This window comes from Triticum aestivum, chromosome 7B (assembly GCF_018294505.1).
Source record: "Triticum aestivum cultivar Chinese Spring chromosome 7B, IWGSC CS RefSeq v2.1, whole genome shotgun sequence".
Classification (NCBI taxonomy): Eukaryota; Viridiplantae; Streptophyta; class Magnoliopsida; order Poales; family Poaceae; genus Triticum; species Triticum aestivum.
Window position 1 is genome coordinate 147,878,789 of NC_057813.1, and position 72,089 is coordinate 147,950,877.

Here is a 72,089-nt window from a genome sequence, read left to right on the forward strand (position 1 = left end):
ACATTTCTTTTAAGCCCTTTATGTGGTGTCGCTTAGACGCCCGACTGTGGCATGAATTTTATTTGTTTACCTTTTGAGGCGTCGCTCCAGACACCCGATCGGTTTTCAGTTATTCATTTTATTTATCAAGTCATGCAATAATATTATTGTTGAGATGAGCATCATTATTCATATTCATGACGAATTCATGCATTCATTGATTATATCTTTTGTCCGAACTGTCTTGCGAGTACTTTCAAAGTACTCACCTGGCTTGTTGATTTGGCCAGATGTTGATGAAGGCAATCTCATGGATGAAGAGTTTGATAGCGAGTCCGACGCCTAGAGGAGTCCCAGTTAGTCCGATGCGATCCTGTTTTGGTCATTGTATTATCCGCTTCCGCAACCCCAGAAATAAACTCATCGAGCCTCACCTCGATGCTCGATGAGCTGCCAGTTAGGAGTCAAGTTATCCACCACTTTTTACCTCGAGCTAGTAGCATGCCACCACATCCCTGTGTTATAACCGCCCTTATGTAAGATATTGGCGAGTTTTGTAATAGATTGTTGAGCAGCCTCAGCTCAACCCTGTAATATATTTAATGCTACTTGTCCTCTGTTCATCAAGTTTTTGTCTACCAGTGAGGTGACTTTTCCTATACTGGGATTTAAAGATCGATTTTCTCAATAATCATCTATTGAAAAAGTCGGTCGTGACAGACTTGGTAACCAGAGCGAGGCTGACTGTAGGAAGCCACTAGGTGCGATTGCTAATTTAGTTATTAGCATGATAGAGTTATTCATGTTTTTACAAATGTAGTCATTTTTCTGACAGTCGGCATAAAATTTTATGATCTGATCATTCAGAATTTTTGCCTACTTTTGTAGATGGCCGGCAGCGACTGCGAGTCTCAAATGTTCGCCAACGTGCCTGAGGGGTTCGTCAAACTCCTCTCCTTCATCGTTCAGGTCGCGATGGGGCCATCCGTGCGCCCAGTCTTCACACTTTATCCGCACAAGATCAACGACAGTCTGATCATGCACCAGGCCGCGGTGCAATTCAGGGGAGGGCGTGTTGAGATGCGCCGCTTCCATTTCTTGGGGAGAGCCATGCCTACAGAGAGGCATGCTATGCAGATGGCTACCCACGAGGCGATAGCTCGTCTTCGGGATGTCCTTCCTGCAATGAAGACCCGTCGCTACCACTACCTTCCATGCCATGTGCCTTACACCTGTCACTACTCATTCTCTTGCCCCAGAGGAGAGCGAGACGAGGCCTTTGAGATGCTTGTCGAGTACCTCCGAGCCCTGGAGGTAGCCTTCGACAGCATGGTGGACGACCTCGTAGCTGCTCGCATGGACTCAGTTCATGGCTGTGCTGCTAACAGGAGGGAACTCCTACACACCGCTCCACCGCTGACTTTTATCTCGTCCTCAGCTTCTCATTCGCCTACCATTTTGGCTACTGCACGTCGTCTGCCTACCACTGTGGAATTTAACCAGGCTATTGCACCCACTCCCGTTCGCGCTGCACCACTTTTTGCACCCACCCCCATACGTGCTACTCCACCTATTCCGCCCACTCTTATTCAGGGTACTCCGCCTACGGCACCTGCTCCGTCAGCTCAGCGCAGCGTCCCTCGTCTGGAACCTATTAGCGAGGAGGAAGTTGATTCCCCAGCATCACTGCGTCTCACCCTCGGCAAGCCAAGGGAGATCGTCACCATCTCCGACTGAGTACGCGTAGACGCCATGCGATGTACCGACTTGTGTAATATGTTTATATGTACATAGGTTGTGAGAAGTAGCCTGTTTGCGCATCATGTAGGATCTAGAGAAGTGCACTAGTTAAATAACATGTCAGGATTATGTACGCATATCCTGAGTGATGTAATGTATAATTATGCTTGCGTGTAAGATATGTAATAGTCCTTCTCCGCGCGCAATCGTGTGTTTTCAAAAGTATCCTGGAGTTTTAAAACTTTCTTGGTGTGTGATTTTATTGACTTTTGCGACTCTCTTTCTTGTCTTACGAGTTTCACAAAATATATCCCCAGAGTGAAAGATGTCTCGTCCTTGGACGCGCTCCATGCCAAATCAGCCAGAAGAGAATTATGGCACACCGCAAAACCACAATTTCACTCAGGGACAGACAAGTCAACAGGATAGTGAAACAGCTTTTACACAAGTGTGTCGTCTGTATGAACAGAGTCAGCAACAACACCAGGAAATGATGAACCAATTCATCAATATGGGAAGTAACCGTGGTCAGTATCAACCGCAATCCAAATTATCTGAGTTACAGAAGACTCGTCCTCCAACATTTTCTCATACTGACAAGCCTCTTGAGGCCGACGACTGGCTTCGAGACACGGAGAGAAAATTAATTATTGCACAGTGTTCAGACTGGGAAAAAGTATTATATGCACCACATTATCTCACAGGAGCAGCTGCATCGTGGTGGGAAAACTTCATGCACATGCACCCCAACAAAAATGAAATCACCTGGGAAAATTTCAAAGAAGGTTTTCGTGGGGCACATATTCCTAAGAGCGTTATGAAAATCAAGAAGAAAGAATTTGATGAACTCAAGCAAAGGACCATGACAGTATCAGAATATAACAGCCAGTTCACTTTGTTGTCTCGCTACGCTAATGAAGAGTGCATGACCAAGAGCAAGAAGATGGAAAAATTCTTGGAAGGCCTGGCACCCGCTGTTAAATGCCAGCTGGTTGTGTATACCTTCCCAGATTTTAAGACACTGGTGGATAAGGCCATTACCCTGGAAAATGAGCGACGTAGCCTGGAAGATTTCCGCAAACGCAAGAGGGACCAGACTACTTTTGCTCGCAATCACAGAAGCAAGAAGGAATTTCAGAAGGGGGAATCACACAAAACCCCGACGGAAAATTCACGTCCAATCAAGAATTTCCATGCAAGAGACAAGGAGTTCACCTATCGCCCAGGCATTACTTGTTACGCTTGTGGAGAAGAAGGGCACTATGCCAAGCAGTGCCCCAAACCAAGGAACTCAACCCCGAAGCTCAATAATGGTGGCAATAATTCAGCGCCAAAGCGAAGCAATTTCAACCCCAATAACAACCACCAGAAGGGTCATCTGAACCACGTGACACGAGAGGAAGCACAGAACGCCACAGATATCGTACTCGGTACGTACCCCGTCAACACAATACCTGCCATGGTTTTGTTTGATTCTGGAGCTTCTCACTCATTCATTTCGAAGAGTTTTGCTTTGCAAAATAATTTTTCGATGGTTCCCTTGGAAAAATCAATGATCATCAAGTCCCCTGGGATTAAGCAAGTGACCCAGAGTTACTGTCAAGGTGTGGTTATTGAATTTGAAGGATTGAAGTTTTACGCCAACCTTATTGTATTGGAAAGCAACGGGCTGGATGTCATCCTAGGGATGGACTGGTTAACCACCAACAAAGGTTGTATTGACTGCTTCAACCGGACCGTGATTCTCACACACCATCATGGGAAGAAAATAAAAGTTTCAGCCAAAGAGAGACAAATACCTCGGCAACCGAGATTAAACAAGGTGGACGTTTCTGAGCTAAACAAGGTTCCAGTAGTATGTGAATTCCCAGACGTATTTCCAGAAGAACTACCAGGCATGCCACCGGACCGAGAGATAGAATTCAGCATTGAGCTAGCACTCGGAACCACTCCCATTTACAAGAAACCATACAGAATGGCACCATCCGAATTGGTGGAATTAAAGAAGCAAATAAAAGAATTATTGGAGAAAGGATACATTCGAGCCAGTTCCTCACCTTGGGGTTCTCCAATTTTATTTGCCAAGAAAAAGGATGGAACACTGAGATTGTGCATTGATTATCGAGCTCTCAACATGGTCACAATCAAGAACAAATACCCAATGCCCCGAATAAATGATTTATTTGATCAGCTCGCACAGGCCAAAGTCTTCTCAAAAATTGACTTGAGATCAGGATACCACCAATTAAAAGTGCGAACAGAAGATATTCCCAAGACTGCCTTCACTTCCAGATATGGGCTGTATGAGTTCACAGTGATGCCATTCGGGCTAACCAACGCCCCCGCATATTTTGTTCACCTCATGAACAAAGTATTTATGAAGTATATGGACAAGTTTGTTGTGGTATTCATCGATGATATTCTGATATACTCCAAGACACCAGAAGAGCATGCCGAGCATCTTAGGATTGTACTCGGAGAACTCAGGAAACATCAATTGTAGGCCAAATTCAGCAAATGTGAATTTTGGCTAAGGCAGGTGGGTTTTCTGGGCCACGTGCTAACCCAAGAAGGTATTGGAGTAGACCCGGAAAAATTCAAGGCCGTACTTGGCTGGAAACCACCAGCTAACGTAACGGACGTACGGAGTTTCTTGGGGATGGCAGGCTATTATCGGAGATTTATTGAAGGATTCTCCACTATAGCAAAGCCCATGACACAATTGCTCAAGAAAGGCAAGAAGTTTGAATGGACAGAAGCATGTGAGAAAAGCTTCCAAGAGCTAAAAAGCAAATTAAAAATGTCACCAGTACTAATTGTGCCAGACATACACAAGAATTTTGAGGTATATTGTGACGCATCCCGGAAAGGCCTCGGATGTGTGTTGATGCAAGAAGGCAAAGTAGTTGCGTATGTCTCCAGACAACTTCGCAAGCATGAGGAGAATTATCCCACTCATGACTTGGAATTAGCAGCGGTCATCCATGCACTCAAGGAATGGAGACACTTCCTACTTGGAAATCGTTGTGAGATATACACAGACCATAAGAGCCTTAAGTATATTTTCACACAGCCGGAACTAAATTTACGGCAACGACGCTGGTTAGGGTTGGTGAAGGATTATGATGTTGGAATCCACTATCATCCCGGAAAAGCAAATGTTGTGGCAGATGCACTTAGTCGGAATCCCAGCACGGACGACAACAGTATACCAAAGTTGAGGCCAGAATTTCAACAGGAATTTGCCAGACTCAATCTAATAATGGTTACTGAAGGCAGTGTGTTGAATTTAGAAATACAGCCTACCCTGATAGAAAAGATCAAGGAAGCCCAGCACGGACACCCCAGCATTGAGGGCATAAAAAGGAAAGTGAGTTTGGGAAGAGCCTCAGAATTCAACATAGATGAGCAAGGAATATTGTGGTACGGAGAGAGACTTTGTGTACCAAATATCAAGGACCTCAAGCAACAGATTTTGGCTGAAAGTCACACAGCTCCGTATTCAATCCACCCTGGAGGGACAAAAATGTACAAAGACCTTCAGGAAAAATTTTGGTGGCACGGTATGAAGAGAGATATAGCCACGTTCATTGCATGTTGTGACTCTTGTCAACGTATCAAGGCCGAACACCAGAAACCAGCCGGGCTATTACAACCAAACAAGATACCCGAGTGGAAGTGGGACGAGATTGGAATGGACTTTATCGTTGGCTGCCATGGTCACGACACGGAAACGATGCCATATGGGTCATAACCGACAGATTAACCAAAGTGGCACATTTTATTCCGGTGAAGACAACTTACACCACTCAGAGACTGGCCAGACTTTATCTTGCCCGTATCATCTGCCTACATGGAGTCCCAAAGACTATCATCTCCGATAGAGGCACACAGTTCGTCTCTAGATTCTGGGATCACCTACAACAGGCACTGGGAATCCAACTAGCATTCAGTACCGCATACCATCCCCAGACTGATGGGCAGATTGAACGCATAAACCAAATCCTAGAAGACATGCTGAGAGCCTGTGTCCTCACCTATGGAACCAGTTGGGAAGAAAGTTTGCCATATCCAGAGTTCGCATACAACAACAGTTATCAAGCCAGCTTGCAAATGGCACCCTTCGAAGCTCTGTATGGAAGAAGATGCCGTACCCTGCTAAATTGGTCAGAGACCGGAGACAGCCATATCCTCGGCCCAGATATGCTCAAGGAGGCCGAGGAGAAAGTTAAAACCATTAGAGATCGACTCAAAACAGCTCAAAGTCGGCAGAAGAGTTATTACGATCGAAAGCATCGGGAAATCAGTTTTGAACCCAGAGAATTGGTATACCTAAGAGTTTCTCCTATGAAGGGTCTGCAGCGATTCAGGATTAAGGGAAAGCTAGCACCAAGATTCATCGGACCATTTCACATAGTGGCTCGAAGAGGCACGGTAGCCTACCAGCTAGACCTACCCGGAGATTTATCTGGTATCCACAACGTGTTCCACATCTCGCAGTTGAGAAAGTACGTGAGCAACCCAGAGAAGCAAGTATCACATGAAAATATTGACGTGCAACCAGACCTCTCCTACCGGGAGCACCCATTAAAAATATTAGAAGAGTCTGAAAGGAGGACCCAACAGAAAACCATCAAATTTTTCAGAGTTCAGTGGAGCAACCACACCGAGAATGAAGCAACTTGGGAGAGAGAGGATTTCCTTCGGACAGAGCACCCACACCTGCTTAAGGATCAGCTGAAATCTCGGGGACGAGATTTTTCCTAAGGGGGTAGGTGCTGTGACACTCCAAAAATTTTGTGGTTTTGTTTTCAGAAAGAGCCTTGCTTGGTTTGAAGAAGGTCATTTAAACCCTTCTTAAAAACTCTCTTCTGAGTTTGCCCTCTCAAAAATCTTTTCTTGGATTTAGTTTCTTTTAAAAAGAAAACCTTTTGTTTTTGGGCTTTCATTTGATTTTGATCCATTCTTGTTTACCATGCCTCTTATGGTAAAACTCCCCCAAAAACCCCTCCTCCCACTTAGGTACAACCCAAACATTCTGTCCAAACTAATAAAATCCATTTTTGGATTTTATTCCAATTATTTCTCTTCCCAAAATAATTATGTCTTTTCTTTTGAGCCTAGGTGATTTGCAAAGCAAGTACCCTAATACATTTGATTTTTGACCTCAACTCAACACCTCTGGATAGTCCTTTGTACCCACAACCTAGGACCATCTTGATCCACTCTTCTTCTTTTCAAATATTTCAAATTTCACTCTCTGCAAGTTTGGACCAGATTTGCCAAATTTGGTGAAATTCATATCTACACTTCTCCAAAAATTCCACCAAAATTCAGGCAACCTCTAGTTGCAATGAGAGACCTCTCCACCAAAAACCAGCTCAAGGAAAAATCCCTACATGCCAGAATCATTCTGTCGAACACTTGGCATGCACTGTTTTTGTTCATATTCAGTAATTCAGAGTTTCTGTGTCGTTTCCCCGATAGAACTTCAGTCACATGCCCACTGTGCGTTTGGCTCGATGCTCGCAGCCCCTCCCTCTTATCCGGAGCTCCACACACGTGCTTGGCGCCTTCCTGGTGTCGGTGGCGCCCTGGCCCACCTGCGCCGGCGTGCTTTGCGGCGGCAGAACCACCGTAACGGCCAACAGGGGGCAACACCGCGGCAGGACGCCGTTTGGCACCGCCCAACCCTCCTGGTAGCTCCGCGTGGCCATCTCCTTGCCAGCGCACGCATGCAGCACCATCGCCGTGGCCTGGCACGCGCAGAGCGCGTTCTTTGCCGCCGACGGGCCGTGCTGCTGTTCTGTCGAGGGCAGGCCGTAACCCTCCCTCCCGTGCTGAGTTGGACCCTGAAATGGCACCACTGCTCCACCTAGGCGATGCTCAAGCTCCTAAGCCGACCGTCCCGTCACAGCACCCCGTAATAACCTGCCGGACTTATCCGTTCACGACAACCGCCTCGGGCCGGCTATAAATAGCACCCCCCAAGCTTGCCCTCGCACCCGCACAACTCCACCACCTCACTAGACCCCGCCTAGCCACTGGGAGAGCCTCGAGGGGCCTTCTTCTTCGACTCCGGCCACCTCCGTCCGACTCGGGCTTCGGCAACATTCTCTTCGGTGAGAACTCCTCCGCCGCCCTGCTCTTGCCCGTAGCCTCGTACCACCTCCAGTAGGCTAACCCCCACTTCAATTTGAACACCGCAGCTCCCTCCGGCGAGATCCACGACTGCCCGAACCGCCATCCGCCGGAGCAAGGGCCGCCATCGACACAGTGCTCGCCGGCGACCACCACCACCACCCACAGACGCGGAAAGGTGCACTGATCACGAAGGTAACCCCCGATCCCCCTGCCTCGCCATGGATCGCCGTCGGAGACCACCGCACCTCTCGGGCGCCGTCGCGCCCTGTTTTCCCCCGTTTGAAATTTCAAACCTGACAAGTGGAGCCCGCCTGTCAGCCTCACAGTCGTTTCTTTTAAACGAACCGTTTTCTGGACTTTTCCGCAGAGCCCCCTGGAAACTTTCTGTTTCATTACAGATGGGTCCTTGGACCAAAACTCTTATAACTTTTTAACAGAAAATGATATTTGATTGATTCTTTTTCTGTCATCTTTATTTTTCTTTCTAGTCTTTTGTCATATTTATTTGAAAAATATTTGGAACACTTTTCTGTACACTCACGGTATTTACGTTACGTACGTATTTTTCTTATACCGTAGATTCCGGAGGAAGCGACGGAGCCGCAAACTTCACACAGTTAAACTCCGACTACTCCGAACTAGGCAAGCATGTTTGAACTCTTGATATGATGAGTGGTTGTTGCATGTTTGCATTTTAGTATAGTCATGGCATGTTTATGAACATTTCTTTGAATGTTATATTTCATGCACATAGGTGGAAAGTAAGTTTCGGAAAGCATTATGTTGTTGGATACATATTTGCATGGCCATGTGATGGCATGAGGATGGGTAAGATGGCAGTGTTCTGACATGCCAGTCTTATGCCAGATTATTTGACTTCCGTGTCATCATGAATCAAATCACATTTTTATTCATTTACTTCCTGCACTACCACATGTTTTCCGAAAGGAATATGGCTTAGTAAGTTGCAAACCATTTTCCTGGTACACACCAAATAGAGAGGCCGGGATGAGGGTTCCATGGCCCTGGATTAAAGCCCGTCATCCGGTTAGGGGGCATGGGTGTTTCCGGTTGGGACCGAGAGGGGGGCACCCCTTAGAGCGCGCGTATAGAAATTTGATCCCATGCTATTCGAGGTTGTGGCCTCCCCGTCTCAAAGTTTTTCTTGGAAGTTGTCCAAGGTGATTCCTGGCATCGTGAGGTGAAACGGGTGTGTACTAGTTAAATGTGTTTCTACCGAAATACCGTAAACGGAACTAGTCCTTCGTGACTACGGAAATCCGTTGGTTGTGGTCAGTTCATACAAACTCTGCAGAGTCTCAAATCCTTTAAATCATCTTGTACTTGTCCAAGTACTGTACTCATCTTATCTTGTTAGATATCAGCCTCAGTGACAAATCTCCGGTGGACAACATGTGTGATAAATCCGGTTAAAAGATTTTTTTCTTGTGGATGGACTAATCTTGTTATTTACATTTATCGTAAGCCCTGTCTGTGATGTCGCTCAGACGTCCGACGGTGGCAAACTTGTATTTACATTTATTGTAAGCCCTGTCTGTGACGTCGCTCAGATGTCCGACGATGGCATTTCTTTTGTAAGCCCTGTCTGTGATGTCGCCCAGATGTCCGACGGTGGCATTTCTTTTGTAAGCCCTGTCTGTGACGTCGCCCAGATGTCCGGCGGTGGCATTTCTTTTGTAAGCCCTTTCTGTGACGTCGCTTAGATGTCCGACTGTGGCACTTCTTTTATAAGCCCTGTCTGTGATGTCGCTCAAATATCTGACAACGGTATTTCTTTTAAGCCCTTTATGTGGTGCCGTTAAGACGCCCGACTGCGGCATTTCTTTTAAGCCCTTTATGTGGTGTCGCTAAGATGCCCGACTGCGGCATTTCTTTTAAGCCCTTTATGTGGTGTCTCTTAGACGCCCGACTGCGGCATGAATTTTATTTGTTTACCTTTAGAGGCGTCGCTCCAGACACCCGATCGGTTTTCAGTTATTCATTCTATTTATCAAGTCATGCAATAATATTATTGTTGAGATGAGCATCATTATTCATATTCATGACGCATTCATGCATTCATTGATTATATCTTTTGTCCGAACTGTCTTGCGAGTACTTTCAAAGTACTCACCTGGCTTGTTGATTTGGCCAGATGTTGATGAAGGCGATCTCATGGATGAAGAGTTTGATAGCGAGTCCAACGCCTAGAGGAGTCCCAGTCAGTCCCATGCGATCCTGTTTTGGTCATTGTATTATCCGCTTCCGCAACCCCAGAAATAAATTCATCGAGCCTCACCTCGATGCTCGATGAGCTGCCAGTTAGGAGTCAAGTTATCCACCACTTTTTACCTCGAGCTAGTAGCATGCCACCACATCCCTGTGTTATAACCGCCCTTATGTAAGATATTGGCGAGTTTTGTAATAGATTGTTGAGCAGCCTCAGCTCAACCCTGTAATATATTTAATGCTACTGGTCCTCTGTTCATCAAGTTTTTGTCTACCAGTGAGGATGACTTTTCCTATACTGGGATTTAAAGATTGATTTTCTCAATAATCATCTATTGAAAAAGTCGGTCGTGACATCCCCCTGGGCAGCCACCCCTCCTCGTTGTGAGCGGCCGTGGCGGAGTAGTACGGAAGGGACATCTTTCCCTTCTTGGACGCCCCAGCCTCCCCCTCCGGGGCGGCTTTTCTCTTTTTCTCCTCCCCAGTGCAGGGAGGTAGAGTTTCTTCTTGCTTCCCCCCGCCTCCGCAGGAGGAACCTGTCTCGTCGTCGTCGGACGACGTGGGTATGATGGCCTTGCGCCGAGGGCCTTTTCCGGCCCCGTGGTCTGCCTCCCCGGGCCCCTCATCCTTTCCGGATGGGGCATCTTCTTCTTCTTCTTCCTCCCCTTTGTGGAAGGAGTGTGCCTCGTCGTCTTCGGACGAGGCTTCTGGCACAACCTTATGCCGGAGACCCTTTTGGGTCCCCGGGGCCTTCTTTTCGGCCTTCTTCTCCGGCACCTTGTACGGTGCCGGGACCAGCGTCTCCGTCAGGAGAGCATCAGCTGGGCCTTCTGGCAGCGGAGCCGGACAGTAAACCTGCTCCACTGTCTCCACATAATCCTGAACAAATATGCATAACTACTTAAGGCTCCCCCATGAATATATTGGGAAGAACCGAATTCGATGGTAGTCTGAGAACTCACCTGACTAGGAGGCTGCGCAGCATGAAGCCCGCGGTCCTCGGATGTGGGAGGAGGTACTTTGGAGGCCTTGAACAACACCTTCCATGCGCCTTTGTGCGTCATGTCATAGAGCTTCCAGAGCGTCTGGTGTTCGGCCGGGACGAACTCCCACAGATTGAATGCCCGCCTTTGGCAGGGCAGAATCCGGCGAACAAGCATGACCTGGATCACGTTGACAACCTTGATGTTCTTGTCCTTCATGCTTTTGATGCAGGTCTGGAGTCCGCCAGCTCCGTAGATTCGCCCCAGGACGGGCCCTTCTTTTCCCAGGAGGTGAGCCGCATGGGGGCTCTGGATCGGAACTCGGGGGTCGCTGCCCAGTTGGCACCGCGCGTGAAAGATCGTGGATGTCGCCTAGAGGGGGGGGTGAATAGGCGCTTTAATTACGGTTAAGGCTTAAACAAATGCGGAATAAACCTAGCGGTTAATTTGTCAAGCACAAAATCTAAAACAACTAGGCTCACCTATGTGCACCAACAACTTATGATAAGCAACATAAGCAACTATGTGATAGCAAGATATATGACAAAGAACAATATGGCTATCACAAAGTAAAGTGCATAAGTAAAGGGCTCGGGTAGGAGATAACCGAGGCACGCGGAGACGATAATGTATCCCGAAGTTCACACCCTTGCGGATGCTAATCTCCATTTGGAGCAGTGTGGAGGCACAATGCTCCCCAAGAAGCCACTAGGGCCACCATAATCTCCTCACGCCCTCGCGCAATGCAAGATGTCGTGAATCCACTAAGGGACCCTTGAGGGCGGTCACCGAACCCGTACAAATGGCGACCCTTGGGGGCGGTCACCGAACCCGTACACTTTGGCAACCTTGGGGGCGGTCACCGGTACCCGTCAAATTGCTCAGGGCAATCTCCACAACCTAATTGGAGACCCCGACCCTTGCCCGGAGCTTTACACCACAATGATTGAGCTCTGAACACCACCAACCGTCTAGGGCGCCCAAGCACCCAAGAGGAACAAGCTCAAGGGTACCAAGCACCCAAGAGTAATAAGCTTCTCAACTTGTAACTTCCACGTATCACCATGGAGAACTCAAACCGATGCACCAAATGCAATGGCAAGGGCACACGGAGTGCCCAAGTCCTTCTCTCTCAAATCCCACCGAAGCAACTAATGCTAGGGAGGAAAATGAGAGGAAGAACAAGAAGGAGAACACCAAGAACTCCAAGAACTAGATCCAAGGGGTTCCCCTCACATAGGGGAGAAAGTGATTGGTGGAAATGTGGATCTAGATCTCCTCTCTCTTTCCCCTCAAAAACTAGCAAGAATCCATGGAGGGATTGAGAGTTAGCAAGCTCGAAGAAGGTCAACAATGGGGGAAGAACACGAGCTCAAAGGATAAGGTTCAAAGGGGAGGAAGACCCCCTTTTATAGGAGGGGGAAAATCCAACCGTTATGTGCTCAGCCCGCACACGAGCGGTACTACCGCTCCACGAGCAGTACTACCGCTCGGGTGGAAGAAGCAGGGAAAAGGAGCAGCAAAACATGAACCTTGGGGCGGTAGTACCGCTTATAAGCGGTACTACCGCTCACCCCAGCGGTACTACGCTGGAGGAGCAGAACACGGGTCCAAAAGAGGCAGGGTAGAGAAGAGTACGGCGGCAGTAATGCAGTAGCGGTACTACCGCCCGATCGGAGCGGTACTACCGCTTATAGGTGGTACTACCACCCAATCGGGGCGGTACTACCGCTTATAGGCGGAACTGCCGTGCCTTACTGCCGTGCAACTATTGCTAAACCCGACACGAAAAGAGCAAGACCCAAAATCAAGGCGGTAGTAGAGCGCTACTGCCGCTTGACGCTACAAGCGGTACTACCGCTGCCACCACAGTACTACTGCAGGGAGAAAATAGAACTGCCATAACTTCTTCATATGAGCTCCGAATTGAGCAAACTCAAGCTTGTTGGATACAAGACAACGAGTAGCATGTGAACTCCGTTATAGTAAGAAGAGGCATGGAGGTATGCCTAAGATATAGAGGAGTGAACACTCCATCAGAGAAGAACCGACAGAACCTCCAACATCGAAAACATCATAGAAGATGCATGTGAACTCCATTTTCGATGAACTCGAGCTTGTCATCAAGATTACCATAAGCTCCAAATCTCACAAGGAGAAGAACCAAACAAGAACCAATAAAGATGATGCAAGGATGCAATGGTTTGAGCTATCTACAAACGATACGATCAAGCAACTCATCGAGAGCCCCCCTTGATAGTACGGCAATCGATCCTAAAACCCGGTCTCCCAACTACGACCATGAGACCGGTAAAATAGAAAACCTATCAAGGGAAAACCTTTGCTTTGCACAAAGTCCACTTGAGCTAGATGATGACGATCTTGACTCCCTCAAGTTGGACCACCTTTCTTGATTGCGTTGGCGCGATGAAGACTAGATGATTGCTCCCCCATAGTCCACTATGGGTGAGCCACTCTTCGGCTCATCTTCACAAGCCCATTGATACCACAATGGACGGCATGCTTCAATCACTTTATCTCTTCATGATGCATCACTTGAACTTGCACACCGCATCCTATCCCCACAAAGAACTCTCACGAAGATCATGGGTTAGTACACAAAGCATAATTGACAATGCTTACCATACCATGGGATCACTTGATCCCTCTCGGTACATCTTCTACGCTTTGTGTGTTGATCAACTTGATTCACTCTTTGACTTAGTCTTGATCAACCTCTCACAAGACCAATATTTTAGGTAATTCCTTGAATAGCACCTTGGTCGACACAAACTCTCCTTGAAACCAACATATGTACTCCAAGAAAAGCCTATGGACAAAACCTTCAAATATAGCTCAAGGCAACCATTAGTCCATAGAGATTGCCATCAATTACCAAAACCAAACATGGGGGCACCGCATGTTCTTTCAGCGCGGCTCGGTGATGTAGAACCACCCCGATTGCCACCCTTTTATGGTGTCCGCAAAGGAACCGTCTAGCCAGGTGGCGTTAGGCATCTTTCCCACCATGGACCCTCCGCACTCCGCTTGCTGGCCGCTTACAATCTTCGGCTTCACGCAGAAGGTTTGCAGCCACAGGCCGAAGTGAGGCCGGATGCAGAGGAAGGCCTCGCATACGGCGATGAACGCCGAGATGTTGAGGACGAAATTCGGGGCTAGATCATGGAAATCTTGCCCGTAGTAGAACATGAGACCACGGACGAAGGGATGGAGTGGAAATCCCAGTCCACGGACAAAGTGGGCGACAAATACGACCCTCTCGTGGGGTCCTGGGGTTGGAATGACCTGCCCGGCGTCCGGTAGCCGGTGCACTATGTCTGCGGCCAAGTATCCGGCCGCCCTAAGATTTGTGATGTGCTCCTCCTTGACGGTGGAAGCCACCCACTTGCCTCCCGCTCCGGACATGTTTAGCTGTGCGGAGAAGACTTGGGCTTGGGCACTGGAGCTCGAGGGGGCAAGAGTGGGCAAAGGAGGAAGAAGGCGTGTGCGAAAATGGGGAAATCTTATCCCTTTATAGAGGCACCGAAAGTGGTGCGCCTCCCCACTTGCCCGTTGGGAATCACTTGCTTCCCAAGCGCCACGATTGATGGCGTGGTGAGATTACCCATACCCGTATTAATGAGAATCCCGTGATAAGGGGACACGATCTCTGCTTTGACAAGACGTGTCAAGGAAACCGCCTCGCAATATGCGTTGTGGCTGGTTGTAGGAAAACGGTTCGAATAATGTCCAGACTGTAATGACACGTCGCGTTGTCTAAAAAGTTGTCAGCAGATTGCATTTGTGAAATATCATTCTCTCTACGGTGGCATGTGAAGATCATTTTGTGGATCCGGACACGATTCAAGTGTTCGATAATTACTTAGGAGTATTCGGAGAAGGAACCCGCCCTGCAATGCCGAAGACAAGACTGCACGCCAGACTCGTCGTCATTGAAGCCTGGTTCAGGGGCTACTGAGGGAGTCCTAGATTAGGGGGTATCCGGACAACCAGACTGTCTACATCATCCGGACTATACAAGCGTGAAAAAAAGATACAAGACTCAAGACTTCGGCCCGTGTCCGGATGGGACTCTCCTTTGTGTGGAAGAGACAGGTTTGGCGATTCGGATATTGTGTTTCCTTCCTTGTAACCGACTCCATGTAAACCCTAGCCCTCTCCGGTGTCTATATAAACCGGAGAGGTTGGTCCTTAGAAGGCCGATCACAATTACAATCATACCATCATAGGATAGCTCTTAGGGTTTAGCCTCTACGATCTCGTGGTAGATCCACTCTTGTACTACCCATATCTTCAATATTAATCAAGCAGGAAGTAGGGTTTTACCTCCATCGAGAGGGCCTGAACCTGGGTAAACATCTGTGTCCCTTGCTTCCTGTTACCATCAGCCTAGACGCAAACATCGACACCCCCTACCCGAGATCCGCCGGTTTTGACACCGACAATGACACCCAGACATTTTGAGTATATGTTAATTGACAGAACTATTCTTCTCCATTTTACAGCTATAGAACTTACTGGAGACTTCATATCTCTTAATCCGGGCATTTGCTTGAAATATTAACTTCAACTCCTGGAACATTTCATATGCTCCATAACGTTCAAAACGTCGTAGAAGTCCCGGTTCTAAGCCGTAAAGCATGGCGCACTGAACTATCGAGTAGTCATCAGCTTTCCCCTGCCATGCGTCCATAACATCTAGCGTTGCTCCTGCAGCGGGTCTTGCACCTAGCGGTGCTTCCAGGATGTAATTCTTCTGTGCAGCAATGAGGATAATCCTCAAGTTATGGACCCAGTTCGTGTAGTTGCTACCATCATCCTTCAACTTAGCTTTCTCTAGGAACGCATTAAAATTCAAAGGAACAGTAGCACAGGCCATTGATCTACAACAACATAGACATGCAGAATACTATCAGGAACTAAGTTCGTGATAAATTAAAGTTCAATTAATCATATTACTTAAGAAGTCCACTTAGATAGACATCCCTCTAATCATCTAAGTGACCATGTGATCCAAATCAACTAAACCATGTTCGATCATCACGTGAGATGGAGTAGTTTTCAATGGTGAACATCACTACATTGATCATATCTACTATATAATTCATGCTCGACCTTTCGGTATCAATGTTTTGAGGCCATATCTGCATATGCTAGGCTCTTCAAGTTTAACCCGAGTATTCTGCGTGTGCAAAACTGGCTTGCACCCGTTGTATATGAACGTAGAGCTTGTCACACCCGATCATCACGTGGTGTCTCGGCACGACGAACTGTCGCAACGGTGCATACTCAGGGAGAACACTTATACCTTGAAATTTAGTGAGAGATCATCTTATAATGCTACCGCCGAACTAAGCAAAATAAGATGCATAAAGGATAAACATCACATGCAATAAATATAAGTGATATGATATGGCCATCGTCATCTTGTGCCTTTGATCTCCATCTCCAAAGCACCGTCATGATCACCATCGTCACCGGCTTGACACCTTGATCTCCATCAAAGCATTGTTGTCATCTCGCCAACTATTGCTATCACGACTATCGCTACCGCTTAGTGATAAAGTAAAGAAATTGCATGGCGAATGCATTTCATACAATAAAGCGACAACCATAAGGCTCCTGCCAGTTGCTGATAACTGTTACAAAACATGATCATCTCATACAACAATTTATATATCATCACGTCTTGACCATATCACATCACAACATTGTTGGGGAACGCAGTAATTTCAAAAAAATTCCTACAATCACGCAAGATCTATCTAGGCGATGCATAGCAACGAGAGGGGAGAGTGTTATCTAAGTACCCTCGTAGACCGAAAGCGGAAGCGTTATGACAACGCGGTTGATGTAGTCGTACGTCTTCACGATCCGATCAATCCTAGCACCGAACGTACGACACCTCCATGATCTGCACATGTTCAGCTCGGTGACATCCCACGAACTCTAGATCAATCTGAGGTTGAGGGAGATCGAGTTTCGTCAGCACGACGGCATGATGATGGTGTTGATGAAGTTACCGATGCAGGGCTTTGCCTAAGCACTACAACGATATGACCGAGGTGGAAATCTGTGGACGGGGGCACCGCACACGGCTAAACAGTCAACTTGTGTGTCTATGGGGTGCCCCCTCCCCCGTATATAAAGGAGTGGAGGAGGGAAGGGCCGGCCCTCTCTATGGCGCGCCCAAGGGGGGGAGTCCTACTCCAAGTAGGAGTAAGTTTTCCCCCTTCCCTAGTTGGAAAAGGAGAAGAAGGAAGAGGGAGAAGGAGAGAAGGAAAGGGGGTTGGCCCCCCTCCCAATTAGGATTGGCATTGGGGGGGCACCTTGGCTACCTAATCCTCTCTTCCACCATGGCCAATTAAGGCCCATTAACTCCTCGGGGGGTTCCGGTAACCTCCCGGTACTCCGAAAAATGCCCGAACTCATCCGAAACCTTTCCGGTATCCAAACATAGCCTTGCTAAATATCGATCTTTATGTCTCGACCATTTCGAAACTCCTCGTCATGTCCGTGATCACATCCAAGACTCCGGACAACCTTCGGTACATCAAAACACATAAACTCATAATACCGATCGTCAATGAATGTTAAGCATGCTGACCCTACGGGTTCGAGAACTATATAGACATGACCGAGACTCACTTCCGGTAAATAACCAATAGCGGAACCTGGATGCTCATATAGGTTCCTACATATTCTATGAAGATCTTTATCGGTCAAACCGTATAACAACATACGTTGTTCCCTTTGTCATCGGTATGTTACTTGCCCAAGATTCGGTCGTCGGTATCTCAATACCTAGTTCAATCTCGTTACCGACAAGTCTCTTTACTCGTTCCATAATGCATCATCCCACAACTAACTCATTAGTCACGTTGCTTGCAAGGCTTATAGTAATGTGCATTACCGAGAGGGCCCAGAGATACCTCTCCGAAACACGGAGTGACAAATCCTTGTCTCGATCTATTCCAACCCAACAAACACCATCGGAGACACCTATAGAGCATCTTTATAATCACCCAGTTACGTTGTGATGTTTGATATCACACTAAGTGTTCCTCCGGTATTCGGGAGTTGCATAATCTCATAGTCATAGGACCATGTATAAGTCATGAAGAAAGCAATGGCAATAAACTAAACGATCATAGTGCTAAGCTAATGGATGGGTCAAATCAATCACATCATTCTCTAATGATGTGATCACGTTCATCAAATGACAACACATGTCCATGGCTAGGAAACTTAACCATCTTTGATTAACGAGCTAGTCAATGTAGAGGCATACTAGTGACACTCTGTTTGTCTATGTAGTCACACATGTATTAAGTTTCCGGTTAATACAATTCTTGCATGAATAATAAACATTTATCATGATATAAGGAAATATAAATAACAAATTTATTATTGCCTCTAGGGCATATTTCCTTCAGTCTCCCACTTGAACTAGAGTCAATAATCAAGATTACATTGTAATGATTCTAACACCCATGGAGTCTTGGTGCTGATCATGTTTTGCTCGTGAGAGAGGCTTAGTCAACGGGTTTGCAACATTCAGGTCCGTGTGTTTCTTGCAAATCTCTTTGTCTCCTTCCGACACTTGATGATGGATGGAATTGAAGCGTCTCTTGATGTGCTTGGTTCTCTTGTGAAATCTGGATTCCTTCGCCAAGGCAATTGCTCCAGTATTGTCACAAAAGATTTTCACTGGACCCGATGCACTAGGTATGACACCTAGATCGGATATGAACTCCTTCATCTAGACTCATGTACGTGCTGCTTCCGAAGTAGCTATGTATTCCGCTTCACACGTAGATCCCGCCACAATGCTCTACTTAGAACTGCACCAACTGACAGCTCCACCGTTCAATATAAAGACGTATCCGGTTGGCAACTTAGAGTCATCTAGATCAGTGTCAAAGCTTGCATCGACATAACCTTTTGCGATGAGCTCTTTATCACCTCCATAAACGAGAAACATATCCTTAGTCCTTTTCAGGTATTTCAGGATGTTCTTGACCGCTGTCCAATGATCCACTCCTAGATTACTTTGGTACCTCCCTACTATACTTATAGCAAGGCACACATCAGGTCTGGTACACAACATTTGAAGGAAATATGCCCTAGAGGAAATAATAAAGTTGTTATTTATATTTCCTTATATCATGATAAATGTTTATTATTCATGCTAGAATTGTATTAACCGGAAACTTAGTACATGTGTGAATACATAGACAAACAGAGTATGCCTCTACTTAACTAGCTCGTTGAATCAAAGATGGTTAAGTTTCCTAGCCATAGACATGACTTGTCATTTGATTAATGGGATCACATTATTAGAGAATGATGTGATTGACTTGACCCATTCCATTAGCTTAGCACTTGATCATTTAGTATATTGCTATTGCTTTCTTCATGACTTATACATGTTCCTATGACTATGAGATTATGCAACTCCCGAATACCGGAGGAACACTTTGTGTGCTACCAAACGTCACAAGTAACTGTGTGATTATAAAGGTGCTCTACATGTGTCTCAGATAGTACTTGTTGAGTTGGCATAGATCGAGATTAGGATTTGTCACTCCAATTATCGGAGAGGTATCTTTGGGCCCTCTCGGTAATGTGCATCACTATAAGCCTTGCAAGCAATGTAACTAATGAGTTAGTTGCGGGATGATGCATTACAGAATGAGTAAAGAGATTTGCCGGTAATGAGATTGAACTAGGTATTGAGAGACCGACGATCGAATCTCGGGCAAGTAACATACCGATGACAAAGGGAACAACGTATGTTGTTATGCGGTTTGACTGATAAAGATCTTCGTAGAATATGTAGGAACCAATATGAGCATCCAGGTTCCACTATTGGTTATTGACTAGGGATGAGTCTCGGTCTTGTCTACATAGTTCTCGAACCCGTAGGGTCCGCACGCTTAACATTCGGCGACGATCGGTATTATGAGTTTATGTGTTTTGATGTACCGAAGATAGTTCGGAGTCCCGGATATGATCATGGACATGACGAGGAGTCCCGAAATGGTCAAGGCATAAATATTGATATATTGGAAGCCTATATTTGGACTTCGGAATAGTTCCAAGTGAAATCGGGATTTTACCGGAGTACCGGGAGGTTACCAGAACCCCACGGTAAGTGTATGGGCCTTATTGGGCCATAGTGGAGAGAGAGAGAGAGGAGACTAGGGCAGGCCGCGCCCCCCTCTCCCTCTGGTCTGAATTGGACTTGGAGGGGGGCGGCGCCCCCCTTTCCGTCCTCCCTCTCCCCTCTTCCTTCTATCCTAGTCCAACTAGGGAAGGGGGGGGGGAATCCTACTCCCGGTGGGAGTAGGACTCCTCCAGGGCGCGCCATAGGAGGGCCGGCCCTCCCCCTCCTCCACTCCTTTATATACGGGGGAGGGGGGCACCCCCTAGACACACAAGTTGATCATTGATCTCTTAGCCGTGTGCGGTGCCCCCCTCCACCATAATCCACCTCGGTCATATCGCAGCGGTGCTTAGGCAAAGCCCTACGTCGGTAGCTTCATCATCACCGTCATCACGCCGTCGTGCTGACGGAACTCTCCCTCGAAGCTCTACTGGATCCTTAGTTCGTGGGACGTCACCGAGCTGAACGTGTGCAGATCGCGGAGGTGCCATACGTTCGGTACTAGGATCGGTCGATCATGAAGACGTACGACTACATCAACCGTGTTGTCATAACGCTTCCGCTTTCGGTCTACGAGGGTACGTGGACGACACTCTCCCTTCTTGTTGCTATGCATCACCATGATCTTGCGTGTGCGTAGGAAATTTTATGAAATTACTACGCTACCCAACAGTGGCATCCGAGCCAGGTTTATGCATAGATGTTATATGCACGAGTAGAACACAAGTGAGTTGTGGACGATACAAGTCATACTGCTTACTAGCATGTCATACTTTGATTCAGCGGTATTGTTGGATGAAGCGGCCCGAACCAACATTACGCGTACGCTTACGCGAGACTGGTTCTACCGACGTGCTTCGCACACGGGTGGCTGGCGGGTGTCAGTTTCTCCAACTTTAGTTGAATCGAGTGTGGCTACGCCCGGTCCTTGTTGAAGGTTAAAACAACACATACTTGACGAAATATCGTTGTGGTTTTGATGCTTAGGTAAGAACGGTTCTTTCTCAGCCCGTAGCAGCCACGTAAAACTTGCAACAACAAAGTAGAGGACGTCTAACTTGTTTTTGCAGGGCTTGTTGTGATGTGATATGGTCAAGACGTGATGAGATATAAATTGCTGTTTGAAATGATCATGTTTTGTTAAAGTTATCAACAACTGGCAGGAGCCTTATGGTTGTCTCTTTATTGCATAAGATGCAAGTGCCATGTAATTGCTTTACTTTATCGCTATGCGATAGCAATAGTTGCAAAAGCAATAGCTGGTGAGACGGCCATGTGACGACACGTTGATAAAAGATCAAGATGATGGAGATCATGGTGTCATGCCGGTAACAATGGAGATCATGATAGTACTTTGGAGATGGAGATCAAAAGCACAAGATGATGATGGCCATATCATGTCACATATTTTGATTGCATGTGATGTTTATCTTTTATACATCTTATTTTGCTTAGTTCGGCGATAGCTTTATAAGATGACCCCTCACTAAATTTCAAGGTATAAGTGTTCTCCCTGAGTATGCACCGTTGCGACAGTTCTTCTTGCTGAGACACCACGTGAAGATCGGGTGTGATAAGCTTTACATTCACATACAACGGGTGCAAGCCAGTTTTGCACACGTAGAATACTCGGGCTAAACTTGACGAGCCTAGCATATGCAGATATGGCCTCAGAACACTGGAGACCGAAAGGTCGAGCATGAATCATATAGTAGATATGATCAACTTAGTGATGTTCACCATTGAAAACTACTCCATCTCACGTGATGATCGGACATGGTTTAGCTGATATGGATCACATGATCACTTAGATGATTAGAGGGATGTCTATCTAAGTGGGAGTTCTTAAGTAACATGATTAATTGAACTTTAATTTATCATGAACTTAGTCCTGGTAGGATTAGCATATCTATGTTGTAGATCAATAGCTCGCGTTTAGCTCCCCTGTTTTATTTTTGATTTGTTCCTAGAGAAAACTAAGTTGAAAAATATTAGTAGCAATGATGAGGATTGGATCCGTAATCTGAGGATTATCCTCATTGATGCACAGAAGAATTATGTCCTTGATGCACCGCTAGGTGACGGACCTATTGCAGGAGCATATGCAGACGTTATGAATGTTTGGCAAAGCTCGATATGATGACTACTTGATAGTTTAGTGCACTATGCTTTACGACTTAGAACCGGGACTTCAAAAATGTTTTGAACGCCACGGAGCATATAAGATGTTCCAAGAGTTGAAATTGGTATTTCATACTCATGCCCATGTAAATAGGTATGAGACCTTTGACAGTACTTTGCCAACAAGATGGAGGAGAATAGCTCAACCAGTGAGCATATGCTCAAATTGTCTAGGTACTAAAATGGCTTGAATCAAGTGGGAGTTAATCCTCCGGATAAGATAGTAATTAACAAAGTTCTCTAGTCACTATCACCAAGTTACTAGAACTTCGTGATGAACTATAATATGCAAGGGATAATGAAAACAATTCCCAAGCTCTCCGCGATGCTAAAATCGGCGAAGGTAGAAATCAAGAAAAGCATCAAGTGTTGATGGTTAACAAGACCACTATATTCAAGAAAAGGGCAAAGGGATAGAAAGGGAACTTCAAGAAGAATGACAAACAAGTTGTCACTCCCGTGAAGAAGCCCAAAGCTAGACCAAAGCCTGAAACTGAGTGCTTCTACTATAAAGGAAATGGTCACTGGAAGTGGAACTGCCCTAGATACTTGGAGGATAAGAAGGATGGCATAGTGAACAAAGGTATATTGGACATACATGTTATTGATGTGTACTTTAATAGTGTTTATAGCAACCCCTCGGTATTTGATACTGGTTCAATTGCTAAGAGTAGTAACTCGAAACGGGGGTTGCAAAATGAACAGAGACTAGCTAAGGGTGAAGTGACGATGTGTGTTGGAAGTGGTTCCAAGATTGATATGATCATCATCGCACACTCCTTATACTTTCGGGATTAGTGTTGAACCTAAATAAATGTTATTTGGTGTTTGCGTTAAGCATGAATATGATTTGATCATGTTTATTTCAATACGGTTATTCATTTAAAGTCAGAGAATAATTGTTGTTCTGTTTACATGAATAAAACCTTCAATGGTCATACACCCAAGGTGAATGGTTTATTGAATCTCGATAGTAGTGATACACATATTCATAATATTGAAGCCAAAAGATGCAAACTTAATAATGATAGTGCAACTTATTTGTGGCACTGCCGTTTAGGTCATATTGGTGTAAAGCGCATGAAGAAAGTCCAAGCTGATGGGCTTTTGGAATCACTTGATTATGAATCAGTTGATGCTTGCGAACCATGCCTCATGGGCAATATGACTAAGACTCCATTCTCCGGAACAATGGAGCGAGCAATAGACTTGTTGGAAATAATACATACTGATGTATGCAGTCCGATGAGTGTTGAGACTAGCGACAGGTATCGTTACTTTCTGACCTTCACAGATGATTTGAGCAGATATGGGTATATCTACTTGATGAAACATAAATCCGAAACATTTGAAAAGTTCAAATAATTTCAGAGTGAAGTGGAAAATCATCGTAACAAGAAAATAAAGTTTCTACGATCTGATCGTGTAGGAGAATATTTGAGTTACGACTTTGGTCTTCATTTCAAACAATGCAGAATAGTTTCGCAACTCACGCCACCCGGAACACCACAGCGTAATGGTGTGTCCGAACATCGTAATAGTACTTTACTAGATATGGTGCGATCTATGATGTCTCTTACTGATTTACCGCTATCGTTTTGGGGTTATGCTTTAGAGACGGCTGCATTCACGTTAAATAGGGCACCATCTAAATCCGTTGAGACGACACCTTATGAACTGTGGTTTGGCAAGAAACCAAAGTTATCATTTCTTAAAGTTTGGGGCTGCGATACTTATGTGAAAAAGCTTCAACCTGATAAGCTCGAACCCAAATCGAAGAAATGTGTCTTCATAGGATACCCAAAGGAGACAGTTGGGTACACCTTCTATCACAGATCCGAAGGCAAGACATTCGTTGCTAAGAATGGATCCTTTCTAGAGAAGGAGATTCTCTCAAAAGAAGTGAGTGGGAGGAAAGTAGAACTTTATGAGGTAATTGTACCTACTCCCTTATTGGAAAGTAGTTCATCACAGAAATCGGTTCCTGTGACTCATACACCAATTAGTGAGGAGGCTAATGATGATGATCATGTAACTTCAAATCAAGTTACTACCGAACCTCGTAGGTCAACCAGAGTAAGATCCGCACCAGAGTGGTACAGTAATCCTGTTTTGGAGGTCATGTTACTTGACCATGACGAACCTACGAACTATGAGGAAGCAATGATGAGCCCAGATTCCGCAAAGTGGCTTGAGGCCATGAAATCTGAGATGGGATCCATGTATGAGAACAAAGTGTGGACTTTGGTTGACTTGCCCGATGATCGGCAAGCCATCGAGAATAAATGGACTGACGCTGAAGGTAATGTTACTGTCTACAAAGCTCGACTTGTTGCGAAAGGTTTTCGACAAGTTCAAGGAGTTGACTATGATGAGACTTTCTCACCCATAGCGATGCTTAAGTTCTTCTGAATCATGTTAGCAATTTCCGCATTTTATGATTATGAAATTTGGCAAATGGATGTAAAGACTGCATTCCTAAATGGATTTCTGGAAGAAGAATTGTATATGATACAACCTGAAGGTTTTATCGATCCAAATTATGCTAACACAGTGTGCAAGCTCCAGCGATCCATCTATGGACTGGTGCAAGCATCTCGGAGTTGGAATAAACGTTTTGATAGTGTGATCAAAGCATATGGTTTTATACAGACTTTTGGAGAAGCCTGTATTTACAAGAAAGTGAGTGGGAGCTCTGTAGCATTTCTAATATTATATGTGGATGATATATTGTTGATTGGAAATGATATAGAATTTTGGATAGCATAAAAGGATACTTGAATAAGAGTTTTTCAATGAAAGACCTCGGTGAAGCTGCTTACATATTGAGCATCAAGATCTATAGAGATAGATCAAGACGCTTGATAAGTTTTTCAATGAGTACGTACCTTGACAAGATTTTGAAGTAGTTCAAAATGGAACAGTCAAAGAAGGAGTTCTTGCCTGTGTTACAAGGTGTGAAATTGAGTAAGACTCGAAACCCGACCACGGCAAAAGATAGAAAGAGAATGAAAGTCATTCCCTATGCCTCAGCCATAGGTTCTATAAAGTATGCCATGCTGTGTACCAGATCTATTGTATACCCTACACTGAGTTTGGCAAGGGAGTACAATAGTGATCTAGGAGTAGATCACTGAACAACGGTCAAAATTATCCTTAGTGAAATAAGGATATGTTTCTCGATTATGGAGGTGACAAAAGGTTCGTCGTAAAGGGTTATGTTGATGCAAGTTTTGACATTGATCCAGATGACTCTAAATCTCAATCTGGATACATATAAAAAGTGGGAGCAATTAGCTAAAGTAGCTCCGTGCAGAGCATTGTAGACATGGAAATTTGCAAAATACATACGGATCTGAATTTGGCAGACCCGTTGACTAAACTTCTCTCACAAGCAAAACATGATCACACCTTAGTAATCTTTGGGTGTTAATCACATGGCGATGTGAACTAGATTACTGACTCTAGTAAACCCTTTGAGTGTTGGCTACATGGCGATGTGAACTATGGATATTAATCACATGGTGATGTGAACTATTGGTGTTAAATCACATGGCGATGTGAACTAGATTATTGACTCTAGTGCAAGTGGGAGACTGAAGGAAATATGCCCTAGAGAAAATAATAAAGTTGTTATTTATATTTCCTTATATCATGATAAATGTTTATTATTCATGCTAGAATTGTATTAACCGGAAACTTAGTACATGTGTGAATACATAGACAAACAGAGTATGCATCTACTTAACTAGCTCGTTGAATCAAAGATGGTTAAGTTTCCTAGCCATAGACATGACTTGTCATTTGATTAACGGGATCACATCATTAGAGAATGATGTGATTGACTTGACCCATTCCGTTAGCTTAGCACTTGATCATTTAGTATATTGCTATTGCTTTCTTCATGACTTATACATGTTCCTATGACTACGAGATTATGCAACTCTCGAATACCGGAGGAACACTTTGTGTGCTACCAAACGTCATAACGTAACTGGCACTACAGGAATCAGCTACTTTGTCGTCCGCCACGGCGGACGACAAAGGTCTTTGCCGTCCGCCACGGACGGCAACAGGCTCCGGCAAAGTAAGGTCCGGTAAAGAGCTACTTTGCCGTCTGCTTTTGGTGGCTGACGGCAAAAGGGCCTTTGCCGTCAGCAGCGGACGGCAAAGAACACACACGGCAAAAATTTCACTGTTTGTCCGTTAGGTGGCTAACGGCAGTCTTTGTCGTCCGCGGCTGACGGCAAAGAAGCAAAGGTCTTTGCCGTCTGCCAGCAGATGGCAAAGTTTTTGCTTCTTTGCCGTCTGCCAACAGATGGCAAAGTGTCCAAAGTGTCCAGATGCACAGACAGCAAATCTCCTTCTTTGCCATCTCTGTCATTGATTTACAGTATGTTCAGCAATTCATATTCATATGTATAGCGCATGCATATATCACAAATATCAACACAGACCACAGGAAAATAAGACAAGATCATCCATAAAAACATATATATCATACGTCCTGTATCACAAAGTAAGACGAGATCACACAAGTGTCGACAAATAAGATCACAAAGGTTGGCCTCCACATAACACAAAACTTAGGTGAGCATCATGGGATCTAGCAGCAACAAGCACCTAACCTACTGGATGGACACTACAGTCCAGACCCAACACCACAAGCACACTACATACTGATTTGCGACTGCGCCGGTGATGCAACCACCACAACCAAAATTAAAAAGGCAAGGGAGGTGGGTGGTCCAGGTTGTTGTCTCCATGCCGCCTATGTTTTCCATCTCGAAATGCCAATAGGTCTAGGTTGTGGTCATCAGCCTTCTTCATGCCATCAGCATGATCACCATTGCCTCCCGCACCCCGTCATCATCAGACTGATTTGCTGCTACTGCTCGTCCTCCTACTCCGTCTGCATGGACAAGAGCAAGTTAGTTGAATGGCATGCACGATAAAACTGCAAGGCATATATATTCATCTAGATTAATTCTACTAAGTACAGATTTTGCATGGATGGGTTTGACTTCAACAGAGACTGAAAGAAGATCATCTTCCCCTCCCAATCCAAAACCTGCAGTACAGATACAACTCTAAGAGAAGGAACTGTGGTACAACAAGAGGCGCTCCAAATCGAACTAAATCTCAGTTTCTTTATTTATCTAAGAAACATCACAACCATAACTTCTGCCAAGCAAGCAGTTATCATACTATCAGCTAAAGAAAAACAAAGGAAGATCACGTGTCACTTTCAGGGAAAACATCAGAAGTAGATGATAGGCAAAAGTAGATGATCATCAAATTCCATCACACTCCACAGTGAATAATGCTACTACTATTGATAGCAAGGACTAACTATTCCCACTACCTGGATGCAACGTCCTTCATTTTGCAAACAAAAAAAGAGCACATTATCCAATTCCTTCACATACATAAATGAACAGCAGCAACCAAATTCAACGGTACTACCAAAATCAAATATATTATATTATTAAAATGATAGAAAACGAACGGAGGAGATTCAATATTACTAAAACGATAGAAAACGAAAGGAGGAGATTCAAAATTACAAAGTTATGATAAATGAACGGCAGTGATTCATTGACCTCAACTTGATGGCGGCGTAAGGGCGTACAGAGTCCACACGCCCAACGACACGGCCAGCTTATAGGCAAAAGTAATCACATGGCCAGCTTAAGAAAAAGGAGTCCATAGTCCATACGCCACCTTCCAATGGCAAGCCAGGCTAGCGTATAGTCAATTAGTACACGAGCATGTTATTTCATCTCCACGGCACTACGCACATAATAATAGCAATAATATTAAAATAAGTCTAAAAAACATGCATAACGGGAGTATATTCGAAGACATGCACCATAATTAAATGTACAAGTCTATCATCCGACACGTACAATAATATATGGATGCAAACTCCATCATGTACATGAAAAGAAAGTTCAGCTGGATTACGAATCAGTCACGTATATAAACAATATCCAGTCAAAAAGGAAGGTCCAGTAAAAAAAACTAACATTCGGACTAGGAGCGACACATCAAACCATCAACGTATATCAACAAAAAGCTATATGGAGGCAGCAATGTCGAAACCTATAAAAACAGAGGATCCACCAAATACTAAATAAAAATAAATTTACTTTTTCACTGGCACCTTAGTTGTTAAGTACATATGCTAAAAGTAAAAGAAACTGATTTCATTTTTTGTGGAAAAAAGAACTGATTGCAACCAAAGATTCTAAATAGAAGAAGGTATGTCATAAAAATGCTAAGGATAAAGGAAATTGACTGCGTGACATTGGTGCTAGATAGATTAGTGTATGTAATAAAATGTTAATCTTCTTTTTTGTGGGCGAATACAATTTTAATCTTCATCGCAACTTACCATCAAATATTTATTCATATTACGAAGTTTGCAATTTTCTACCAGCATATTTATTCACTAAACAGCAAGCACAGATTGGGTTTGAAGCAGTCAACTTACATATACTCCCATGGACTGAATAAAGGGCACCTCATATTTGGTTTGAGAATGTCAATATTTCCAAGTAACTCTAGCAAGATGAACAAAGCCAGTCAATCATACATCAGCAGCCATTTGCCAATTTATTGAACTAATAATGAGCACAGAGAAACTAAGAGCAGTTCATATCCCACTACATATATGCGGCAATTGCGTTGGTTTGCTGGTTTGCTGACGGCCACGCCAAACAAAGAGCTGATTGAACAGCTCATGTCACATCTAATATCAGAGAAAGCGCATAACCACTGCGATGCTTGTTGCTGAGCTGGTGACGAGTGCTCAGAGACGAGGCTAACGAGCCTCCAATTCGCAGCGAATTTAACACTCACTTCACCTCCTGTGACCTGTCGCGGTGATCAATGAAAGGCAAAACAAAGCGGGTTTCTAAAATAATTCAGTTAACAGAATCGCTAGATCATCTACTAATTCATGTGTGACTGACTTGCTAGTACTATACTACACGATGGGAAAGAGGTCCCAAATTCAGTGTGAGATGAGCTTACGAATTCAGTTAACAATGAACCTGAATCTATGCCTATGTCTGAAGGGAAAGAAGAAGGTTGGGGCTTTGAGGATGGAGGGAGGGAGGGACTGACAGGGCGATCCAGAAGGCGCCGACGAGAGGGACGGTGCCCCAGAGCAGGCCGCAGGCGAGCCTCACCGCCTGCCAGATCCAATGCACCGCGTCCAGCAGCTGGTCCTGCATACCAAAACCCAGACACCAAACCAATCAGAACCTCACGGAGTCACTCGGGGACACGCCGGCGTCGGCGGCGGCAGTGGTGGCACACATACCTTGTCCAAGTACGCGTCGGGGTGGAGGTACCGGATGGGGTTCACCTTGGCCTCGATGCGGTCGCCGAGGCGGGCGGGCTTGAGGTGGTTGATGTAGAGCTGCACGCCAGCCACCCTCCGGTACCCCGACGCCATGTACCCGCCGATGCTCGCCGTCGACTCTGCCATCAGCGCCGAGATGCCGCCATTGAGAATCTTGAAGGGCTGCGACCATCCTGACCACGCCGACGTCGCTGTGCCCGCAGCAACAGCAGCTCGACGCCGCTGGGGCCTCCTCGCGGTGCACCACCACCAGTGCCTGGGCGTGGCTTTCCTGGGCGAGGAGAGAAACCGGTCAGTGGAGATGGTGAGCGGGGAGAGGTGACCTCGGGGAGGAGAGCTAGGTGGTGGGGAACCGCGGGGTTTGCCGGAATCTGGCAGCGGCGTGGGATGGAGAAAGGGGATCGAGGAAGACGGGAGAGATGGGATCCAACGTGGTTGTGTGTGCGTGGGTTGGGCGTGGGTGTGTGTGCATCGTGGATAGGGCTCGGGGCTGTGTGGGCCGTGGGTGGGTGTGTGCCAAGTCATCGATCCGTGTCCATGGATGCGTTTATTCTTTGTCGCCTGCTGGGGGCGAGGGCGGCCGTTAGACACGTTAGATTATTTTCTTTGCCATCCGCTTTCGGACTCTTTGCCGTCTGCAAAAATAATATCCGTTAGATCGTTCTCGTTAGTGGGCCACCCATCATCTTTGCCGTCCGCTAGCAGACGACAAAGATTCTATGCCGTCAGCTAGCTGACGGCAAAGAGCAGGCTGATGGCAAACACTCCCTTTGTCGTCCGCTTTTTTTTGCCGTCAGCTTTCTGTAAGTTGATGGCAAAGACCTTCTTTGCCGTCAGCTAGCAGACGGCAAAGAGCTGGCTGACGGCAAAGATCCTGATTCCAGTAGTGTGGGTGATTATAAAGGTGCTCTATAGGTGTCTTCGATGGTACTTGTTGAGTTGGCATAGCTCGAGATTAGGATTTGTCACTCCGATTGTCGGAGAGGTATCTCTGGGCCCTCTCGGTAATGCACATCACTATAAGCCTTGCAAGCAATGTAACTAATGAGTTAGTTGCAGGATGATGCATTACGGAACGAGTAAAGAGACTTGCTGGTAATGAGATTGAACTAGGTATTGAGATACCGACGATCGAATCTCAGGCAAGTAACATACCGATGACAAAGGGAACAACGTATGTTGTTATGCGGTTTGACTGATAAAGATCTTCATAGAATATGTAGGAACCAATATGAGCATCCAGGTTCCGCTATTGGTTATTGACCGAAGATGAGTCTCGGTCATGTCTACATAGTTCTCGAACCCGTAGGGTCCGCACGCTTAACGTTCGATGACGATCGGTATTATGAGTTTATGTGTTTTGATGTACCGAAGATAGTTTGGAGTCCCGGATATGATCACGGACATGATGAGGAGTCTCGAAATGGTCGAGATATAAAGATCAATATATTGGAAGCCTATATTTGGACATCAGAATAGTTCTGGGTGAAATCGGGATTTTATCGGAGTATTGGGAGGTTACCGGAACCCCCCGATAAGTGTATGGGCCTTATTGGGCCATAGTGGAGAGAGAGAGAGGAGACCACGGTAGGCCGCGCGCCCCCTCTCCCTCTGGTCTGAATTGGACTAGGAGGGGGGCGGCGCCCCCCTTTCCTTCCTCCCTCTCTCCCCCTTCCTTCTCTCCTAGTCCTACTAGGGAAGGGGGGAATCCTACTCCCGGTGGGAGTAGGACTCCTCCAGGGCGCGCCATAGGAGGGCCGGCCCTCCCCCCTCGTCCACTCCTTTATATATGGGGGAGGGGGTAGCCCATAGACACACAAGTTGATCATTGATCTTTTAGCCATGTGCGGTGCCCCCCTCCACCATAATCCACCTCGTTCATATCGTAGCGGTGCTTAGGCGAAGCCCTGCGTCGGTAGCTTCATCATCACCGTCATCATGTCGTCATGCTGACAGAACTCTCCCTCGAAGCTCTACTAGATCGTGAGTTCGTGGGACGTCACCAAGCTAAACGTGTGCAGATCGCGGAGGTGTCGTACGTTTGGTACTAGGGTCGGTCGATCGTGAAGACGTACGACTACATCAAATGCGTTGTCATAACGCTTCCGCTTTCGGTCTACGAGGGTACGTGGACGACACTCTCCTATCTCGTTTCTATGCATCACCATGATCTTGCATGAGCGCAGGATTTTTTTTGAAATTACTACGTTACCCAATAGCATTGCATACATGATAGAACATATGGCTAAAGCATGGGAATGACTTACATTTTCTCTCTATCTTCTGCAGTGGTCGGGCATTGAGTCTCACTCAACTTCAGACCTTGTAACACAGGCACGAACCCTTTCTTTGACTGGTCCAGTTTGAACTTCTTCAAAATCTTATCAAGGTATGTGCTTTATGAAAGTCCAATTAAGCGTCTTGATCTATCTCTATAGATCTTGATGCCCAATATATAAGTAGCTTCACCGAGGTCTTTCATTGAAAAACTTTTATTCAAGTATCCTTTTATGCTATCCAGAAATTCTATATCATTTCCAATCAACAATATGTCATCCATATATAATATTAGAAATGCTACAGAGCTCCCACTCACTTTCTTGTAAATACAGGCTTCTCCAAAAGTCTATATAAAACCATCTGCTTTGATCACACTATCAAAACGTTTATTCCAACTCCGAGAGGCTTGCACCAGTCCATTAATGGATCACTAGAGCTTGCACACTTTGTTAGCATCCTTTGGATCGACAAAACCTTCTGGTTGCATCATATACAACTCTTCTTCCAGAAATCCATTCAGGAATGCAGTTTTGACATCCATTTGCCAAATTTCATAATCATAAAATGCGGCAATTGTTAACATGATTCGGACAAACTTAAGCATCGCTACGGGTGAGAAAGTCTCATCGTAGTCAACTCGTTGAACTTGTCGAAAACCTTTCACAATAAGTCGAGCTTTGTAGACAGTAACATTACCGTCAGCGCTAGTCTTCTTCTTGAAGATCCATTTATTATCGATGGCTTGCCGATCATCGCGCAAGTCAACCAAAGTCCACACTTTGTTCTCATACATGGATCCCATCTCAGATTTCATGGCCTACAACCATTTTGCGGAATCTGGGCTCATCGTCGCTTCCTCATAGTTTGTAGGTTCATTATGGTCTAGTAACATGACATCCAGAACAGGATTACCGTACCACTCTGGTGCGAATCTTACTCTGGTTGACCTACGAGGTTCAGTAGTAACTTGATCTGAAGTTTCATGATCACTATCATTAGCTTCCTCACTAATTGGTGCAGGAATCACTGGAACTGATTTCTGTGATGAACTACTTTCCAATTCGGAAGAAGGTACATTTACCTCATCAAGTTCCACTTTCCTCCCACTCACTTCTTTCGAGATAAACTCCTTCTCTAGAAAGGATCCATTCCTGGCAACGAATATCTTGCCTTCGGATCTGTGATAGAAGGTGTACCCAACAGTCTCCTTTGGGTATCCTATGAAGACACATTTCTCTGATTTGGGTTCGAGCTTATCAGGTTCAAGCTTTTTCACATAACTTTAAGAAACGACAACTTGGGTTTCTTGCCAAACCACAGTTCATAAGGTGTCGTCTCAATGGATTTAGATGGTGCCCTATTTAATGTGAATGCAACCGCCTCTAAAGCATAACCCCAAAACGATAGCGGTAAATCAGTAAGAGACATCATAGATCGCACCATATCTAATAAAGTGTGGTTACGACGTTCGGACACACCATTACGCTGTGGTGTTCCAGGTGGCATGAGTTGTGAAACTATTCCACATTGTTTCAAATGAAGACCAAACTCGTAACTCAAATATTCTCCTCCACGATCAGATCGTAGAAACTTTATTTTCTTGTTATGATGATTTTCCACTTCACTCTGAAATTCTTTGAAACTTTTCAAATGTTTCAGACTTATGTTTCATCAAGTAGATATACCCATATCTACTCAAATCATCTGTGAAGGTCAGAAAATAATGATACCCGTCGCGAGCATCAACACTCATCGGACCGCATACATCGGTATGTATTATTTCCAACAAGTCTTTTGCTCGCTCCATAGTTCCGGAGAATGGAGTCTTAGTCATCTTTCCCATGAGGCATGGTTTGCAAGTATCAAGTGATTCATAATCAAGTGATTCCAAAAGCCCATCAGCATGGAGTTTCTTCATGCGCTTTACACCAATATGACCTATATAGCAGTGCCACAAATAAGTTGCACTATCATTATTAAACTTATATCTTTTGGCTTCAATACTATGAATATGTGTATCACTACTATCGAGATTCAACAAAAATAGACCACTCATCAGGGGTGCATGACCATAAAAAATATTACTCATATAAATAGAATAACCATTATTCTCAGATTTAAACTAATAACTGTCTCGCATCAAACAATATCCATATATAATGTTCATGCTCAACGTTGGCACCAAATAACAATTATTCAGGTCTAAAACTAATCCCGAAGGTAGATGTAGAGGTAGCATGCCGACGGCGATCACATCGACTTTGGAACCATATCCCACGCGCATCGTCACCTTGTTCTTAGCCAATCTTCGCTTAATCCGTAGTCCCTATTTCGAGTTGCAAATATTAGCAAGAGAACCAGTATCGAATACCCAGGTACTACTGCGAGCATTAGTAAGGTACATATGAATAACATGTACATCATATAAACCTTTGTTCACTTTGCCATCCTTCTTATCCGCCAAATACTTGGGGCAGTTCCGCTTCCAGTGACCAGTTCCTTTGCAGTAGAAGCACTCAGTCTCAGGCTTAGGTCCAGACTTGGGCTTCTTCACTTGAGCAGCAACTTGCTTACCGTTCTTCTTGAAGTTCCCCTTCTTCCCTTTGCCCTTCTTCTTGAAACTGGTGGTCTTGTTAACCATCAACACTTGATGATCCTTCTTGATTTCTACCTCCGCAGCTTTTAGCATCGCGAAGAGCTCGGGAATTTTCTTATCCATCCCTTGCATATTATTGTTCATCACGAAGCTTTTGTAGCTTGGTGGCAGTGATTGAAGAACTCTGTCAATGACACTATCATCAGGAAGATTAACTCCCAGGTGAGTCAAGTGGTTGTGGTACCCAGACATTCTGAGTATATGTTCACGGATAGAACTATTCTCCTCCATCTTGCAGCTATAGAACTTATTGGAGACTTCATGTCTCAATCCGTGCATTTGCTTGAAATATTAACTTCAACTCCTGGAACATCTCATATGCTCCATGACGTTCAAAATGTTGTCGAAGTGCCGGTTCTAAGCCGTAAAGCATGGCACACTGAACTATCGAGTAGTCATCAACACGTGACTGCCAGGCATTCACAATGTCTGCAGTTGCTGGCGCGGGTGGTACACCTGGCGGTGCTTCCAGGATGTAATTCTTCTGTGCAGCAATGAGGATAATCCTCAAGTTACGGACCCAGTCCGTGTAGTTCCTACCATCATCTTTCAACTTAGCTTTCTCTAGGAACGCATTAAAATTCAACGGAACAGTAGCACGGGCCATTTATCTACAACAACATAGACATGCAAAATGCTATCAGGTACTAAGTTCATGATAAATTAAAGTTCAATTAATCATATTACTTAAGAACTCCCACTTAGATAGACATCCGTCTAATCATCTAAGTGATCATGTGATCCATATCAACTAAACCATGTCCGATCATCACGTGAGATGGAGTAGTTTTCAATGGTGAACATCACTATGTTGATCATATCTACTATATGATTCACACTTGGCCTTTTGGTCTCAGTGTTCCGAGGCCATATTTGTATATGCTAGGCTCGTCAAGTTTAACCCGAGTATTCTGCATGTGCAAAACTGGCTTACACCCGTTGTATGTGAACGTAGAGCTTATCACACCCGATCATCATGTGGTGTCTCGGCACGACGAACTGTCGCAACGGTGCATACTCAGGGAGAACACTTATACCTTGAAATTTAGTGAGAGATCATCTTATAATGCTACCGTCGAACTAAGCAAAATAAGATGCATAAAGGATAAACATCACATGCAATCGATATAAGTGATATGATATGGCCATCATCATCTTGTGCCTTTCATCTCCATCTCCAAAGCACCATCATGATCACCATCGTCACCGGCGCGACACCTTGATCTCCATCATAGCATCGTTGTCATCTCGCCAACTATTGTTTCTACGACTATCGCTACCGCTTAGTGATAAAGTAAAAACAATCACATGGCGATTGCATTGCATACAATAAGGCAACAACCATAAGGCTCCTGCCAGTTGCCGATAACTTATAGAAAACATGATCATATCATACAACAATTTATATATCATCACGTCTTGGCTATATCACATCACAACATGCCCTGCAAAAACAAGTTAGACGTCCTCTACTTTGTTGTTGCAAGTTTTACGTGGCTGTTACGGGATTGGCAAGAATCGTTCTTACCTACGCATCAAAAACCACAAAGATTTTTCGCCAAGTGTGTTGTTTTAACCTTCAACAAGGACCGGGCGTAGCCACACTCGATTCAACTAAAGATGGAGAAACAGACACTCACTAGCCACGTGTGTGCGAAGCACGTCAGTAGAACCAGTCTCACGTAAGCGTACGCGTAATGTCGGTCTGGGCCGCTTCATCCAACAATACCGTCGAATCAAAGTATGACATGATGGTAAGTAGTATGACTATTATCGCCCACAACTCTTTGTGTTCTACTCGTGAATATAACATCTACGCATAGACCTGACTCTGATACCACTATTGGGGAACGCAGTAATTTTTAAAAAATTCATACGATCACGCAAGATCTATCTAGGTGATGCATAGGAACGAGAGGGGAGAGTGTTGTCTACGTACCCTCATAGACCGAAAGCGGAAGCCTTATGACAACACGGTTGATTTAGTTGTACGTCTTCATGATCCGACCAATCCTAGCACCAAACATATGGCACCTCCGTGATCTGCACACGTTCAGCTCGGTGACGTCCCACGAACTCTAGATCCAGCTGAGGTCGAGGGAGAGTTTCGTCAGCACGACGGCGTGATGACGGTGTTGATGAAGTTACCGACGCAGGGCTTCCCCTAAGCACTACAATGATATGACCAAGGTGGAAATCCATGGAGGGGGCACCGCACACGGCTAAACAATCAACTTGTGTGTCTATGGGGGTTCCGGTAACCTCCCGGTACTCTGGAAAATGCCCGAACTCATCTGAAACCTTTCCGGTGTCCAAACATAGCCTTCCTATATATCGATCTTTATGTCTCGACCATTTCGAGACTCCTTGTCATGTCCGTGATCACGTCCGGGACTCCTAACAACCTTCGGTACATCAAAACACATAAACTCATAGTACCGATTGTCATCGAACGTTACGCGTGCGGACCCTACGGGTTCGTGAACTATGTAGACATGACCGAGACTCACTTCCGGTCAATAACCAATAGCAGAACCTGGATGCTCATATTGGTTCCTACATATTCTACGAAGATCTTTATCGGTCAAACCGTATAACAACATATGTTGTTCCCTTTGTCATCGGTATGTTACTTGCCCGAGATTCGATCATCGATATCTCAATACCTAGTTCAATCTCGTTACCGGCAAGTCTCTTTACTCGTTCCGTAATGCATCATCCCGCAACTAATTCATTAGTCACATTGGTTGCAAGGCTTATAGTAATGTGCATTACCGAGAGGGCCCAAAGATACCTCTCTGAAACGCAGAGTGACAAATCCTAATCTCGATCTATGCCAACCCAACAAACACCATTGGAGACACCTGTAGAGCATCTTTATAATCACTCAGTTATGTTGTGACGTTTGATAGCACACTAAGTGTTCCTCCGGTATTCTGGAGTTGCATAATCTCATAGTCATAGAACATGTATAAGTCATGAAGAAAGAAATAGGAATAAACTAAACGATCATAGTGCTAAGCTAACGGATGGGTCAAGTCAATCACATCATTCTCTAATGATGTGATCCCGTTCATCAAATGACAACACATGTCTATGGCTAGGAAAATTAACCATCTTTAATTAACGAGCTAGTCAAAGTTGAGGCATACTAGTGACACTCTGTTTGTCTATGTATTCGCACATGTATTAAGTTTCCGGTTAATACAATTCTAGCATGAATAATAAACCTTTATCATAATATAAGGAAATATAAATAACAACTTTATTATTTCCTCTAGGGCATATTTCTTTCAAACATACCCTGCAAAAACAAGTTAAACGTCCTCTACTTGTTGTTGCAAATTTTACGTGGCTGCTACGGGTTTAGCAAGAACCGTTCTTACCTATGCATCAAAAACCACAACGATTTTTCATCAAGTGTGTTGTTTTAACCTTCAACAAGGACCGGGCATAGTCACACTTGATTCAACTAAAGTTGGAGAAACAGACACCCACTAGCCACCTGTGTGCGAAGCACGGCGGTAGAACCAGTCTCATGAACGCGGTCATGTAATGTCAGTCTGGGCCGCTTCATCAAACAATACCGCTGAATCAAAGTATGACATGCTGGTAAGCAGTATGATTATTATCACCCACAACTCTTTGTGTTCTACTCGTGCATATAACATCTACGCATAGACCTGACTCGGATGCCATTGTTGGTGAACACAGTATTTCAAAAATATTATCTACGATCACGCAAGATCTATCTATGTGATCCATAGCAACGAGCGGGAGAGTGTGTCCACGTACCCTCGTAGACCGAAAGCAGAAGCGTTAAGTAACGCGGTTGATGTAGTCGAACGTCTTCACGATCCAACTGATCAAGTACCGAACGCACGACACCTCCGTGATCTGCACACGTTCAGCTCGGTGATGTCCCTCGTACTCTTGATCCAGCTGAGGCCAAGGGAGAGTTTCGTCAGCACGATGGTGTGGTGACGGTGATGATGAAGTTACGGACGCAGGGCTTCGCCTAAGCACTACGACAATATGATCGAGGTGAAAATCTGTGGAGGGGGGCACCGCACACGGCTAAGAATCAACTTGTGTGTCTATGGGGTGCCCCCTCCCCCGTATATAAAGGAGGGGAGGATGGGGCCGGCCAGCCTCATGGTGCGCCCCCAAGGGGGGAATCCTACTCCTACTAGGAATAGGTTCCCCCCTTTCCTAGTCCTAATAGGAGGGGGGAAGGGGAAGAGGAGAAGAAGGAAAGGGGGACCGCCCCCTCCCAATTCGAATTGGGATTGGGGGGTGGCGCCCCTCCTCTTGGCTGCCTCCTCTCTCTTCCACTAAAGCCCATGTAGGCCCATTAAGCCCCCGGGGGGTTCCGGTAACTCATCGGTACTCCGGAAAATACCCGAACTCATCTAAAACCTTTCCGGTGTCCAAACATAGCCTTCCAATATATCAATCTTCATGTCTCGATCACATGTGGGACTCTGAATAACCTTCGGTTCATCCAAACACATAAACTCATAATACCGATCGTCATCGAACCTTAAGCATGCGGACCCTACGGGTTCGAGAACTATGTAGACATGACCGAGATTCATCCCTGGTCAATAACCAATAGGGGAACCTAGATGCTCATATTGGCTCCCACATATTCTACAAAGATCTTTGTCGGTCAAACCGCATAACAACATACGTTGTTCCCTTTGTCATCGGTATGTTACTTGCCCGAGATTCAATCGTCGGTAACTCAATACCTAGTTCAATCTCATTATCGGCAAGTCTCTTTACTCGTTCCGTAATGCATCATCCCGTAACTAACTCATTAGTCACATTGCTTGCAAGGCTTATAGTGATTTGCTTTACTGAGAGGGCCCAGAGATACCTCTCCGACAATCGGAGTGACAAATCCTAATCTCGATCTATGCCAACTCAACAAACACCATCGGAGACACCTGTAGAGCATCTTTATAATCACCTAGTTATATTGTGACGTTTGATAGCACACTAAGTGTTCCTCCGGTATTCGGGAGTTGCATAATCTCATAGTCATAGGAACATGTATAAGTCATGAAGAAAGCAATAGCAACAAACTAAACGACCATCATGCTAAGCTAACGGATGGGTCTTGTCAATAACATAATTCTCTAATGATGTGATCCCGTTAATCAAATGACAACTCATGTCTATGGTTAGTAAACTTAACCATCTTTGATTAATGAGCTAGTCAAGTAGAGGCATACTAGTGACACTCTGTTTGTCTATGTATTCACACATCACTACAAAAAAATACACTTCCGTGATGATACATGTTTGTCACAGTAGGTCACGTTTTCTGTCATGCATGTACATTTATGACAAATTTATGACAGAATCAAGATAGTCATACCTATGTTGTCGTAGACGTGTTCCATGACATTACCAAAATTATCATCATAGAAGTGTCCACTTCCATGACGATAAATCGCGCGCCATAGAAGTGCTTTCGTCAAGGGTGACCGACACATGGCATCGACCATAACGGCTTGCCGTTAAGCTATCGGGTGCGGTTTTGGATCCGATAACCCGTTAACAACCCGGACCAATGGGGATTTCCCATGTGTAAAATTCTCATTGGCCGACGGAACCACGTGTCAGCTCCTCGTTGGGACAGATGTCATCCACTCATTGGACGGGAGGCGCCTATGATATGTCGACACGTGGCACGGCCCAATAGAGGCCCATTCCGGTGAAAAGGCCGGCCCAACTAAAGGCCCAGCATGTTTTTTCAGACACTAGTTGGCTGGCCCGTTAATAGCATGCCATGTTTTGGGTCAAATTGAGGCCCATATTAGATCAGGCCCGTTCATAGCCTGCCGAGTTTTGGGCCAAATTACGACCCATATCGGATCAGGCCCGTTAACAAGCCACTGTACCTTTGGGCCCATTCTAAGACATGTTTGTATTTCAGCCTGTTAAATGCCCGTTTACCAGTTCGGCCGGACAATAGTTTCAGCCTGTTAGCGGCCCATGGAGTATTTGGGACGTTGTCGGCCTGGTTTAACTTTAGGCCATTTAACAGCCCATGCAGAAACTGGGCTATTTCTTGTCCGAAGTAACTTTATGCCTCTTAATGGCCTGTAGTCTTCATGGATAAATTTCAGCCCAACTGGCCTATCGTCCTGCTAATGGCCCGCGTAACAGTTGGGCCTAATTACAGCCCGCGTTGGATCTGGCCTGCTTACAGCCCATCTGATAATGGCCCGTGAAACTTTTGGGCCTATGGCCCACGTGGATACCGGCCTGCTTAAAGCCCATAATTTTATTGGGCCAAACAAGCCCGAGATATATTTTGGCATGTTAACTGCTCGTCCTTTTTGGGCCCAACATGGGCCTTAGGCAGTTTCGACATGTATTTGCCTGTGAATTTTTTGGCTCAACGCTAGCCCAATCTAGGTTTTAGCCTGTTAAAAGCCCATGGTTTCTCTGGCCCAGCTGGCCAGAAATTTACTCGACCTGTTAAAGGCGGGAAACTACTATAGGGTTAGACCTGCTAATGGCCCAAGATGATTATAGGCCCACGTTTTGGCCCATATGAGTAACGGGCCGGCCTGAAGACCGACAACACTGAGATCCACTGAACCTTCCAGCCTAAATTATAGCATATCGACCAAAGAATAAACCTAGACTATACAATAAAGAAATTACGACATATTACATCCACTGGGAATCAAAGTTCGCTATCGGTGATAATAAAGCGCAGCATGACCGCGGATTACATATACTGGGCATCAAAGGTCGCCACCAGTGCATTAAACACGTCGACAAAAGAATATACAAAACTGAGAGCACTTCAGAAGGCACTAGGCCCGGCAAGGTCGGGCCCCGCAAGCAGCCGAACAAGCTGATGAGACCTCAGTTGTGTCAACGATAGATGCTTCATCCCTAGCTGTATGGCACCATAGTGCACACGGGAGTCCCCTGACATCTTCATTATATCTTTGACTTCAAGTCGGAGCTGAGTTGAAGCAAGCCTTTCCGCTTTAAGATGAGACTGAAGAAGTTGAACTGATTGAGGCAGCGACTGCACAGAGGTTGTCTCACACATGCTGGTGAGTAGCTTCAACTCACTGTCTTCATCAAGACAGGACCTTGGGGTCATCTCGTTGTCCTCAAGATGGTTTGGCTCACTATCTTCCCTAAAATTCTGCCTGGCATAAGAGACACGACTCTGAAAGAGAAATAAGGAGACACGTAATAGGTTTCACAATTATATAAGCAAGTAAATGGATCTATTCTGCATAAGGATTATGTTTTTACAACTACAATTTAAAACTGGTAGTTGTTGCAAACATCCAATCAGATGTAAACTGCAAAGTAAACAGCAGTGGAGGAAATGATGCCTATCCAAATCTATACTAGAACAATGTTTGAAGGCTTGAGAAGGATGAACTTACATTACATGTTAACATGGGCTGGACAAAGCCCTTCTCCATGTTGATGGAAGGATAATTCAATAAATTCCCCAAAGAAAATTCTTTATAAGCGTTGCCATTATTCTACATTTTGCAAAGAGTAAATATAGATCAAATAATATTGGAAGAAATAGAGGATAATGAAGCTCAGGTGCAGACTGATGATACATAATCAAATAGAAATTAATTAAGTATAGCGTTACAAGGCAAAAGGTACTGACAAGAGGAATGCAGACATCAGCGTGTGCAGTGGCATTGGCTTTATTCAACATTTTGGTAAGAGTAAATGTAGATATGATAATTTGGAGAAAGTGGAGGGCAGGGCAGATAAGATGCAGAGTAATGCTAGACAATCAACTATCACGCGATGCAAGTACAGTGATACCACCATCGTCCATTATTACTTGTCGCTCAAATGGATGTATCTAGCAATATTAAGTTCTAAATACATCCAATTTATCAACAATTAATTCGATACAGAGGGAGTACATGACAACAGGTACTTACATGAGCAATCCAAAACTTCATAACCATTGTGTTAATTCTACATTTATCTAAGAGTAAATATAGATCTTATAATTTCAAGAAAAGGGAGGATAAAGAAGCGAACATTTACAGTGATGCTACATAATCAAACAACAATGAGTGTAAGTATGCTGACAAAGGGCAATGCAGAGCCCAGTATTGTCGTGAGATCCTATGATCCTTTGAGCAAGGAGATTCATCTGAAATTAGTTTTCATACAAGAGATAAAGTAAGGCACATGCAGAAATTTAGGAGTTCAAATTTTGAATTAATATCGTAGACAGTACCTGATGCTGGGCTCTCTGCAGTTCTAATAGAAGTTTGGCCACTGGAGTAGGGGTAAAGTCTGGTATAGTTGGGCCTATGTTTTCTGTGGCTGCTGATCTCTCCGATTTAACAGGTATCACTACCTTTTCCAAATACCTTGTTTGTACCCCTTGAGGATCTGCACTCACCCTCTTCCTTTTGGACATCTATTACGAAAGAACAACATTTGACTGGAAAAACATAGTATAACGACACATGGAATAGGTACAGAAAATGGATAGGTATGGCATATACTCATATATGATGCTTAAACTAAGCAGATGGTGTAACAAAGTAGAAGTAATGCAAGAGGTGATAACCCGCAAGTATACGGGATAGTTGTAGCCTATTTCAATAAGTAAGAGTGTCGAACCCAACGAGGATCTAAAGGTAGAACAAATACTCTCTCAAGTCCTATCGGCCACTGATACGACTCTACGCACGCTTGACGTTCGCTTTACCTAGAACAAGTATGAAACTAGAAGTACTTTATAGGTGTTGTTGGATAGGTTTGCAAGATAATAAAGAACGCGTAAATAAAAACTAGGGGCTGTTTAGATAAAGATGCAATAAAGTAAATATAGCGAGTGTGGAAAAGTGGTGGTAGGAGTTGTGAGATTGTCCCTAAGCAATTGACTATGTTACTAAACCGGTAATCACTATTGCAATTCTATTTGAGGGAGAGGCATAAGCTAACATACTTTCTCTACTTGGATCATATGCACTTATGATTGGAACTCTAGCAAGCATCCGCAAATACTAAAGATTCATTAAGGTAAAACCCAACCATAGCATTAAAGTATCAAGTCCCCTTTATCCCATACGCCATAATCCCCTTACTTGGGTTTGTGTTTCAGTCACTCACGCAACCCACTATAAGCGAATCATGAACGCATTGCAACATCCTACATCGGGAATCCCTCACGCTTGCGCGACACGGAGGGCACAATAGGACAGCACCAATAATAAAACATGCAACTCAAACCAATAATAGCAATTCATCAATCACCGATAGGACAACGAAAATCTACTCAGACATCATAGGATGGTAACACATCATTGGAAAATAATATGAAGCATAAAGCACCATGTTCAAGTATAGGGTACAGCGGGTTGCGGGAGACTGGACCGCTGGATATAGATGGGGGAAGGTGATGGAGATGTTGGTGAAGATGATGGAGGTGTTGGTGAAGATCGCGGTTATGATGATGGCCCCCGGCAGCGTTCCGGCGCCACCGGAAGCAAGGGGCAGAGGGGACCCCTTCTTCTTCTTCTTCCTTGACCTCCTACCTAGATGGGAGAAGGGTTTCCCCTCTGGTCCTTGGCTCCCATGGCGTGGGAGGGGCGAGAGCCCCTCCGAGATTGGATCTATCTCTCTGTTTCTGCGTTCTCAGATTCTACCCCTTCACCGTTTCTTAAATATCCGGAGATCCGTAACTCCGATTGGGGTGAATCTTTCGCCCAGATCTTTCTCATAAAATTAGCTTTCTTTCGGCAAAAGAAGAGCATCAACCGCCTTACGGGGGGGCCAGGAGAGTCCAGGGCGCGCCTGCCTCCTGGGGCGCACCCCCTATCTCCTGGCCTCCTCGGGCACCGTCTTGCGTTGATTTTACTTCCCAAAAATCACAAATATTCCAAAAAAAATCTCCATCCGTTTTTATCCCGTTTGGACTCCGTTTGATATTGGCTTTCTGCGAAATAAAAAACATGCAACAGACAGGAACTGGCACTGGGCACTGGATCAATATGTTAGTCCCAAAAAACAGTATAAAAAGTTGCCAAAAGTATATGAAAGTTGAATAATATTGGCATGGAACAATCAAAAATTATAGATACGATGGATACGTATCAAGAGGCCAGATGCAAAATATGTGCAACCAATACAACCTTGCCAAGTTAGAGCAAACACCTTGATGGGTGAATAAGATATGCCATCCTCCACCATGCCAAGTTTGTTAGCCAGTGGATTGTTCCGCAATATTCCTCTCGTGCGCCCATTCTCTTATTCATTTTGATAATGTTCAATACCTGACATGCATGAAAACATAAAAACAAGTGAGATTATCTTTGTAATGCAGAAGTGACTCTAATCCAACACTTCCTCCCTGTAAACCACTTTGTGCTATCTCCGCAATTCTTCTAAGAGGTGCCATGCATGCTATAATTTGGTATGTGCATTAATATAATGTGGCCTACTACTGAAAATATGATAGCTCCAGAAGTGATGATACTTCACAGATGACAACTTCAACATATAGTAAAGAAGAACAAGTCGACCTGATCTGACAGACTCAAAATATACTAAGGGAGAATAATTCGACCTGACCAGTCGACCGCAAGAGAAGAGGACCATCTTAAAGAAGAGTAGAAGAGCAAGCAGATTGAAGATATCACAAGTCTTTCTATACAATGTCGGTTGGCCACCCATGATGAACCAGAGCGCACAGAGAAATACTATTCCTTTCGGTCTCTCCATATGTGGCTCACATGCATTTCGAAGCTAAAGTAGGAACATTTAGCTGACCAATTAAACATCTCTCAGTTTTACTAATATCATATTTGAATTTGTACAACTAAGCTTGTTTAGCTCGATGGGTGGAGCAGTGCTATTACGACACGAACCACGTAGGCTGATCATGGTCATCATAAAATGGGGAAACCGTTAGCATGATGAGTATGGTGTTGACCGTGGTAGTGGGATGGCAGATCTGAAGCTGCAAACCGCACAAAGGGTAGTTAGCAACTGATGTTTGCTTTGAAATAACAACTAAGATTTGGTATGGACAAGAAAGTACAGTCAACAAGTGACAAAGAAATGCAATTCTGCTATCTCTCTATATGCCGCAACATGCATTTGGAAACTCAAGTGGGACCTTTAGCTAACCAATTAAATGTGTCTGTTAACTAATATCAGTATCATATCACAATCATATTTGAACAACTAAGCTTTTGAATTTTGAGTGTTGTGTTGTTTAGCTTGAAGGTTGGAGTAATTCTAGTATGACAGAAAGAACGTACACAGATCATAGTAGAGTAGATAAAAGGGGAAAACCCTAAGCATCAAGAGTAAAATCAGGAAAGTGGAACTAGCTAGACCAGTGGGTGGCACACATGCTTTTCAAAACGAATATAGGAACATTAGGTGACCAATTAAACGTTCTCTGTTTTAGTAATATGAGCATCATATCAGATTCGTATTTCAACACGTAAGCTTTGGAATTATGAGTGGCATGTTGTTTCACTAGATGGGTTGAGGTCTTGAGGAGCAGTGCTAGCACGACACGAAGCAGTGAAGCACCTACAATGATGGTAGTGAATACAAAGGGGGGGGGGAACCATAAGCTTTACGAGTATAGTGACCGTGCCATGGCGGATCTGAAGGTGCAAACCGGACAAAGCTACTTCGCAACCAAAGTTTGCTTTCAACTTGCCACTACGATTTGGTACGGACAAGAAAAGTACAATAAACAATTTATGATCTATTTTCTGGGTGAGATCAATAACTTAAGCACATACGAAAGAGTACCACCTCTCTTGCGACATCGTGTAGGCCCCTGCTGATTCGTTGAGGGTGCTGCGGGTGCGATGCCTGTCGGCGGCGGGGAAGAAGACTTTAGACGGCAGACGGCCAGGTCGGGGGATAAATCATGTTGCCGTGGATGAGGCGGTCGTAGGAGCGGCAACGGCAAGGTGGACGACAGTGCCGATGAAGCGAGACGACACGATGAAAGGATCCTGGTCCGGCACCATGGATGAGAGACGTCCATCTCTTGTAGTGGACGACGGGGTAGGGGTAGCGGCTCCGGAAAGGTGGAGGATGGGTTGGCGGACGAAGGAGGTTGGCCGCAGTGGGGAGGTTGTCGTGGCGTCGACGGTGTATGAATGGGGAAATGGAGGGGGAGTGGGGATCTCAAACTTTAGGACGCACTTGTCTGAAATATGGGAAAGTTACGAACTTATCCCCCGTTTAAAATTTCGGACATCACGTCGGTTGGGGATAGGACGGTAATCTCTCATCTCCCAAATATTTGCCGGTAACGATTTCGGGCGAGGAGAGGGTGTTTTGCCGCCCACGGTTGGCGCCCATGGTATATGAACGGGGCTGACAGGTAGGGAGGTTGTGTCACGTCTGAGGGAAGTTACACATCTGCCCCTATTTAAAATATTAGCCTACATTGATTTCAGATGAGGAGAGTTTGTTTTGCCGCCCATCGTGGATGAATGGGGAAATGGAGGGAGAGACACATGTCTTTCGGACAAGCTTGAATCAAATGTGTTTTTCCACCCAGGTTTGGCGCCCACCATGTCTGAATGGGATCAGAGGCCGTCGTGTCACGTCTGATTGAAGTTACAAGTCTACCCCTATCGAGAGGCAGTGTAAATCCGGTCGATAAGGATGTCAAGTGTCACGGGTAGACAATAATTTCCATCTCGCAAACATTTGCTTCGAGCAGCCCACAAATGATAGTGGGTGTTTAGCCGCTTCATTCAAAACTTGGGAGAATTAGCATTCACGTTTTCCCTGGGCCCTGGCAACTAAATCCAAATCCAATTTTTATTCGATTATGAATATCCACAGATAATTCTACGTTTTGTTATTTATTTCTTCAAATCACAACAAATAATTATTCCACCTTTATATATGATTATGATTTAGAAATGCCATGATCTTCGAATTCAGTAGGTTGGATACACTTTGAGTCAAACAGTTATTTCATCCAATACAATAGCTCACACGAAAAACAGTTCACCTTATGTCAATCATACAAGTACTGAGGATTACCTCGCCTACAAAATTCGGATCATTACAACTCATGGACAACATAGGGGGTCTTACAACATAATCCATTCAGAGACATGACACAACATGCAAGTACAATAATCTAATGACAATTTCAGCTGGTATCTAAAGAAGAACTGGTGTCGGATATTGGGTTCCGGCAAAACCCTTAAGGTTCGAACTCTGGGGTGCGCGCGAAGATCTTCTCCCTGCTGATCCACGCCCCAAAACCTCGTCGTGAATCTAGCTAGCACGATGAACAACACAAGGGACAGGAGATTTATACAGGTTCAGGCCACCGTTGTGGTGTAATATCCTACTCCTGTATGTGGTGTGGTCGATTGCCTCTTGGGAGGATGATGAACAGTACAAAGGAAGAACAGCCTCGCGAGGAGAGGTGTTCTTGTTCTTGGTGGTGTGCTTGAGGAGGAATTGATCCGTCCTCTCTATGGTGGTAGCTAGCTCTATTTATAGAGGCATGATCCTCTTCCCAAATATTGAGCGGGAAGGGAGCCAACAACGGCCATTTCAAAATGGGACAACTAGTACAAGCGACCCTGACTAAAGGTGGTCTTCGACTGCCAAAGGCACTGGTGATGATGTCGTCTTAGGCTCCACGGTGACCTTTGTCCTGCCGCTCTACTGGTCTTGGTCTCGTTGCACTGATATGGAAACCTTTGCTTGATGCCTTGGTACTCCGCGCCTGCGCTTGCCCCCTTTGCACCAAAGAGGAAACGAGGACACTGCGCAGGCTTGCGTCATGGGCACCTCACGAGGTACCCCTTGCCTTGATCTCTCCGCCTCCTCGTGAGCTTGCCTAGTGAGGCCGCCCCTAAGGAGGCCTTGCATCGTCTGCCCCGCGAGGCTTGGCCCCTCGCGAGGGTCTTGAACTTGGGCTGATGAAGACGGGCCGTACTAGGCCACTGCGGAGCCATGCCGCAGGCCGCAGGTAGGCAAGTCTAGGGACCCCCGTTCCCAGAACGCCGACATTAGCCCCCGGGCCCAAGGCGCGCTCGGACTTGGCTTAGCAGCGAAGCCAAAGGGCAAGTGCGGAGCGCCGCAGGCCCCAACAGCCTGCGGCCTTGGTCGGCGCATGGCGGTTGATTGGACGTGGGCGTCTCCACTTCCCCATGCTGCCTTGGCAACTGCTCGGTTGAGTCCCTGCGGCATGCAAAAAGAGTCATCATTACCTGTGATCGTGGAGGCAGATGGTTGGCCTCCCTTGGGCTATCAATGGGGAGGGGCGGAAGCCCCCGTGGTCCATCTCTTCTTGCTCCCTTGCTTCTTCTCCTTCCTTGCTCCGATCGCTTGCAGTGCCCCATGGCGCCCGTGAAGAGGTTCTCGGCTGCAGAAAAGGGGAAGGCTCGTCAGGAAGGGCCTGGCTCTCCTCCACCCAAGCGTGGCCGTGGTCACCCCCGCAAGCATCCCATGACTCCCGTCGCGGCTCCTCGCGGTCGCGGTGGTGGCCCTTCACTCAGCGGTGGCCGCTTGTATTGGGGCAGCCCAGTCGGTGAAGGCAGGTGCGTCGTGGCTGCGTGGCCTCCCCGACCGCGCTTCCATTCGACTGAGGTGCTGCCGGAGTTCGTTGTGTGGTCGAACAACCCGGCCGACAACTGGCTCCAGCTCCCTCGCTTCTTCGCTGGTGAACTGTCGGCCGCTAGCCCTAGCGGGCTCTGGCTGCAGGCGGACGGCTGCTGTAGCAGGGCCTCCTGGGTCGTGGTGGATATCTCCGTCGCCAGGAACGCGACCTTGACCCGGGGCAGGCAGAGGTTTGCCCGTGCGCAGCCTAGGATGGCGATGCACCATCCACTTCAAGTACGACGGCGACGCGACCCTCTATGTGAGGGTGTTCGGAGAAGATGGCCGCCGCGTTGGGTGCTGCCCTGAGGACGATGACAGCGACGAGGTGCTCGGCCTTGGCGGCGGTCGTGACGAGGGCGAAGGCAGACTTGCTCCCGGCAGCGACCGTAGTTCGTCGAGCTTCAGTGGCTCCTCCTACGGCGACAGCTCCTCCAGCGGTGGCCGCAATCAGCCACCACGCCGCCGCGCTCGCTTCGAGGGCGGTAGCGGGTTGTCCCGTTGCTGCGCCCCAGTGAAGCACGAGGCGGGGTCTGACTGAGCTCAGCAGGATGACGCAGGTCCCTTCTCACGAGCTGCATGCTGCTTTATTTTTTTTCTCCTTTCCTGCACTGAAAGAGTGATGTATGGAGCCCCGTGGGGGCGTGCAACAAACTATGATCTCCTAATTATCGTGCTACACTTATTGTCCCTGTGTCGTGTGACGGTGTCGTGGTTATGTGCCTGCACGTAGGAACAACTTTGCTCGGGAAGTTCGCATTAGCTTTCGCCTCGCGAGATGCCTGCCTAAGGCATCGTCGGGTGCCTTGAAAGCTGCAAAAAAGATCCATTGGGAGAATCGTTTCCGAACGTTCATCGCGAGGGTTGCCGGCCATGGACTGGTGCTTTGTGTCAGATGCCCGAGGGGCATGGACCGGGAGGGGTACTCCCGCTATGAACTTGAACAAGTGAGCCTCACGAAAACCAGGCGGCAAAAACCAGGCGAGAAAAGGGCTCGCGAGGGCGCCCGCGCAGCCCCCTCGTGAGGTTTACGAGAGAGAGAGAGAGAGAGAGAGAGAGAGAGAGAGAGAGAGAGAAGCCGAAGACATAGAACAGAGGCAGAAGACATCAAACGACATTGGAAGCAACTTCAATAAAGGTTCAAACAAGGGGGAACAAGCCAACTGCGGAAAGCAAATGAAGAGCTGCATCCGGCACCTAGTCTAGTCTTCGATGTCTTCTCACCAGCGCGGAGCTAAGAGCTACCATTGGGCATGGGTGGGAGCCCCCGAGGCCCGAAGGCGGCACTCCGGGGACTCCGGGGCGTGTACAGCCCCAACTCATTACTATGTGAGAGTGTCACAGGCGGCGAGCTTCACAACCACTGGGCCTTCTTCACAGGCACTGGGCCTTTCTTTGGGCGGTGAGCTTCACAGGCACCGGGCCTTCTTCACAGGCACTGGGCCTTTCTTTGGGCGGCGAGCTTCACAGGCACCGGGCCTTCTTTACAGGCACTGGGCCTTTCTTTGGGCGGCTTGCTTCACACGCACTGGGCCTTCTTCACAGGCACTGGGCCTTTCTTTGGGCAGCGAGCTTCACATGCACCGGGACTTCTTCACAGACACTGGGCCTTTCTTTGGGCGGCGAGCTTCACAGGCACCGGGCCTTCTTCACAGGCGCTGGGCCTTTCTTCAGGGGTAGAACTTCCGGAGGTGCTGAATGTTCCAGGCGTCCGGGATGGGCACCCCTTCCTGAGTCTCAAGTCATGCGGTGTCGGGCCTGGAAACGTGGACAACCTTGAACGGGCCCTCCCACATGGGCGAGAGCTTATTCAACCCTTCCCTAGGGAGCACCCACCTGAGTATGAGGTTACCTACCTCGAGGGTCCTGGGGTAGATGTTGCGTCAATGGTACCGCCGCAGCACCTCCTGGTACCTTGCTGCTCGAAGTGCGGCTTCCCGGTGGCGCTCCTCCCCCAGCACGAGGTCCATCCCCCGCATGGCATCCTATTGTGCTTCATCAAACGCTAGGACCCGCGCAGAGTGTCGCCTGACCTTGTGAGGAAGGACTGCCTCTGCTCCGTAGATGAGGAAAAACGGGGTCTCGCCAGTCGACTTGGTGGCGATAGTGCGGATGGACCACAACACGGATTGGAGCTCGTCATACCAGCCCCTGCCGCAGGCCTACATCTTCTTCTTGAAGGTCCTAGTTTTGAGGCCCTTCAGGACCTCCGCGTTGGCGCGTTCGGCCTCGCCATTACTCCGGGGGTGTGCCACCGAAGCGTAGCATATCTGCGTTCCAAGGTTAGCACAATATGTTTTGAAGAGATTGCTGGTGAACTGCGAACCGTTGTTGGTGATGATGCGATTGGGGACCCCAATCCGGCTCACGAGGCCCTTGATGAACTTGACTGCAGAACCAGCTGGGATGGTGCGGACGGTCTCCACCTCCGCCCACTTGGTGAACTTGTCGATAGTGATGTAGAGGTAGCGGTAGCCCCCTGGCGCTCGTGGGAACAGGCCCAAGATATCCAGCCCCCAGACTGGGAACGGACATGATTGGGATGGTTTGCAGGCCTTGAGCTGGCTGATGGATCTGCTTGGCGTGGAACTGGCAGGCCTCGCAGGACCTCACCAGCTCGGTTGCGTCGTTGAGTGTTGCAGGCCAGTAGAACCTGCTGCGGAATGCCTTGCCGACAAGGGTCCGCGATGAGGAGTGGTGTCCGCAATCTCCGCCGTGCATGTCAGCCAGCAACTCCTTCCCATGTTCCCTAGAGATGCAAAGCAGGGAAATATCATCCGGCCGCTTCCGATATAGCCTTCCATCTTGGATGCATTAGGCCGTGGCCTGCCAGGCCACGCGTTTCGCGTCCTCCTCTTTGTCTAGCAGCATCCCTTGCATCAGGTAGTCCTTGAATTCCATGGTCCAGCATCCCTCCTGGGGCTCCAGCGCTAGGAGTAAACGTGCTCCCGAGGTTGGGCCACAGGATGGCGCTCCTATGGCAGGCGGTTGAGGAAGCTCCTCCCGAGGCTGCACCGTGCTTGACAGTGACGGCGCTGCCGATGGCTTGAAGAGACGTTCCTCGAAAACGCCGGGCTCCTGAGGCAGCCGCCTAGACACCCTCCAGGCGATGTCATCAGCCTCTTGATTGGTGCCGCGGGGCACATGCTACAACTCCAACCCCCAAAACTGCTTTTCCATCTTGTGGACCTCTGCAAGATACACTTCCATGTGCTCGTCCTTCGGCTTGTACACCTTGTTAGAGAAGTTGACGAGGAGTTGTGAATCACCCTTGATGACGGGACGCTTCACCCCCAGTGCTGCTACAGCCTTCAAGCCCACTATGAGGCCCTCGTACTCTGCTATGTTGTTGGAGACCTTCTCGCCATGCTAGAAATAGAGCTACACGGCGTAATAGAGCTTGTCTTGAGTGGGGGATATGAGTACTGCACCAGCCCCCGCACCATGTCGCGAGAACGGTCTATCGAAGTACATGACCTAGCCATCTGGTGCCTCACTTCTTGGGGAAAGTGACCGATCCTCACCTGCTTCGAGCCCTGGCACCTCAGTCCATTCTGCCACAAAATCTGCAAGTGCGGCTCCCTTGATGACCCTGGTTGTGCTGAATTCCAACTGAAACGCTTGCAGCTCAATGTTCCATTCGGCGACCCTTCCAGCAGAATTGGGGCTCCTGAGTACCCATTCCAATGGGTAGGCCGAGACGACCTTGATGGGTTGACCTTGAAAGTAATGTCGCAACTTACGCGAGGCCACCAGCAGTGCCAGCAAGAGCTTCTGAGGCATGGGGTATCATGCCCTTGCATCCCGTAGCACCGTGCTGACAAAGTACATCGGATGCTCGATGAGGGTGGGTGTGCTGACGAGGTCCGTGCCCTCCATAGGGTTAGGCACCTCCTGAGACGTCAGAACCCCGAGCATCTGGCTGCCTGGTGAGGCCCCTTCAGTCCTGGGGATGTCTTCCTGTTGAGGCTGGTCTCCATCTGCCGAGGTCGTGGTCTTCGCGAGGCCTTCTTGGTCTCGTGCTGCCGTGGCCGGGGCCGCGGCCGGTCGTGACGCAGCCTTGACCTGGCGCTCTTCCGAACTACCACCAGAGCTGCGCTGGCGGAGTAGGGTGTGGCGGCAAGGTAGAGCACCAAGGGCTCAAGAGGACGCGGTGCCACCATCACAGGAGGGCTGGTCAGGTACTTCTTGAGTTCTTGAAACGCTTTGTAGGCCTCCTGTGTCCATTCGAATGGACCCTTCTTCTTCATCAGCTTGAAGAAAGGCAAGGCGCACCCCCCATCTTGGAGATGAAGCATCCCAACATAGTTACGCATCTGGCAAGCTTCTGCACTTCTCTGAGGGTTTGTGGTGGACTCATGTCTTCGATCTCCTTAACCTTCTCCGGGTTGGCCTCATTTCCTCTGTGGGACACGAGGAAGCCCAGAAGCTTGCCAGAAGGAACGCCAAACACGCACTTCTCCGGGTTGAGCCGCAGGTCTACTTCTCTCGGAGGCTCGCGAAGGTTTCTTCCAAGTCTTGGATCAGGGTCTTTGCCTCCCGAGACTTCACCACAATGTCATCGACGGACGCCTCGGCGTTTTTCCCGAGCTGCCGGCCCAAGGCGATGTGCATCAGTCGCTGGAAGGTTGCACCCGTGTTGCGCAGCCCGAAGGGCATGCAGGTGTAGCAGTACACCCCGCATGGGGTCAGGAAGGCCGTCTTCTTCATGTCCTCTACCGCCATCTTGACTTGATGATAGCCCGAGAATGCATCCAGGAAGCACAGCAGGTCGCACTCAGCGGTGGAGTCGACAATATAGTCGATGCGAGGGGGTGGGAACGGATCTTGAGGGCAGGCCTTGTTGAGGTTGGTGAAGTCGACGCACATGCGCTCCTTTCCTCCCTTTTTTGGCACGACAATAGGGTTTGCCAGCCACTCGGGGTAGCGAACCTTGCGAATAACACCTGGCGCTTCCAGCTTGTGGGTTTCTTGGACGATGAAGGCCTGGTTCTTGGTGGACTGCCGCCTTGCTTTCTGTTTCACGGGGCGTACATTGGGGCACACATTTAGGCGATGCTCGATCACCTGCCTCGGGACCCCCACTAACTGCTTGGGCTCCCATGCGAACACTTCTTTGTTCGCGCGCAGGAACTGCACTAGCGCTTCCTCTTGGCTGGGGTCGAGGTTGGGACCTATGGTGAAGGTGGCTCCCGACGACCCGTCCTCCTCAACCAGCACCTGCTTGGTTTCCGCCTTGTCCTGGTTGAAGAGTTGCTTCTTCTTGGTCAGTGCAGCCCCCTTGGCCTTTGCGGCGCCCGCGCCGGCAGGCTGTGCTGCCGCGACAGTCTTGAGGGCGAGCTTGAGCACCATCAGAGCATCCTCGGTGTCTCCCGCTATGGTGAGGACGCTGTTGCTCCCGGGCATCTTCATGAGGTTGTAGGCCGGATGGGTCGCCGCCATGAACTGGGGCAAGGCAGGGTATCCGAGGATGGTGTTGTACGAGAGGCCGATGCGAGCGATGTCGAAGTTGACCAGCTCCGTGCGGAAGTTGTCGTGGGTGCCGAAGGTCACATGGAGGCGGATCTGCCCCAGGGAGCTGGAGGAACCGCCTCCGACGCCTGAGAAGGGCTTGCTGGGTTGGAGCCGTTCTAGTGGTACATGGAGGAGGTTGAAGGCCTCCACCGAGAGCACGTTGAGGCCAGCGCCGTCGTCGATGAGGGTCTTGGTCACGGCCACCTGGCAGATGGTGGGCGTGCAAAGCATCGGGAGCGCACCCGAGCAGGCGGTGTTGGCGGGGTGATCATGGGGTTGAAGGTCAGGTCGGCCTTGGGTGCCGCCCAACCCAGGGGAGCTCCTTGTTGCGCGAGGGCGGCGCCGATCTGACGGAGGAACGGCTTGGCATGGTGGTCTGAGGGTGGTTCCTGTGAGCCGCCAAGGAGAGCTGCGACGACCGGGGGCGCCGGCGCAGCGTACTGGGTGAGGAAGAGGTGGCGCAGCTCCTCCGAGGAGGCCATAGAAGATGTTGGCAGGTTGAGCAGCCAAACGCGCGGGACCCCGGTGAGGGCCATGGGAAACCAGTTGGCCATGACTCTGTCATTGCCCCCGGCCTTGAGGATGTCTCCCTCGTACGCCAGCAGGCAAGCCAACAGGTCCGCCGCGCCGTCGTAGCGTGGCGGCATCTCTGGCTTGAACTTGTGCGGCCACTGCACCTGTCGCAAGGCGGGGGCCAGGGCTCGGAGCCTCCTGGCCCCAGCGCTGGCGTCGCCTGCCGGGGCTAGAGGCGCGTTGTCCGCCATGAGGGCGATATCGGTGGAGAGCGAGCCGGCGGAAAGGAGAGCTCCGGCGCACCCCTACTAGGCTTGCCAATTGCCGGATATCGGGTTCCGACAAAACCCTTAAGGTTCGAACTTTGAGGTGCATGCGAACATCTTCTCCCTACCGATCCACGCCCCAAAACCTCGCCGTGAATCTAGCTAGCACGATGAACAACACAAGGGACACGAGATTTATACAGGTTTGGGCCACAGTTGTGGTGTAATACCCTACTCTTGTGTGTGGTGTGGTGGATTGCCTCTTGGGCGGATGATGAACAGTACAGAGGAAGAACAGCCTCGCGAGGAGAGGTGTTCTTGTGCTTGGTGGTGTGCTTGAGGAGGAATCGGTCCGTCCTCTCTATGGTGATAGTTAGCTCTTTTTATAGAGGCCTTGCTCCTCTTCCCAAATATTGAGTGGGAAGGGAGCCAACAACGGCCATTTTGAAAGGGGACAACTAGTACAAGCAACCCTGACTAAAGGTGGTCTTCGACTGCCAAAGGCACTGGTGATGACGCCGTCTTGGGCTCCACGGCGACCTTCGTCCTGCCGCTCTGCTGGTCTTGGTCTCATTGCACTGATATGGAAACCTTTGCTTGATGCCTTGGTACTCCGCGCCTGAGCTTGCCCCCTTTGGACCAAAGAGGAAACAAGGACACTGCGCAGGCTGGCGCCCGCCTGGTCTCAATCGTCATCGCTTGCGTCATGGGCACCTCGCGAGGTACCCCTTGCCTTGATCTCTCCGCCTCCTCGCGAGCTTGCCTGGTGAGGCCGCCCCTGAGGAGGCCTTGCATCGTCCGCCCCGCGAGGCTTGGCCCCTCGCGAGGGTCTTGAACTTGGGCTAATGAAGACGGGCCATACTGGGCCACTGCTGAGCCACGCCGCAGGCCGCAGGCAGGCAAGTCTGGGGACCCCCGTTTCCAGAACGCTGACAACTGGGATTACCCTGGGCTTTAGATAGCAGAAGCAACAGGACCTGCTCCGTCTTCAAATGCAACATTCTTACTTCCTCCAATTCTTGGGTTGCTTGCATAATGCGTGCAGCTAATTGCATGATTTGCAGCTTCAAGATCGAGATTACCTCATTCATGGTAGCCACACCATCTCTTTCTGCCTCTAGTAGAGCCTCAAGAACTATAATATCTGTGCTCAGACTGCTCTCCTGCGGTGTTGCCTCTGAACTACTACCATCTGGTAACATGGATGGTGCACTGCTTCCACAAATAGATTCTGGGGTTGTACATTGTGTCCTAGCGTGAACGGCATCCTGAAAGGTTTTCGCTGGACATAAGTAAGAGATGGTTATTGCATGATCCAGGCAGTAAGCTTACATGGTAAACGACATACAAATTATTGCCGAGCATGGCATGCTATATTTAAATGGTTCAAAGTAGCATCAGCCGAAAAGATATTAAAATGGTAAGATGAAACTAGGGGTGTAAGTGGAAAATAAACGACATCCGCCAGTCCCATCTAGTTAGTTTTTGCTAGCTCCCTAGTTCATTTTCCTCAAAATACAAAAACTCTTTTGAACTATCATACCACTAGTGGACTTTAATCGGGATTAAATGGGACCCAGTTGACATCCCGAGTTGAAAGGGAGTGTACCACCGCTATATTGAAGTTGCCAATGCATCTAAGCAGTTGAAATAATCTGAGAAAGCACTTAACAGTGTGGCCTCATATAAACTACGAAGACAGTCTTGTGATGAAGTTCGGAGGAAAAGTTAAGGACTCAAATGAACTAGGCATGCATTTCTTTACGATAGTACAACAGGCATTGCTGACATATTGGCCCACTCAAGTATAGCGTAACAAGTAACAAACAAGCATTCAAATCAAGCAATACAGCAAAGCAGACAACTGAACTATTTGTAATTTTGTAGGATTACAGGTTGAGGGCACAAGCCAAGAAAGCAGCCCACACACATTACATTTCACATGTACTAAAACACACTGGCTTACCATATGTTGCTGCGAAGCCTCGCTGCTGTTGCAATGTTCTTTGAATATATCGTCAGCATCCCATGGATGCAAATCTAGTTGTTGTAGTTTATTCTGCACCCTCTATTTAGGTAAAATTAATTTTAATTGCATGCACTGGTTCGAATTGATCACCAATGGTTCATCTAAACTAATAAAAGAAGGGTGTGTGCATACACGACAATATATTTGCTTCCCTATATTTTTATGCTTGTTCGAGGTGCCAGCCCCAAAATAACAAATATTTTGCTTGATGGGGTTGGCAGCTCCATAATTAATAGAAGCATCAAATTAGTCATGCAGCTTGGGAAGATCAAGAACACACAAAAAAGTAATGAACAGAGGCTCGGAGCAGTGATGTAATAGCTAGCATCGTAAAATGTAGGGTAAAACGAACAAAAAGCAGCGGAACCACATGCTAGTTTGCTGATGTGTAATTAAGCATAGAGAACATGAAACAGTCTGATGGAACCAACAGGTGGCATCAGAACAACACCATTATCATAAATATAGCAATAATAGCATGCAAGAAGTAAAATAGTAGGCAGTGATATCTAGGAAGTACAATAATACTTAGGACAAAACTAAAGCATATTAACTATATGTGCACTGGTATGTAATTTAGCACATGTAACATGTTCACTGCCAGAAGTATGGCCCTACAGGGGCAAGCAGAATAACGCGTCTCATGAAAAATTGAATGATGTAATTAAGAAATTCAAAGGTGCGGTGCTTATGCTAAGAAAGTGAACATAAGCGTCGGCTGTTGGATAATAGTACCTGATTCTTGGCGGCATATGGGTATCATTGTCATACTTGATAGCTAAGGATCGTCGATGGTGCTCGTGTTGCGGTTGACTTTGGGTCGGCTGTCACCGTCGCTCAAGCAACTCCCATGCTTTGGTTGCGGCACCTGTCAACATGCAAGAAAGCTCATCTGTGGTAAGTGAGCAATTGCACGATCAAGAAGAGAAAAACCTAAGGAGTACAAATCGAAATAACCTGATGAGGCTGCAGCGTCAGCAAAGCAGGGCCGGTGGAGTTAAATATGGCGTTCGTGGAGCGGGTCCGGTGCAGTGGACGAAGGCTTCGACGGGCGCGGTGTACAGTGCTTTCGGTGAGGCGGATCTGTCATGGTGCATGAGGGCTTGTATGAAGGGCCAGCGATGGGGCGGACGAAGGAGTCAGTGAAGGGCCTACACTGTGGTGGACGAGGGCACCGGTTAAGCAGATCCGGTGCGGTGGACCATGATGGAGGTCAAGGAGATCTGGAGCGGTGGACAAGCCAGTCGCTGAAGCGGATCCGGTGAAGTGGTGAGTTGGCAGTTGGGGGTTCCAAGGTGCGGAAGGTAGATCCGGCGGGGTGTGAGGTCCACCGCTGTGGCGGAGGACTAGATTCGGCGGCTTGCTGGGGTTGGGGGGTCGGGGAGGGGAAGGGGATGTGCTCTAGGGAAGAATGTTGGGGGCAAAGAGGGGAAAACAATGGAGTTACCAAAGCAACCCTTTTCCGTTCATGTGGCAGGGGTAAAACAGGAATATCGCAGGGCTAAACTTTCAGGCGCGAGATATTTTGATGTGAGCGGGAAGTTTCAAAGCTTTTGGCGCCTGAAATTATAAGTGTTCTGCTCTTGTACGACCGACTATGATATCATGGCCGAGAATTTATTTGTTTTGCATGCAAAAAAAGTGCAAGTTTTGAAAATCAATGTCTCCAACTCGAAACTTAGATTGTCCATTCAATTCAAATATGGATCATTGAGCTAGTACAAGCAAATACCATCATACGATCCAATTCAAATGAAATTCGAAATGTGTTTATCCTAAATATGATGACTAAAGCAAAAATGTGTATGTGTATGAATAAACTGGATGATTCTAAAGGTTGAACATGCCCGTATGTGTATATCTCTAGGTTTGATATATGAATTTGAAATCACGAAATCCCGGCTTAAAAAATGTACCTCCGTTTAAATGAATTACAAAAGCTAATGATGGAGTCGAATTCCAAAATTCCAATCTTAGGTTTGTAATTCTGGTACATCAAGGTATATCACGCATGTTCAAAAGTATCATTATCTCATAGTCCAAACTGTGAAACAAATCGATCAACCATGAGTGCACACACTATTGACCATATATATCTCAATTACACAAGTCGTTCTCTCCCCCAGACACGAACACACGAGCTCCTTCCCTGTATACATATATGCCGTGACTCTTTCCATAGCTCCCTAATGTATCATCATTCTCAATCTCGCACGTTGTTCTCTACACCTTCTATTCTAGATCTCTCATGAAGTCCCTATCACACACACGATGACTCGCTTCCCTTGCGTCTCCATACGTATGCCAATTTTGAACAACATCAACATTGTCTCCCTATCTATACGCCATTTATGGACACAAACGACCCCTCTCTTCCTCTCTCTCTATCGCTCTCTCTCTCTCTCTCTCTCTCTCTCGCTCTCTATCTCTCTCTCTCTCTCTCTCTCACACACACACACACACACACCCCTCTCCCACACACACTCGATGTCTCTTCCAAATAGTCTGCTCCTCGCCCGCACCCATGCTATCCCGCTACTACACATGCCTTTGTCTCATTGTGACACACATGTCACACCATTCCCCCTTCCCTTATACTAGTTTACATCATTAGTGGTCTCTCTACTCCACATACACACACTCCCTCTCATACACAAACGCGCACACAAACACACACAGATACGCACAAACACCCATTTATCCGGATCCCCATATCTCCCCATGTCCGCATGTGTATCTCACACACTCACTCTCTGATTATGTCTATGTGTCTCCACGTTACACAACACAAAGCCCCATGTACATGTCTCTCTCTATCCTCCACACACATAGACACAAAGAATCTCTTATCATCGCCTCAGTCTCTAGACATATCACACACGCACACTGTCTCTCTCTCTTGCAAACACCCCCAACAAGGGTTTCCCCGTGAATAACTTACCGTCTATTCATCAACACTCGTGGTAGTACGGCGAACACATGAAAAAGAATAAATCTACACATGTGTCGACCACCTAGTATGACTACTAGGACTAGAGCAAGCCAAAAATGCGCCGCTGTCACCCCCTCCTTATCGGCGACGGGAAAACCTTTCTTTTACATAGTCGAGAGGTCATTGTGCTAAGGCCCCACATGCTGAGGCGTTGAATAGAATGTAGATCCTAGTTTACAGAAACACATATCGATAATACGTTTGTATCTCCATACTTATACTTCTTCTCTTATAAAAAATTGAGTTGGTGATGATGGTGCGCGTGCCATCTTACAATATAGACCGTCTGATCTATATCTGATGGATGGAAATTATACTAAATGATACCCGCACCTCTCTCCACACTTGCACACAAGCCCTTCCCTCATTCATCCTTATGTCCAACAACCTCATTCTTGAGCAATTAAAAAATGAACACTTTGGAACAAACTGGCCTAGTGGCCGTTGTCGGCGTCAACCATGCCCATGCCTCCGCTCAGTCCGACCACCAATCACCACCATGCCCCACTCCTCTTCACCTTATCTCCTATTTCTCGAGATATCATTAGTTTTTCCACATGGGATTACTCCCGCATGGGTCAATCACAACAAGTGTTATATAAAAAATGCATCTTGATGTTTCGTGCAATGCACGGACATCTTGCTGGTACTCCTACAAAAGACTAAGTTGGTGATGATGGTGTGTCGGCCATCCGTCATTTCTGACCAGTAGATCTACATCTAACGACTATGAGGTAAGTTGTTGCCTTTTCTCACCAACATCCCACTTCTCTACCAATTTGTGAAAAACCCATAATTTGTATCTTAAACAAACCACATCCCTCCCTCACCTCACCAAAACAGTCCAAGGAATATATTCTGATTGAAACATAATATATCTCTTTTGATATATATGTATATCAAAATTGGAGTGTTTTGTATCAAGTTTGTGAATAAGTATTATTCTAATTATGATCCGTTGCAACGCACGTGAACATTGCTAGTATTTCCAACCATGCAAAAAAATGCTAGTATTTCCATAGTTTTGAGTTTTCCATCAAGATATTAGTCACTCATGGTTGATATTTACTTTCAATCACGTATACATATGCACTATGTAACTAGCCTTGCTTATTGGCTTCCAAAGCTTAACTTTCACTCTTACTTACAATATGTAGAGTATTTAACAAAAAACTACCACTTTGAACCAGCCCTAGGAAGAAACTATTGTACAAAAAATAGCAAAAACATACCCAAAATTTCTTAATCCGCGCCAAAAACTACTACCTAGTGCCGATTAGGCTCATTTAAACCCGTTTATGACAGGGTTGGCCCACACGTCCATGCTGACGAGGCAGCTTAAACCAACACATTTTGTTTGATCGTTGACACGAGGGACCTACATCTGACCTTCTATCCAGTTATTCCCCCTCAAATCATTATTTTCCTGAACATTACTTCAAACAGTACTAATGCGTGTTCGTCGGTGGCGCCAGTGATGAGCGAGTTGGCCGCCGCTCAACCGGACGGGCCGGACGACGCGCTGGCCTCCGCACGGGTTGGCAGGCTGGCCCGAGCGTGACACACAAGCGAGAAAGCCACCATGTTGGCCTTCGCTCAAGCCAGATGGCTGGCCTTAGCATCGTCGCACTACCGTGCCAATCTAGCTAGAAAACCTTGCAGACAAGCAGCTGGACGGAGCTATCTTGGCTAGCTAGCGACCGCGAGCGCCGGACGGAGCTGGCATTCGGGCTCCCGCAAGATGGGCTCAGCACGGCTGACAATTTTGACCTTGCCTTCTGCCGGCGGCGGTAGCTGCGTCCCATGGCCGAGGATGACTAGGTGGACGGGCCGGAGGTAGGAGGTCAGTCGGGGATTTTTTTGCAGACTGACATGTAGGTCCCACAAGTCATAACGCCAAACTTGTCGGTCGAATAGAAGGTGTTGACTTAAGGGGCGACATGGGTTGAAACATGCCTATAACGACACTTTTAGAGTAGTCATTTCTTGGTAGGGCTGGTTGGTAAGAGCAAGTATAATAAGCTTATGTAAGCAGGCTGTAAGGATTAAAATATTATATTTTTGTTGACATGGAGGGGAGAGAATAGAAGAGAGAAGAGGAGCCGGCTATAGAAGCCAGCTGCAGCACGTGGTCCTAGGCACTATGTGAGAGTGGGAGGTGGGCCATATACTAATGAAGTAGCTCATCTTTGTATCTTACTATTATACTTGAAGGCTACAAGGTTGGCTATAGATGACATGGAAATGTCATATAGCCATCAACTGGCTATACTATTAACCATGTACAATGGTTGATAAGGTAGTCTTATCTTAAGTCTGCCATGTATGCAAGTGGTAGTAGTTTATTGGCATTATTAGTGGTTTCTTGTAAGGAACAATGTACTACTAGTGACAAAAGGCGATTCTAGGTTGCATTGTACTCCAATGAGTACTACTAGTGGTCGCGGGAGTGTATACCTCATTTTGTGTGTTCGATCCCAGCTGAACGCACGACGGCGTTTTTTTAAATAGTAACTTCGCTGCGAACCAAAATTGTACACGGGTAGTTTGAGTTTTGAAGTCGAACGGACGTGTCGCACCACAATCTGGGTGCACTAGATAGCCCAGCCATGTGAACGGGTTTTCCTTCCCATCATCTCATGGCTCGCGTGCTCGCCCTAGTTGCATATTTAAACTAGCGCCTCCTAATTAAGCCCGAGGAGCCGAAAAATCCTGGTGCGACATTGGGAACTGTGCATGGGAGGAGCAGCTGAGTAGGCCAGCTACACGCTTGAATAGAGAACGGAGAGTACCCACTATGCATGTGTACTTTCTCTGCATTGATAGTACAATGATGGTTCTAGAGAACAGTAGTACCCTCCACATGCAATTGTAGCTCCTTGGCCTTGAGATTCAAGAGTTCCAAACTGGTGCACTATAGAAGTACAGTACATCGCAATACTAGTTCAGAAAGTAGTACTACTACTCCTACAGTACGAGTACGTAGTAAATAATAGCCTCACCCCTTCGCTAAGGAATAATCGAGGAGCTACAGTTGGAAGGGACGAGGCCCTGTGATTACTACGCTCTTATCTCCTCCTCGCCAGTTCCCCTCCCCCTGAAGAGAAGGCAGTTTGTCGGTGCTCCCATGGATTCGCCGGGCGGTTCTCCTCCTCGTCGAGGCTAGGAGACCTTGGACGACGATCCTCTGGAAGAAATCGCATGCCGCTCCAGCGTCCTCACCGTCGCAAGACTCGGTGCTTCCTGCACCAACTTTTTCAAGACGGTGCTTAAACAGGCTTGGGAAAAGGCCATGCTTGTATTTCTTCCATGCTTCCTTGAGGAGAAGGTTCTTATATGGGACAATCCTTCGAATAGTCCACCGCCCCCTGGCCATGGTTGCACGTTGACTCCGCTAGAGTTGCCGACGTTGAGAGGTAGTCGGATTTTGTCCGATGAGCAGGTCAGTCATGGAGTTTGATCATGTAGTACTTAGTTATTCCATTTCCATCCCGTAATTTCTCCGCTGCCCACTGTCTTATATATAGGTCTGGGTCGGTGCCAACAAAGATTGGCTTGCATACCTCCGGCCGGGTACCACCATCATTTTGCACAACATCCACAGCAGTGCGGCCGTTCCCGCAGACCCCTTCTCAACCATTAGGATCGGCCTTCCGGACTGGCTGGGATTGAATACGTATGATGATGCCTACATGAGATTGAGGAAGATAGCAATTGCGGACCCACCGACAAAGCGACACGGCTACGACGATTACTATATCATCGCGGTGTTCGACATAAGGATTGCCATCAATGCAAGAGGCAGTATCAGCAGAGGCTGGCGCATGTTGGCCGTGGCAGATTTGTACCCCTACATGTTTGAAGACGCCATGCGCCATCTAGGCCGCATCTTTGCGGTGACAAGCCAGGGAACTTGTTTCATCTGGTTGCCATCCTATGGTACGGGAGATTACAAATGGAATGCACAAACCATCATTTGCATCCCTAATGGTACTCCACAATTTTGCAGGGACCAGTCATCCCCTAATCAAAATAAGATCGTGGATCCTGTATGTGCATTTGCATCCGCGATTCGGTCTAACCTGGAACCTTGTAGCTGACTTTGGCATGTTGGGATCAACTATCTTAGCAGTCATTACCCATGGTATCACTGATGTGCAACATGGTCACACAATGTACCACGATCGGACCGTCACCATCTACCCAGGTATTCCATTTAGTATTATATTTTTTAACCCTCTCGCCTTCTCTTTTGTTGTTGTACTACTTACTAGCTGGAGTACTTTTTACCTTGGAGGACACATATAGCTAGCTAGGCCCTTGAAGACTTGAACGCACTAGTTGCCACCATTTTTGTTTTTCCATGTCTTACTATCTCATCCATGTAGCCAAGAGTGGCTATATATAATATACCAGTTATTTTACTTCCTCTATACCGGAGTAGTACTATTTGCTGCACAGTATTACTGACCGCCGTATTTGAGCACAATATTATTATGCATGGACCTTGACTGTGTACGTCACCATGTTTCCAGATCTGAGATGTCGCATGTACCAGATGAACGGGGCCGAGTTCGACCCCCCTGATGCTACGTGGGTGCCGAGGAACACTCTTGGAGAGTACTCGCTTTTCATTGGGGACAGCTACCCCATTGTGAAGCGGATGCCACCTTCTGTGCATGACACCGAAGGCCTACCGTTCATGAAGCATGGTTGTGTCTTTAGTGTGCACCACCGGATGAACGACATGCTGGGACACGTTATCCCTGATTTATGCTGCTTCAGCTTGGATGAGTCTCCATCGTGTGGAACCGGACTAGAAAGTTGTGACAATGATTCCTGTTGCCCACCGCTATGGATCGTGCCATCCATGAAGAACACCTGGGATTGGAACCTGGAGGAGGACATGTAGCCCATCTATAATGTGTAAGTGGGGTATGGTAAATTGTGAACGGTAGCACTGTGAATATATGTAGACTAGTTGTGCACAAATTTATCTAATGAATGTGTGGCATACTGGCATTTGTCCTTTAGAATTTATTACTAGTAAATGTGTTATGTGTACGTGCAACTTGTGTGGTTGTTGCACGGGATCCAACACACTCATTGAGAAAAAAGGTGGCACAACTTTGGATATAGGTGACGCGGCAGCATCATACAGTAGCATCGTTCTCTATAGTTGTAATACTCCTACTAGGACGACAACTCCTATAAAACCTTGCGCTTGGCTCTTTGCCTCTTCGGGAGGTTCAATAGTTCATACTCGTGTGAACCTTGCACTTGGCTCTTCGCCTCTTCGGAAGGTCCAACAATGATGATACTACAGTACAATATGCTTCCGGCAATCTGACATCGATTGAACTGCTGCACGTCCACTGCGAGGGCGAGGGCGAGCGAGAGGGAGAGGGAGAGGGAGAGGGCGCTGTAGTCAAAACCCTATCCTCGTCCTGTGAGCCACTGCATGCGTGGGCGAGGGAGAGGCGTAGTAAGAAAGCTTCTCCTTGTTCAGCGAGTTGACGGGACACATCAAAGCAGTACAAGTACTAGTCCTTTCCGGCTAAATATGGCTTAATTTGAAATGAGAAAAATACACTAGCAGTCAACGTATGTAACAATACACTCTTTACGGTCACTATATATAGTTTTGCGGCGATTATATGATCACTAGCTCATCGTAGAGCACCGTATTGCACCCTATTGACCGGCCACATAGTCGACGTGGCACTTTGTTGACTGGTTAAATTTTCACCTGGTTTCTGGGTCCCACCTGTCAGTTGGCAGAGCAAGGAAATCAGTTGAACAAAACTTTACGCAGGCGCGACAGGAGTCCAACCCTTGCGCGTGAACCACCCTGGCTGTGTATGTGAGTGCATGCACGTGTACTCCCTCGGTCTTCCAACAAAGAGTGTACATTGGCTAAAAAACAAAGAGTGTACATCTACACTTCCAATGCATTTAGCCTTTAATCTAAAATCGATATTGATTGACTAATGCATCAACTTGTGCTCTAGCTATAGGCTAAATGTCTATCCTTAATTACAGCATGCAACAACCTTCATTTAATATTCTTCTCTCAATGGTTGCATGCACACATAAATCTGCTACTTTCGGGCGTTAATTATGCCCTAGTCAATGTGTAAATCTCTAAATGTACAGTCTTTCACGGACGTAGGGAGTAGGTTGAGCACTTGAGCGTGAGCGTGTGTGTTGCGTCGCGTGCTGTGTACGGCATGTGTGCATGAGTGTTGTGTGCGTCCACGTGTACGTGTGAGTGTTGCATGTTGCATGGATGCATGCATGCATGAGGCTTTTACTCCCTCCCATCGACATGTTCATATTTCAAGCTTCCTCTGTTCCCTCCATATTGTGATACTCCCTCTGTTCCCAAATACGGAGTAAAAGCCTCCCTCTACCCCCACGGAGTATTTGTCTCTCTAGAGATTTCAACAAGTGACTACGTACGGAGCAAAATGAGTGAATCTACACTCTAAAATATGTCTACATACATCCGTATGTTATATTCCATTTGGATGTCTAAAAAGACAATATTTAGGAACGGAGGGAGTAGCACATAAACATTAAGTTCTTTTGTTTTTTCATCCTTGGTCACGGTGCACAACCTAAAGATGACTCACCTGGATGGAGGGAGTAGATGGTCAAAGTTTGACACAAAATTAATGCATTGGTAAACATAATTTTTTTGAGGAAAACAAGTGCATTAATTGAGTGTTTTTGCAAACTACAAAAATTATTCCACCACTCATCATCAACCTTGGTTGATGAGATTTTTTAATTGAGCCGTGTGCCTTGGCCAATGTTTGATCTTGTTGGACAGGATGCATCGAAGCTTACATGGGGTGCTAAGCACATTAAAAACTTTAGCAACTAAAGCTCCCAATGCTTACATGTACAGGTGCTTAACTTGTTGGTGCTATTTATTTAATGATTTTGTAACTAAAGTTCTTCATGCATTGGTGGGATTATTCCATTTAAGTCTTTTGTCTAGGTTCTCGCGCTTAGTACTGGGGTCACCACACTTATCTCTCCTCTTAATTACCTTGCCACATCAGACTTTTTGCCTACATGGCAGCCTTAGCACCTGTACAAGGCGGAGCATTGGGAGGGGCCCGAGCGTACAGGCATAGGGATACTGTAGATAGGAAGTCTTCGCGATCCATTACTCCCCATCTCGATCAGAGAGAACTATTCAACTAGTCTTCACAGTGAAGTGACAATACACGCTGTAGCATATGGGACACTTGATTAATAAGCTGAACCAGTGTGTTGGTGTTACTAAATCAGCCTTACCCAGTACTGCCATCATGTTTGCCAGTGGAGCACGCTTTCCCAAATACGACTACGCACCTCTCTCCTCCATTAACTGACATATGGGCTCTCTTGAGGTCGACCCACATGTCATCGGCGTAAGTATTTACACTCCGAAGGACGGTATATCCTGGTAGTAGTACTAGTAGAATTGAGGTTTAATGCACTTTCTTCCCCGTCTTTCACTCTTCTTCCTCCTCTCTTCTTATCCCTCCTCTCTTCCCCATCGTCGGTCGCACACCATTTCCCCCCGCTCACTGCTCACCCGCCCGCGCCATCTTCCTTGGTAGCTCGCGCATACCATATCCCCCCGCTCACTGCTCGGCCACACACCCCATCTTCTTCGCTCGCCCGCCGGAATCCACTTCCCCGCTGGCTCGCAGGCACTGAAAACCCTAGTCACTCAGTGCACTAAAAAACTCTATGGCAGAACCGACTGACACGCAGAGCCGCGATTGGAATTCCCTCCCCGATGTCTATTGGAGCAGATCTGTAATCGTATGGACCTGCTTAGCACCGTCCGTCTGGCCGCATGCTCGATGTCTTTGTACTATCTACTCGTCTGCAACCGACCGTCTCTTTTCAAGACACCCTGCTTGCTGATGCCCGATCCTCGCAGGTGGCCCAGACACCGACTTGACGATCCTACGGAGGTTGTCGTGGTGCCCCTCGACATGCTACCACTACCGTACACCTGTCCTTCATGTGTGGCCACTACTGGGCGGGCATGAAGGCCAACTGGATCATCCTCATCCACCAATCTGGTAGTCTATGGCGTCTCTTGGATATCTACACCCAGCGAGAGATCACCCTTCCATCGTTGGATACTGCCGCCATCGAGCCTCGCGGCCTGCCGGACACTCCTGCCTACGACGCACGAGATATGTCAAGCTTTTGGCTCGACCTCTGTTTGCTGAAGGTTGTAATCTGCGAAGTTCCCACACCATCACAAGACTACATGGATTACAAGCTTATTGCCATGTTCAACATGGGATTAGTCTATCTGGAATCCGGTCGCCATACATGGTTATGGCTCATCATCAATCCTCTTCACCCAACATTTCTGTCTGATGCTATGGTGCACGATGGCATCATTTATGCGGTCGACGCACAGATTGGCTACCTATACTGGTGGAATCTATCATCGTGTAATTGTTCTATCTCATCTCATCTTTACCTTAAGAATACGACTGCCTGTTCATTGTTAGAAATTTAGAATATATAGTATGTCTATAACCACATCATTGCTATATGTTCCTCTCATTTCCTAGATTTTTATGACCACACATGTTATTGTTAGAGTTGATATGAGAACAATTGGCATCTAATGATCGTTAGAATAGATATTATGAGTATAACCTCATGATTGCTATATGTTACTATCATTTCCAGGATTTTTATAACAATGCATGTTATTGCTTAGAGTAGATATGATAACTGTAGTAAGTGTTATGGTAGAATATGAGTAGGCCCTGTCATATTTGTTTTCCTCTCATTGTTAAATGATGTTTGAACCATGATATATTGCTAGAATATGAAAGCCATTGGCTTATTTTTTAAACTTGGGGTATGGTTATGACCACGACATTGCAATTCTCTGTCTATGATATGTGTCACTGTTATAATAATCTTAATTCCACACATACTCTGAACATGATTGCTTATTTTTGTCCTTTTGGTCTCCAATTTGAATTGTTGCAGCAGATGCAAATGCGCTAGCCTTCATGATTCCAGGACCTGGAATCATACCAACCGATGTGTGGTGGTTTATCGCTCGTTCAGCTGACGGTGGTCATTTGATGCTCATTTGCATGTACCAAATTAACCGAACCATTTCATCAAACCACATGCAGTACAATGCCTGGGGCATTCGTGACATTGATCGCTATGACTGCTTCATGTTCGAGAAATATCCCAGCTCCGTTGGGTCAGGCGTATTCAACTAGAGGCAGATTTACAGCCTCGGGAACCACTCCATGTTCCTCGGGCTCAATTATCCGATCATCCAACCAATCATCGATCATATCACCGGTGATGATTACCGTGCTATGCAACTTCCGTTCGCCAGGGGGGTACTATGTTTACACATCATACCATGGGTTTCATGAATCACCATATCCAGAGATTCGTCGACACAGCTTGTTGCCAGATAATCTTCAGTGTGTGAAAGGCATCAAGCTTCCATGCGATGGATGACTTTTGCAAACCCAACATGTGGCGATGTGGTTCATGCCAACAGCAAATATGCACAACTTGATTCGTACTGATATCTAGACTGAGCCATGTGTCCTGCTGCTGTAGCATGACCCTCTTTTATTGGATATTATGTACTGTTGTTAGTTTGAATCACTGCTCTGGTTAGAAGGATAGATACCTTTCTGGATCAAGTGCATCCTAACTCACCTGCGTAGGATATACTGATAATGATGATGGAGATGTTGTGCAGTATATATATATATATATATATATATATATATATATATATATATAAACACTATTCTGATCACGAGATCAGAATAATATTCTGATCACAACATGAACTTTCCGAGTAACGCGCATGACCTTCCCCGAGTACAAGGTTGAACTTCAGCTAAAAGGTGTCTAAATGGGGCCTGCGATATACCGTTGGAAAGCTACGTACACCAGTATCATGACCCAAGTTGAATTTTTGGCAAAATGTAAGCGGGTTAAAGAGCAGTTTTGAAAACCGTTTTTCCTTCATACAAAAAACATGAATAGTATTTTCGATCGCATTTCTAAACCATTTATCGGAATGACGCAAATAATATGGCGTTGGAAAGCTGCTGCAAAACCGCTCCTTCCACATGTTTAAAGTTTTCTCTAATTTCTTTTGGTTAAAGAGTAATTTGGAAAATTGTAAAATTTCGCAAACCGAACAGCCGAGTTCGTATTTTCGATGGCATTTGTAAACGGCTAATCCAATTGAGGAAAATGATATGGCGTTGAAAATCTTATGAAAATGCGCTACTTTTCATGTTGAAAGTTTTTTCTAATTTTGAATGGTTTAAAAGAAATTTAGAAAACAATACAAGTTCTAGCGAATTTGTATTTTCGAGCTAATTTTTTAACCGTCTGTCCGAATGCCGCAAATGATATGGCGTTGGAAAGCTTGAGGAAATGCAAAACTTTTTTGTATCTATTATTTCTCGCAATTCTTTATGGTTTTAAGTCGGTTTCAAAAATGGCGAAAAAGGTATTTTCGCCATATTTTATACAAACTTTAACGAAATGGCGCAAATAATATATCGTTGAAAAGCTACGGAAAATATGAAACTTTCTCATGTTGATGGTTTTATCTGATTCCTAGCAGTTTTCAAGTAATTGCGAAAATGGCGGGATCATTCGTTCTGCCTTTATCGCGAAACTGATTCTTCGAAAATGCACCGCGTGAACACTTGAACTTCTCGGCATGTCTACTTGAACTTCACTCTGTTTTTCACGTGCTTTTTTTCTTGTAGATCTCCATCCACTGCTTGTAGCTCTCCATCCACTCACTGAAATTGAGCAAGTGATATACCCTTCTCACAATAAATTTTTTAACTTTCTCCGACCGAGGACTTGAACTTACGCAAATGATATTACTGTCGTTTTGAAGTAAATTAGAAAATGACAAGATCATGATTTCTACCTTCATCGCGAATGGAAATGCACTGCGTGAAGTAGTTGAACTTCTCGGGCATGTCTATTTGAACTTCACTTTGTTTTTGACGTGCTATTTTTTGACATTATGTTTTTCGCACTCCGTGAAGTAATTGAACTTCTTGGACATGTCTGTCTGAACTTCACTCTATTTCACTTTATTTGTATTTTTCTTGTATGAAATACACACCATGTAGTACGTGAACTTCCGGTTGTTATCATTTTTAAACTCCTCTCTGGTTTGAGAAAATTATTTTAAAACACAAAAAACAACATATTTTTTATGTATTTTGGACATCTAAATACACGGTGAACCTCTCTCACAAGAATTTTTTAAACTTTTCCTCGCTGAGCAATTGAACTTCTATCAACCATTCTTTTCATTTATGAGTTGT

The 72,089-nt window shown here is 46.4% G+C and overlaps 1 protein-coding gene across 14 annotated transcripts; it reads right to left on the bottom strand.

Moving 5' to 3' along the window:
* Positions 1 to 26,913: 26,913 nt before the first annotated feature.
* LOC123155869 (uncharacterized) lies at positions 26,914 to 30,321 on the bottom strand. Of its 14 annotated transcripts, none has more exons than XR_006477656.1 (5): positions 29,777 to 30,317; positions 29,578 to 29,681; positions 28,943 to 29,012; positions 28,050 to 28,189; positions 26,914 to 27,358 (listed from the first exon to the last, which is right to left on the bottom strand). XR_006477656.1 is itself a non-coding variant. In XM_044574016.1 (3 exons), the coding sequence occupies exons 1-3, from the start codon at positions 30,288 to 30,290 to the stop codon at positions 29,517 to 29,519; spliced, it is 597 nt and encodes a 198-aa protein (XP_044429951.1). In that variant the 5' UTR covers positions 30,291 to 30,321; the 3' UTR covers positions 26,914 to 29,516. The 14 variants fall into 14 exon arrangements, 4 of the variants coding, with proteins under 4 accessions (XP_044429951.1, XP_044429950.1, XP_044429948.1 ...); XR_006477654.1 differs by having other exon boundaries at positions 28,050 to 28,239; positions 29,777 to 30,316; XR_006477658.1 differs by having other exon boundaries at positions 26,914 to 27,517; positions 28,943 to 29,681; positions 29,777 to 30,320.
* Between the last annotated feature and the right edge of the window lie 41,768 nt (positions 30,322 to 72,089).

Excerpts from the sequence above, each read along its gene's own strand:
- LOC123155869 (XM_044574016.1), bottom strand. The coding sequence starts at position 30,290 with ATGCACACACACCCACGCCCAACCCACGCACACACAACCACGTTGGAT. Across the intron at positions 30,090-30,171 it reads AGATTCCGGCAAACCCCGCG|GAAAGCCACGCCCAGGCACT; the intron begins GTTCCCCACCAC and ends CTCCTCGCCCAG. Across the intron at positions 29,682-29,776 it reads CCGACGCGTACTTGGACAAG|GACCAGCTGCTGGACGCGGT; the intron begins GTATGTGTGCCA and ends TTTGGTATGCAG.